Below are 72,089 nucleotides of genomic sequence, written 5' to 3' on the forward strand. Positions count from 1 at the left end.
CTGCCTTTGGCCCAGGACGTGATCCTGGATTCCCGGGATCGAGTCCCACACTGGGCTCCCTGCATGGAGCCTGCTTCTCCCTCTGCCTGTGTCTCTGCCTCTCTGCCTCTCTCTCTCTCTCTCTCTCTCTCTCTCTCTCTCGGTCTCTCATGAATAAATAAGTAAAATCTTATAAAAAAAAAAAGATCTAGGAAATAGGCAGAGAAAGACTTAAACCCCTAATTGTACAGGGTTCAGTGCTTATGCCTCTCACTCAGACCCCCTTTTTTTCTTTTTTGCAGGCCCCTGAGTCACTAGGCAGCTTGAGAGGGTGCCCTGGCTTTGCCAGAATCTGTCCCCTCTCACTGTTCATTGCTTTCAGTTTGACCAGAGTTCATTCCAAGGTATAGACAGCCTTCCGCTCTCCTTGCCAGCCCTGGCCAGGAAGAAGAGCACAGGGCCAAACCTACGGCCCCGGCCTCACACCTGCCCTGTGAGGGTCACCTGGCCTCCTGCTAGCAGATTTCAGTAGAGCAAAGAGTAGGTCTTCCTTAGAAAATCCTAGGACCACAAATCTGAACCTGTTTCCCAAATGTTAGAGAATTAAAAAAAAAATCATGATTCTGATGCAAACATGAAGTGAACACATGTCAAATATTTTATTTAAGTTATTAATTGAATGAGGGAACTGGTTAGATGTAACATGTTCAAAGGAGAAGTCAAAAGAACCACAGGCTTGTAAGGGGTTAAGGAATGTTGAAGTAACTTTATGTGGACTTGAAACTTGCTTTATTTTGTTTCATGGGGAGGTTGCAGAGTTTATTTCCATGTCTTTAGACAAGAATTCTTTGCACCTCTATCCCCATATGCAATTTTCAGAGTTGGAAAATAACTCCAACACAATGAAAGGCACGAACCCTGTAGCGTCAGATAATTTGCAAAGGCTTTCCAGTAATCTCCTTTGTCTGTAATCTTCCAAAGTCTGACATTTTCCCCTATGTTTGAATGATTTTCCTTGGGTCATCTTCCTTCTCTGTGGTTTCTTGGAAGAGAATTTTCCTTCTCTTTCTTCCTTATACTGTGGCCTTTGGAACCAGGCAACCTTGAATTCAAATCTCCATTTTGCATTTACTAGGCACATGGCTCCATTGAAATCACTTAATTCTGGAATCTCCCTCATATGGTGGGTGTGAGGGTTAAAGCGCTTGGCACGGTTCCAAATTTGATGTATTTAGCCTGTCATTGCCTCTATTGTATAGATATAGAAACTGAGGCAACAGGGTATTTAAGGCACTGACCCTAAGGTCATGCTACTGGGTCATGCAGTGGAGCTGGAATTCAAACCTGGGCAGCTTGGCTCTGCTGCCACACTCAAGCAGCACTCAAGAAACAGCAGGTGCTGTGGCACTACTTAGCTTCTTGAGTGCAACCAAGTCGTGATCTCTGGGGAAGTTGGCTGATTATGCTAAGAAGCCAGCTACTGGATTGGTGGCCACTCCACATTCCCTGGTCACCTTCTACTCCTGTTTGGCACATAGGTGAGGTGCCATAGTGCTCACTGCTCTCCTTGGGACCCGCTGTGTCAAGACCCCAGGATCTACTGTGTTGTTATTTTGATATTTTATTGAAATCGAATATACTTATAGAAAAATGCACAGCTCAGTGAATTTTCAGAGTGAATACCTATGCATGTAAGCATGTAAAAATATGGCCCTGCACCCCAGAAACCAGCTCATGTCCCCTTCTAGTCACTTGCCTCAAGGGTGGCCACTGCTCTGACATCTGTCACCACAGTTTTGCATCTTTGATCTTTATGTAAAGGCAGCCACAAAGTCTGCATTCTTTTGTGTTGGGCTTCTTGTATTCAACATTCTGCATATGAAGTTCACCCATTTTTGTGGTAAGTAGTTGTGGTTTATTCATTCTCGTTGCTGTATTAAAATACAACTCCTTTTATCCATTCCGTAATTGATAGACATTTTGATGGTTTTCGCACATACCTTTTGGCCCACAGAGATACACGTTTTTTGTGATGTCTGCTTAGTTTATAAGAGTAACTGGTGAGTTGGTTGGCCCTGACCTTTTCTTAACAGATGGGTCAGTCTGCTTCTCCTTTGCCACAGTCAGCAATTTGGCTTTTGTTCCTTTTCTTGCTTCAGGTCATATGTGCCAGCCCATCTGCAGGCCTCTTCAACATGTGCCGCACAAGGCCAATGGCAGCCCTGCTGTATTTTTAACATATGTGGTGACTAGCTCCTTATACACATCCCGGTTCATGGGAGGTGGGCAGAGTGGGGGTGCCTGGAACAGCAGTGATCTGAGGTCTGCTCACAATCACAGGGGAACCTGGAGACTCAGCTATGGGATGAGCTGACCCCAGGAGCATCTCCCTTCAGGTGCCTGGCTCTTTCTGTGGGGACAAGTTATCTATGTTCTTTCCTTTCTTCCTTTCTTTTTTTTTTTTGTAACACTCTATTTCTTGAGGAGAAACCTACTGCGGCTCATCTTCCCTTCCCCACACCCCTGTAATGCCTGTAAAGGAACTTCTAACCTGTGCTTTTTAGCTCACATACACCTCCCGTGGCCTTCTCTTCTCTCTGTTCTCTGTCACCTTGGAGGGTGGCCGTGGGAGGTGTGTATTTCACTCACTTTTCTTTCTTCCTATAGAGGAGCCCAGACCCTGTCTTTCTCAGAGGTGTTTTGACCGTTGCTGTTTCTGCTTCCTCTGCCTTTCCCTCAGGCCTCATTAGCCATTTCCTTACCTGTAAATAAGGTTTTTGGTTTTGTTTTGTTTTCTTTCCTCGGGGTTGGCACCCTTCTCTTCCCAAAGCACTCTAGTCTTTCATCAGGGCTTCCTGTCAGCAAAGCAGCAAGCCCACACCCCTGGATGGAATAGGTCAGGTCCAAGATTTATATGGTGACTTAGTAAAAAATGAATATAAATAGAATATGAGAAACAACCAAAAAGAAAAACACAAATCTGCTGGCCACTGTGGACAAAACAGCAGATTGGCCTTCAGATCTGGTACTGAGCTTCCTCCTAAGCAGAACAATAAAAGAAATCAAAGAGATTATAGATACTGTTATGATAAGAAAAAAAATAAAAATAGATAAAAGATAATTGTGATGTTCTTGAAGAATTATCTTATTCATTATTCTATCTCCTATACACATGGCTTAGGGCTTCATGTATAGTAGATGCTCAATAAGTATTTCAGACATAAGCTAATAAAGTAAAATCACTATTAAGTGCTGGCTAATACACCTGAGCCCTTACTATGTGGCAGGCAGATCCTAATCTGTGCCAGGCAATAACCCCAATAGGTGGGTACTGTGGTTCCCTTTATTTCCTCCCCCCTTCTTTCTTTTTTATCTCCCCCTTCATTTTCAAATGGGTAAGCCAAGTGTCAAGAGTAATTCCCCAAGGGCACAGCTCTTCTCTGGTAAAGATTTAAAATCAAGTGCCCGGTCTGGAACCAGCCAGCTAAAGCACTAAGGAATCTGAAATGATAGAGTAAATAAACATTCATGAATATTTTTATTTTACTAGACGGTAAAACCAATCATATTGGCATTTTACTGCTGGTCCCTGGCTGGGAGCCCAATTTGGTGAGAGGCCCTGCAGGAAATGAAGTTAGGCAGCCCTCCCCTTGGCAGAATTGGCCAAATCTCAAAGCTGCTAAACCTTTTCCATGTCTGCCCCCTGCTGGCAGACGTCCGATAATAAGATATTCTCCTAGCCTGTGGGAGGAGGTGTTCAGAGTGAGGCCCTCTGTGTGGTCCTTCAGGTGGTTTGTGAGGAAGTGGGTGTATTACCCAAACCTCAATCTGCAACCTGTGCTCTGACAATGTGAAATGTCTTAGGATAGGCTGTTTGAAGTTGGTTGCTGTCCTGGCAAGTCTAGTTGGCCTGGTCTCTTGGCGTAGGGTTGAGGTGGCGTGGAAGAACTACAGGTCAGTTTTGAAAGCATTGGAGCAAGAGTCAGGAGATCTGGGTTCTAGTCCCAGGAGTACCACCTACCAGAGTAGCAGTGTCCTCTCTAGAGTTGTTCCCTCATTTGCAAAATGAGGCATTATTTTATGACTCAAATGGGCCTTTTGTCCTAAACCTCAACCTTTATTTTTAAAAAATTTTTAAAAGATTTTATGTATTTATTCATGAGAGGCAGAGAGAGAGAGGCAGAGACACAGGCAGAGGGAGAAGCAGGCTCCCTGTGGGGAGCACAATGTGGGACTCGACCCCAGGACTCCGAGATCACAACCTGAGCCAAAGGCAGACGCTCAACCACTGAGCCACCCAGGTGCCCCCAAACCTTGACCTTTAAGTAAAATCCTTTAAAGATCTCCCTCAGCTGGGTATCCTTGGACCTCACCTCCTCACCCTAAACCTCCTCTCCAAATGCTATTCCGCTTCTTGAGCCTGCTGACCTGCATCCCTCTGTGGCCAGCTAACTTCGCCCTAGGTGCCCCATATTCCTCCCCACCCTAAGTTAGGCCTTGGCACTTTGTATGAGGTCTCCAAGCTCACACTAACTGAAAATGAGAATCTTCTGGTTTAGAAAGTAAACTAGGGTGAACTTAGCATTTGGTCCAGTTTGCCTCCCACCCACTGGCAAGACCAAACTCAAGATGTAGAAAGAGAGAAGGAGCCGAAACCAACAGCTTATATGAGATTTCGTCAGGCACTAAAGATGGAGTCTGATGTAATAACAAACCTTTGCACAATGTGACAACTTACAAAGCATTCTGTGAGTCATAGAACAACTCTGTGAAGAAGGCATTTCTATCACCCACATATGTAGGCAGGAATTGAGCCCAGAGATCTGCAAGGTCCACAGTCACTTAGCTAGTATGTGGCTGGGCTGGGACCCAGGATTAGGTCCACACCAGGCTCAGGACTTACCCAATCAGAAATGTGCAAGGCCTGAGAGTTCTGACATTGGTCATTAGTTCCAGAAGAAGGCAATGTCAGGCAAGACAAGCCCTCTCACCCCTTCTTTCTAATGGGAGCATCTCTTCTCCTTCTGGAACAGTTCTGCACCTGGATTTCTTACATGGCTAGATGTCCCTTACTCAGGCCTCCTGGTACAGATCCTAGTCTAAGCTGGCAGTGGCTTGTCCTGCACTGACCAGCCTGTATCTGTGTGTGGTGTATTTGGACAACTATTATCTTCCCTGAACCCCAGTTTACTTGACTGTAAGGTGGGGGTGATGAGACCCACCACACAGGTATAGTGAAGAATAAAAACAGGTTGTGTGGGAAAAGCTTTTTACAATGTGCAGAACCATTAGGCATTAGAACTTGTGGGAGGAAAGTAGAGGAATGTACCTGCCAGCTCCCTCTGTCTCTTGTTTTACCCCTGTACTTCCAGGTTGGGTCACTGATCCTCTCCAGCAGCTTCTGGGGAAGCCAGACCCTATGCCCTATGCAGAGTTCTTTCAAGGATCCAGAAGCACTGAAAGAGACCAGAGTCCCATGGGTCAGGTTGGATTGGACTTGGGTCCATGGCTGCTGAGGCTCCAGCTCTGGCAAGCATGGTGGGGAGTGAGCTGGCACCAGGCCCTCAATCCAGACAAAGCTAGGACAGCCAAGGATATCAAGAAATGAGGGGATGATGACTGCTGGCACTTTCCATTGGAGCAAATGTTTGAGGTTCTGGGAAAGTCTGAGGCCAAGGAAATCTAGAGAGACATATAAAATTGTTGTGGTTCAGTGGTGGCTACCTTTGAAGCCCAGAGATCCCTGAGAGAAATGTGGGGGCTGGAGTTCCTGTGGGGCAGGGCTGGAAATTAGAACCAGCGGATGTGGCTATTGCTATGAATGTGACCTGATGTTCAACCCTGGTAGTATCTGGGGGAAATAAGAGTTTCCAAAGGATTTTTCTTATTTACTTTGGAGCACATATAGGATACACATTTATTCAACCCTAGATAGGGTCTAAAGCAGAGTTTTGTGATGAAGGACAAATTATTTTTCTTAATTTTCAGCCCATCATGGATTAATACCTAAAAAAAAAATACTAGAAAATGAAATGAAAAAATGCCTATACCAGTGACCTACTCTCTTTAGTGATATGAGTCCTCTGATCACATACTTGCATTATGTGACTGCGTCATATTCCTATAAAATTTCTAAATGTTGACTCACCATACCTGTATTTATCTTACCATGAGTCCCAGTTTGTGAATTCTGAGTTTTGGATTCTCTGGAGAGGAAAACAATCTTCATAATTACAGTAGAGATAGTACTTTTTAACAAATGGACAATTTCCACAAGGAGCAAAAGGAAAATTCATAGCATTTAATTTGGAAGCATCACATTTACCAAAAGAAAGTTACATTAAAGAGACATTTATGTGTCCAATGGCCATGCGCTTTGATTTCTAATATTGTTTCTCAGCATCACCAGAAGTATTACTTTCCTACTTTAAACCTGAACATATTTACGATACCAGATACTAAGAAGTAGAGGGACAGTACCACACTACCACATTTTAATAAAACTCTACCAGACTTAGCATAAAACTCCGAATCCGTATTGTGATATTGAAAAAAAACATGTCTAGAAATGAGAACAGGCAGGAACTGGCTCTGGGACAGGACTGGACAGTGGCCAACTCTGTGCCTATCCTTCCTGGTTTTCTGGTTATTTTCAGCTTTGGATCTTAGTAACTGAATTTAATCTGTTTTTATTTTGATTTCAGTTACAAAGCTAATGATACATTATTCGTTGAAAAATAAAAATTAGGTACACTAGTAATCTGGTTTCAAAATAATCCTCTTGTTGGGAAATATCCTAATATACTAAAAAAAAAATAGTACTAAGCCCCTGAGGGAGATATAATTTACAGGAATGAGACTATTTCTCAATGGAAATTCGGAACTTCTATATTCAGCTTGGGGATCATACTGTTATTCTAATGATGCTGTCACTGCTCAGAACGTTTTTGCAATGTTTTTTAGAATTGTGTTCAGAGGACCATACCCTTGGTATTGACATACATTAATAAAATTTTTCATTATAATGTCTAATAATTTGAGATTTAGGGAAATAATTCAAATGGGATCTTCTAGGAACATAAGCTACCAATAGAATTTTAGGGTTACCCTCAGGTTATGTCCATTCAGGTATAGATAAGAGAACCCTTGGAAAATTGTGTGGAACAAATATCAGAAAAATTTATAATTTTTCAAAATCTCTTCAAGACTTCTGCAGATAACTGAGTTTTCAAATAATGTCATCTTTATTGTTTTATGCCTGGGCAGCACAGTAGTTTAAGGTATAGCTTCCACATGCTTGTAAACAAACCAGGGATCCAGAAGTCTGAGCTCACCTGCCAAGTCTGAGGCACTCATTGCTTTCGAGGGTCCCAGGGTTAATCTATGTTAGCACTTTTAAAAATCCCTCCTCTGCCCCATCACACAACCTACTTTGGTCCTCCCGTCTGCTTCCCTGTATGCAGAGTGTCTTCTAGGTTCTTCATCCCCTACCCTCTATCTTCACTGAGCTAATTTCCCAACCATGGTCATGCCACACCTGCCACCCTGAGGCAAATATTCAAATCAGATAGGTAAACCTTTTGCTATTGAAAAAAACTGATGTTTGCCTTTGTTTTACTTGGACTCCATAGACCAGATAACAATGTTCATCAACAGATGAATGGATAAACAAGATGTGGTATATCCATGCAATGGAATATTATTCAGCCTTAAAAAGAAAGGAAGTTCAGACCCATGCTACAACATGGATGAATCTAGGTAGGACCTTATGGCTGTGAGGCCTTAGGCAGAGTTCCTAATCTCTTGGTGAGAGAAGCCAGTCACAAAAGCACAAATACTGTAGGATTCCATTTATAAGAGGTACCTAGAATAGTCCAATTCATAGAGACAGAAAGTAGAACAATGGTTGCCAGAGGCTATAGGACAGAGGGAATGGGAAGAGCTCTGAAGATGGATGGTGGTGATGGTTACATAACAACATGAATATACTTAATACCACTGAGCTGTGCACTTAAAGATGATTAAAATGGTAAATTTTATGTTATGTGATTTTATGATGATAGCAATTTTTTAAAAAAGGAAAAAGAGAAAAAGGAATTTTCAGTTCGTGTCTCCCCCATCTGTGCATCTCATGACTGTGTTTTTACTACAAGCTTGATGCCAGTCCCTTAGAAACACAGGATGACTTGAAAACTTCATGTGCCAATTCATTTCCTCTAATTTCCTCCGTAATGAATAGAGCCATAGTTCATGGTGAAGAAAAGAAAAGTGATTTGAATTTGGGCCAAGTAGACCAAGGCTGGCCCACATCCAGACCTTGGTAGAAGGAAGTGTAGAAGCACTCAGCTGCATTCATCAATGGGGAAAAAATGTCTTTTGCCATTTCTATATTGCTGTGCACAGCCCGGCTGAAGCACAATCTTGCTTTATGGTTGTGGGAGGCAGGGCCAGGGCCAGGCTGGGAGCAGAGGACAGGCCCCTCTACTGGGAGGTGGCCTTGAAGGCTGAATGAAATTAGACCACATCCTGGGGTGGCAGTACCACTGCAGAGGCAATGAGCAGTCCTCCATGCTAGGCAGAGGATACCCATCTTGAAGGGAAAACGAGAGTTTCATTAGTATGCGCTGGACTGAACATCAGGAGACTGAACTTCTTCATCTTGCTGCCCAGAAGCTGTGAGGCCTTAGGCAGAGTTCCTAATCTCTTGGCGTCCAGGGTTTATAGATGGTGGGTTGTGTCTGCCCTGACAATGACATTCCGTAAATCTATGAAAATGGTAAAAATCATATAATGAATTTCTCTTGAAACCCTGAGATACGATTAATTCGTAAGACAAGGTGCAAGTGTTTCATCCTAATGAACTTAAGTCACTTTTATTTCCCTAATATATAATTGTAAGATCTTTTGAAAGAGGTAGTAGATTGGGGTGCCTGTGTGACTTAGTTGGTTAAGTGTCTGCCTTCAGCTCAGGTCAAGGTCCCAGGGTCCTGGGATTGAGTCCTGTGTCAGACTTCCTGCTCAGCAGAGAATCTGCTTTTCTCTCTCCCTCTGCTTCTCCCCTCCTTTCCGTTCCTCTCCTGCACTCTCTAATAAATAAGTAAAATCTTTAAAAAGAAAAGAAAAAGGGGGTAGATTAACGTACTTTCTTCTTTGTGTGTGATTAAAAGAGGGAAGCTTCTTTGGTTGCTCATATGGCCCCCTTTAAATTATCTGAATTCATGTCATAAATAACAGGAAACTTTGAGAAAGTATCAGCATTGAATGTATATTTTCCTAAAGTTGAGTAAAAAGCAGATTGTTCTCTGTAGTGTAGACTCTATAGTAGACATAAGTAATAATAATCCTAAATTATTATTTGTAAAAGATTTTGTTTATTTGTTTGACATAGAGGTTGAGAGAGAGTGTGTGTATAAGAAGGAGGAGCTGCAGAGGGAGAAGGCTCTCTCTGCTGAACAGGGAGCCTGATGTGGAGCTCAATCCCAGGACCCTGGGATTAGGACCTGAGTTGAAGACAGACGCTTACTAGCTGAGCCACTCAGGTACTGCATAAGTTATGATTGCTTAGTGATTTGCAGTTTGTAAAAATTTCCTGCAATTATTATTTGGCTTTGGCCTTTACCAAAGTAAGAGTGGCATGACGGTCTTCTGTGTTCACTATTGGTTCAGCCTTTCCATGTAGTAGAAACAATACTGGACAAGGAGCCACTGCCATCTGTGCTCTTCCCCTACCATTTGTCAGTACATTCATGAACAAGCTGCTAAGCTCTGGGCCTCAGGTTCCACATTGAGCAGAGTGAGAGTGGGTCAAGAGCTCAGCTAGATGGCTTTATAGGCCCTTTAGCTCTGAGAATCTTTAGGCTCTGATTTGTTTTGGGGGGTCTTGACTATGAAGCCTGACACTTAGGATTATTTTGAATGAAGAGAGCTGGTTTGCTGATGTCAGGAAATCAGGCCCAGGAGCAAAAGGTTAAAAGGGTAGAATTTCTATAGCTTCAGGAAGAGAATACTGAGTGCAGGCCTCAGTGTGACAGTAAAGTGAATACTGGAATTGGGGTCAGAAGATCTGGGTGTAAGTGTCTTTATTGGGTCCCTGGCTTCCACTCTTGCCGCCCAACAACCATTCTGCTTGTGGCAGCCAGAGTGATTATTTCAAACCATTAATTAGTTTGTGTCATCCTCCTGTTTAAATCTTCCAGTGATTTCTGATTGCACTAATGTTGCACATATCTCATCGTGTACTGGTTAGTGTTTAACAATTGGCCTTCTGGGCAGCCCCGGTGGCGCAGCGGTTTAGCGCCGCCTGCAGCCCAGGGCATGATCCTGGAGTCCCAGGATCGAGTCCCATGTCGGGCTCTCTGCGTGGAGCCTGCTTCTCCCTCTGCCTGTGTCTCTGCCTCTCTCTCTCTCTCTCTGCATCTCTATGAATAAATAAATAAAATCTTAAAAAAAAAAAAAACAATTGGCCTTCTTGAGAAGGGTGTTCTGAGATGAAGGAGAAGCCTTGATTTGTAAAATTTGCCAATTTCCGTATTGTAAATACTCCCACTAAAGCCAATCTCAAGCTACCAACTTGGTATTTACTGGCTCACAAAATTCCTGAAAGCTCAACAATTGACCTTCCTGAGCTGAAATGAGCTAGACCCAGTATACCCTTGCTCAAACCCAGCTTCTTACTGTGACTCCTGTGGTACAGCTTGGTCTGCTGTCTCTGCTGAATCTGCCAGAACAAATACTATAGACTAGGCGACTTAAGCAACAGAAATCAATTTTCTCAGTTCTGGAGGCTGGTAGTCCTAGATCAAGGTCAGGCCAAGTCAATTCCTGGTGAAGACTCTCTTCCTGGCTTATAGATGGATGCCTTCTCACTATGTCCTCATGTGCTTGCAAGGCGCTCACTAATCCTACAGTGTTAGAGCCCAACCTGATGGCTTCATTTAACTTAATTACTTCCATAAAGGTTCTATCTCCAAATACAGTTACATTAGGGTTAGGGCTTCAGCATATGAATTTGGGGGGGGGGGGTTGCATAGCATCTGCCTACCTCATCAACTCTGTTGCATGTTCCCTCTGATTATGCACTGCAGCTACACTGCCTGTGAGCCCTCAAGTACTCCAATCTTCATCCCACCCAAGGCCTACTCATGAGCCATTCCTTCTATCTAGAACTTTCTTTTCCCGATCTTGGCCAGTTACTCTTTGTCAATCTGGTCTTAACTTCAGTATCTCAGAGAAGCCTCATCTGACCATCTAACCCTAAAATAGAGCCCCTTCCCCCATCATATCTCATCACTCAGCTTATTTCCTTCACTGTCCTTACCACCATCTGAAACAATCTTGTTTATTATCTGTCAACTTATTTATTTTCTCTTTCAACATATGAACTGCAAGGGATCAGGCACTTAGAACAGGGCCCAGTACGTAGCATGTTTGTTGAAGAAGTAAATTAAGAATAAGGAAAGAATAAATTGTTTTTGTTGCAAGATAGAGGTGATAAGCATTAGGGAAAAACTTACCTCTGGAGATTTATAACATTGGTTTCAGAGTTTTTTTTTAATTGGCATAATTTTATTTTGATGTGGAGAAAAATGTAGATAAACCTTTTAAGACAAGATCGTGTCAGTCTTTTATTTAAAATTAACTATTTGAGGGGTGCCTGGGTGGCTCAATCAGTTATGCTTCTGACTCTTAGTTTCTGCTCAGGTCCTGATCTCCGGGTTGTGAGATGGAGCCCCCACTTGGGCTCTGTGCTGAGTGGGGAGTCTGCTTGAGATTCTTTCTCTCTCTCTTTCTCTGTCCCTCCCCTGCCCCCTGCACTCTCTCTCTCTCCAAAAATGTCTTTCAAAAATATAAAATGGAGTATTTGAAAGATCACTGAGCCATCAAGAGGGAGAAGGAGGAAGAAAAAGGAAAGATGCAGTTGACCTGTTCATTGCCCTAAGGGCTGCAGAAAGAGAAAAAATCACAGGAAGAATGAAGAAAGGAACTGATCCTCTGTGAGTGCCTTTGCTGATCCTTCTGTGTACTATTCTACTACTACACAAGGTCCATCTAATTGAAGGATCCTCTGAGGTATGTGTTATACTCACTTTTATAAACAGATAAAACTAGGCTCTGAGAGGTTAGGCAGCTGGTCCCAGGACACACAGCTCATACATTGCAGAGCCAGAACTTAATTCTAGTTTGACTGAGTTCAGCCTTTGCCTGACTGCATACCCTGTGTGGAGGCATCAAGCTGAAGGGTGCATCTTTTTCAAGGAAAACTCCCTGAGCAAAGAAACCACACAAATGATGATGGCAGATACCGGACAGAAGACTTTTGTTGTGAGAACCTCCTTTCTTATTTCACGAAGGTTCATGAAGGGACGTATTTGCATAGTTTGACTCCTTGGAAGTAAAGAGTTTGACATGAGCATCAAAAGAGCAGAGGAAGTACATTTAACTGATCCTTATATCAAGAATACAGATTCCTGGAAGGGTTTTGTAGTGATTTCTCTGGGCAGGAGTCTGGTGCATCACAACTGCTGTGGCTTGGTGGAATCATATAGCATGCATTCTTAGTCTCAGGACAAACAACTGCCTGGCTTGGGGCTTAGGGTAGGGCAGTTTGTGCAATAGAATTGAATGCAAGAGAGAGTGGGGTTGATTTCCTTCCAGGGGTTTCCCCTCAGTAGCCCAGGGGAGTTACATTCATGCAGGGAACACCCAAAGACCTGCCCTGCCAGGGCTGAAGACTCCACAGGAACAGATACAGAGTGACAGGAGTGGTCTTGGGTGTAATGCAGGACGAAAAACATTTCCTAGTGTGATTGATGCTTCTCAGCCTTCAATGTGCAACCAAATCCCCAGCTTTACAGCTTGTGGATCTAGCTACAATGCAGATTCAGAGTCAGCCAGCCTGAGCAGGGCCTGAGGGTCTCCATCCTAATTGGCTCCCGGGTGTTGTTGCTGCTGCTCAGTGGACCACACGCCTAAATGCTTTGCTCATCTTGGACCACCTATCTAGGCATCAGAGTGACCTGGGAGAAATGCAGAGTCTCAGGCCCTGCCCAGGCTTACTGAATCAGGATCCACAGTAACAAAATCCCCAGGTAACTAAGATGTAAATTCAAGTTTTAAGAAACATTGCTCTAGAAGTATGAACTACCAGTCATGTCCTGAGGGACTATATGAATTGAATGATGACCCCCAAAACATATGTCCAGTTCCAAATCCCTGGAACCTGTGAATGTGACCTTACTTGGAGAAAAAGAGTCTTTGCAGATGTAGGTAAGAATCTTGAGATGAGATCATCTTGGGTTACCTGGTGCCCTCTAATCACGTGATGTGTCCTTATGAGAGAGGTAGAGGGAGACTTGAGGCAGGCTGAAGAGGACCAGGCAGTGTGACCACGGAGACAGAGATTAGAGTGATGAGGCTACAAGCCAAGGAGGCCTAGAAGAAGCTGGAGAGACATGGAAGGAGTCCCTCCTAGAGTATCCGAAGGAGCATGGCCTGGCTGACACCTTCATTTCAGCCTCTGGCCTTCAGAACCATGAGAGAATCTCCCCGCTTTTGGTAGTTTTTGGCTTTCCTAGGAAACTGACCCAGTGAGGAAGGATTACCCCTCATTGAGGCAAGAGCCTGTGGTGTAGATGGGGAGTGGACAACTCAGCTCCACCAGTGCTGAATAAAACCCTCCATGAAGCTGCTGAACCTGTGACCTGTGCCCAGAGCAATTAGAGAAGGTGACTGGGGATTGTATGAGAAAAGAAAGAGATAACAGAGATTCAGAAAGCACAATGGTGTGTGGAAGGAGGATCTGCAGAGGAAGAAGAAAGAGATGGATGAAAAGCGCATGTACACCTGATTCTCTGGGCAAAAACAGCAGTTCCAGGCAGGGAGACAGGAGCTGAGTCCCTTGAGCACACTCCTCAGCACTGGACCTGAGATAGGCAGGGAGGCAGTGTAGGGGCTACCAAGACGATGCCTGTGGAAGGCCCTGCAAAAGATCTATGAGAAGCAGGGATGCAGGCTACTGAATTAGAGACCAGAATGAGACCTAAGAAGGAGAATGGGAAATAATCACGTTGAAATATGATGAAATGTGATTTTTTGGATTTATTTGGAACTGAGTTAGACTTTAAATATGCACAGTGTTACCTCTCCTGATAACCAGTGGGCATCACATGTGATCATTAAGCACAAAAATACCATGTATTTATGATCCTTATGAATTTGGACTGATTATGAAGCTAAGACAGGTTCTTCTGAAAGATGACCTCTTTAAGGCTATGTGTGCCATAGGACAAGCTTTTTGGTTTCCATTAGAGAATGTTCAACTCTTTATTAACCCATAAACTTGTAGAATCTCAAGTTGTAAGAGGGGCACCAAGATTCATCTAGTCCAACTCCCTAGTGGACAGGAACCCCCTCCCCAATAGCTCTGACCAAGAAGTATACAGCTCCACCTGTTTGGCTATGTTTTTCTTGTTTTAAATGTGTAGCCAGTTCATTCAGTGTTTCAGACTGGTTCAGTGGCCCATTTTAGAAGGTGTACATATGATACCAGTTATTTTCGTGAATCTAGTAGAACGTGATTCTCTTAGTTGCTCAAATGTTCTACCAATTTTCTATCCTCCAAAAATGCATTGAGTTCATTCTGTGTACCAGACACCAAGATGAATAAAAACATGGATGGCTAGAGAAAACATAAAGGTCAACTTACTTTGACTCCTTAATATAGCCAAATTAATATAACTGGTTTGACCCATCATTGACTGGTGGTTGGAGAGACAGGACAAAGTCCCACTTCACTGTTTTTGGACTTACTTCCATGGAGATAAGGCTGGCCAAAGCACAGATAGAGGCAAAGATTCATAGTATTCTCAGGACCTGATTTTCTGCTACCTCATCCCCCAATTTTAATATCTATGCCAATGAAAATTTATAGGCATTGTTATTTATATTTGTATTTGATGTTACAAAGGACCAAATCCCACTTTTAGTTGGTATAACATACAGGAAAAAAAATCATAAATTTTAGGATAAGTCAGAGGGTTCAAATGTCTAGGTAAGACACTGTGGGCAAGTTACTCTTTGAGAATCAGTTTTACCATCTGCAAAATTGGGAATAATCTGCATGATTGTTTCAAGGTTTAAATGAGAAAAGTTGGATGGAAAGCTATTAGTTGTGACATCTTTTTTTTTTTTTTTTTTTTTTTATTTATGATAGTCACACACAGAGAGAGAGAGAGAGAGAGAGAGGCAGAGACATAGGCAGAGGAAGAAGCAGGCTCCATGCACCGGGAGCCCGACGTGGGATTCGATCCCGGGTCTCCAGGATCGCGCCCTGGGCCAAAGGCAGGCGCCAAACCGCTGCGCCACCCAGGGATCCCCGTAGTTGTGACATCTTAATGATGTATAACATTTCTTTCCTCTTCACGCTTGTTTCAAGAACCACACACAAAGATGCGTCAGGCACTCCTGCATTATCACAGGCAGAGAGTTCATTTCTTTTTGCATATTTTTGATTGTTTCTAGAATTATACAAGCAGTAAAAGCAGCAAGCTGCATTTGGGAAGAGTGATAGGCACATGCCAGAGATAGCATTAATTTCAGGAAAGAAGGGAGGTACTTTTGACCTTAGTGATCCATTAGTTTAAGTGGGAAACCAAAGCCCCTCAGAAAAAAATTTGCTTCAGTAAATGTATTGGTTTGCCTGCAAGTTCAATAGGGCATAAAGTGATTATATGTGAGTGAAATGTGTTCCATGAACATCCTTATGCTCCTGTAGCAGTAAGTTAGGGCTACATACAGACATATTAGTGTTTTGGGGCTTGTATTCTGCAATCGATGTGTAGTGAATGCCCAGGTCATTCCTTCAGCAGCCAAATTGCATATCTGACCTGGAAGTAACATTGCCTTATACACTCAGTTTATTTTTATTTATTTATTTTTTTATATACACTCAGTTTATTAGAGCTTATGCATAAAGGGGGAAATGGTGTTATGTTTATGAAGCAAAATAACAAGTTAGAACGAAAGCATTGGAAATGACTTGGAAGTCCTCTAGTGTAATCTGCATTTATAGATGGTCCTCTAACATTCAGATTGGTGAGAAGACACCGCAGGACCCTTTATGAGATAGACAGTTATGAAGGGAAGTTGGGCTCGCTGAAGTCAAACAACTCCTAGACTTGGACCTGGAATCCCTGGGGGGGATTTCCCAGATGTGGCCTTTATTGACATTGAACAAATCACTTGACCTCCCTGTGCTTCAGTTTCCTCATCTGTGAAGTGGAGACTTCTTGGCTTTCCTCACCAGGTGGTTGGATGGGAAGGGGGCACTCCCCCAAAATAATGAATGTGAGAGTGATTGATGCTGGAGACCTTAAGCCTTGGGGTCCAATCAGCCCAAGGATGACTGGTCTGGCTGGCACTGTGTATTAAGAACACTGAACTCAAATGCCTTTAGGTGAGAATGCTCCTTTTGTTCATAGAAGCTCTAAGAGTTAGCCTGATCATCTGATTTATGTTACCTGCCTGTCACCTCTAGACATTCTGATTCGAGATTCCTAACAACCTAGACACTACTGTATAGGTAGAACCAGCTTCATGTATGGGTGAAGTAGGTGCTATCATTTTAAGGGGTTCTCAAAGGCACTATCTCCTTTTCCCTCTTCTCTTTCCATGAGCCCGGCTTGCTGATGCCTAGAATTCTTTTGGGAAATCCTCTGGGCAAACAAAAGCCTATGTTGGAAGGGAGGATGACATTTCAATCCTTAGCTTTGCTTTATCATTTATCTTAGGTAGATCTGAAAAGCAGATTAGAGGGATGCCTTGTTGGCTCAGGTGGTGGAGTATGTGACTTTTGATCTTAGAGTTGTGGGTTTGAGTCCTACATTAGGTGTAGTGATTACTTAAAAATAAAATCTTTAAAAACAGATTAGATAAAAGCAGACTTAAAAAAATTTTAGAGCAGGTTTTGATAAAAGAATCTGAGACACTGACCATGTGTATTGGAGTTATGTGTGGGTATGAGAGAGAAAGTCTAGCAAACAAGTAGCAAATGAATGTAAATTGGGTGGATGGAGGAATTTTTCTGGAATGAGGATAGTACCTGCTTCATAGTATAGTTGGGAGAATTAAATGGTAATGTAAAGGGATTAATAGAATAAGAAAGTAAATGCAGTCATTTTTGTTTTCTTGGTCTGAAGGAAGAAACATACTTTCACAATAGCCTGGAGTAGGAGGGAGGCAGAAGGGTGATGTGCTCAGCTACTTATCCAACCAAGCTTAGCTAGGCTAGCAGAGGAAGCCCATGTACATGGTGTCTGGTTGTGTCTCCTCCATGCCAAACACTTGGCTATTTGGAAATAATGAGATGAGGGACTGAATAGTTCACTGATACCTGGAATCCTTGTCAAATGAAGAAATAGCTGTCCATCATAGTGGACTTCTTAGAAGCATCTTCCAATTTGGCCAAAATAGAGGTGATTTTATGGCCATCATCAGCTCTGATTTGTTCACATGTGGTTATAGTAAATTACTATTTCTTAACTCTACTCAGTTACATAGTACTGCATTGGAAATGAATTGCAATTGTGCAAAACTAGAAATGCTCCTACTGGTTATGGAATAGCCTAATGGAATCTGATAATTTCCTATTGAGGGCGATATTGTCATCCACATGTTAGATCCCCCACCTTACACTAAGATAATTTTTATTTTTATTTTTTTTATTTTTTAAGATAATTTTTATAGTGCTCTCCCATGGACTATCTTTTTTTGAGAAAGATCCTGCAAACATACCTGTGTGTGTGGGGGGGGGAGAGGTAGCTTAGGCAGAATCATTCAGATTTTATTGATGAAGGAACTGAGATATTTCCTGCTGTCATATTTCCTTGGGTAAGAAGGCAAGGAATGAACAAATCTTGAAAGGGGTTTACCTAACATCACAAAGTGGGAGAGTTGGGAAACTGAGCCTGGCCTCCTTAGCCTTCCAGCAGTGAGTCCTGTTGCAAAGAAGCAGCTTGATGAAGGGCCCAAGGACTTTGGAAGGAGAGATGGACTTGAGGGCAGGTCTCCTAAACTCCCTGGGTCTCTGTTCTCATGGATACAACATGGAGCTTCCTGGGGAAATTTTTAATATGAAAGTTGTCATGAAGCTTAAAATGAGAAAATGGATGTAGAAGCATCTGGCACATCTCTTGCTTTCTCCACTGCATGCGAAAAGCTTTGAGGGTGTCATGAGTCAGCCTAACTACTGAGCATCATCATTTTTATGCCTTTGCTTATTGAGAGGTTTCCCTGTACCAGACAGTGTCCTAAGAGTTTCACATGAATCATCCCTTGTAGTCCTCACAGCAACCTTCTCAAGTAATTATTATCCCATTTGGATTGATGAGAAAACTGAGGTATGGAGAGATTGAACAGCTTGCCCAACTATTTATTTAAGAAAAGGCTGAATCTGGATTCAAGTCTTCACTGTCTCCTTACTTATGGAGTCATGGAACTGAAAGGAACTTAAAAAAAAATCCACCTGGACCACAGGCTCAACCTCCAGGTCTTGTAATTTAAGATCTTCATCGCAAGAAATATTTTACTAATTCAGTAGTCCACCTCATTCATGGGGAATACATTCCAAAACCCAACAGGGATGCCTGAAACCACAGATAGTAACAAACCCTGTACATAGTTTTCTTCCTGTACAGAATCCCTATAATAAAGTTTAATTTATAAATTAAGCACAGTAAGAAATTAACAACAATAGCTAGTAATAAAATAGAACAACTGTAATGGTAGTAAGAAAAGTTCATTTAGGTAAGCCCTGTCCATTTAGCCTTGGAGAGTTTGATTTTTCTGAGCTAAGTCCAACTGAAAGTATCACAAATTCCATTCCACTCATTACTTTGACAGAATTTAATTTAGCAAATTGTTCTGCAGGTATGGGTGAAAGATTCAATCACAGAGCCCAGCTGATATATGAGATTAAGGAGGATCCAGCTAGCATTCTTTCTAATGGGCCAATGCCACACACTTAGGGGAATATTAGCACCATGAGTTTCCAAAGGTGCTGTTTATAAATAAAACTGACAACTTCTAACTCACATTTGTCAGTATGTGGGGGCTTTCTGTATGGGATTATTTTCTACTTGGAAGAGGAAAAAGTGTGATGTTAATGAAGGCATATGGGGGTGTCTAGTACACCTGAGGATAGGAGGGCACAATTATCTTCATAATTTCACAATAATAGAGCCCTTATAATACATGCATTTCACTGACAATTTCTTTGAAAACTGGTGAAAACGGAATCTACAGCATGTTCAAGAGTGATAAGTACATAACAATGAGGCAAAATTCTGAAGAGAAAACGGGATTTTCAAGTATATGTTGATCAGCTTAATGAAAAGTTGATGGTATTCCAAATTCCCTAGGCAAAGCCTGTACAGACATATGGGGTTTGTCAGTATAGACCAAGCAGAGTAAAAAGTTGATTACCCAGATAATTTGATTCTGAGAATTTGCTTGGATCAAACCAGCATTTCCCTCTTCTTGTCCTTCCTCTGCCCCCCACCCCCATCCCTAGCTTTTCCCCAGCATATTTTAATTTTTTCAAAATTTTTCCCCCAGCATATTTTTATATCTACAATGTCTCTATATAACTATATAAACCTTCCATTTGACTTTGTGTAGACATAGACCTCGGCTACATATATACATACAAAATACAGTAGATATTCCAAGGGAACTGGATGGGTGAAGTGTACACTGATCTGAAGTCTTTTTTCCTCTGCTATCTCTTGCCAGAGGCAAAGCAAAGTGTGTGTTAATAGTCATCAAGTGAATTGATTTGGATATATTAAATCTAAAATCCTGGCCTTTCTTTCAGGGGTCTGAATTATTTGGATGATTGTCCCGACCTTACTATGAATATATCCAGGTACACAGGCATATTTCTGTATATGTTTAGGCCATATAGATTATCCAAAGTTTAAATATTTCTTTCTTTACTAATAGCTATCCTTGAGGTCTTAGAATACCTGCTTCCCGTTTACTTGGATTCTGGGTTCAGTTAGATTATCTATGAGCAAGAGTGTCTCTGTTCAGTGCTATCCTTCCTCCACAGTAAATATAGGGAGTCAGAATGGGGGATTGGGAGGATGCCAAATAAAGAGCTCATGCTCTCAGAGTGCTTACAATTTAATACTCAGCTGCTGCTCTATTACCAAAAGGTAGGGTGAAAAGAGTATTCAAATGTTTTGATGGCAGTTGATTCAATGGCAAACATTTACTTACTTGTAATTTTTCAATTTTTAAATGGCATTCCTTAGATACAATCATATTGGCTATCTAACACAAGTAGTGGCACATGGAAAATTAACTTCTACTTGATTCTCTTATTTTTTAAATTTTTTTATTAGAGAGAAAGAGTGTGAGTGAGTTATGGGGTGGGGGTTGCAGGGAGAGAATCTTAAGCAGGCTCCACATCCAGCATGGAGCCTGACACAGGGCTCCATCTCATGACCCTGAGATCATGACCTGAGCTGAAACTGGGAGTCGGATGCCTAACCGACTGAGCCACCCAGGCGCCCCATACTTGATTCTCTTTAAAGAACTAATTTACAAGGTGTGTATTTTATTCATGGCTATGTATAGTGATTCAATGAACTCCATAGTTGTTAAATGTTTAAGATAACTATTAAATCCGAGGTAGGATAAAAAATGATTGCAGGGCCTCCACCCTGACCATGTTCTCCACTGATCTGTTGCTATTGACTTCAAGGTTATGGAAAGAAAGGGGGGGGGGGGACTGTTGAGGGAGAAAGAGGATGGAATAGGTTTGAATCCACTGGTTTGTGGAATTATATATAGATGTAGAGTTCTCCTTCCTCAAATCATTGGGGCCATTTTAAGAGTTAATAGATGTCATTATTTAAAGTTACTCTTGGTTAGCACTAGTGGAGCTAAGCAATGATGCAAACATGAAGAAAATTTTATGTGAATTTGAAATGCATTGTGTGATTTTTTTTTTCCCCCCTACAGCAGATGTGTGGTCCTGATTGTATTTTACTCAGGCTATTACTAAATTACTTTATATTACCTGAATCTATATCTATTGTAGCAGAGGTGAGTGGCTGAGGCATCAATTGAGAGACTGGGAAAAGATAGTCCCCCTGTTCAATTTTTGCCAGTTAAGTCACCATGAATAATCAATCAAGAATTAGTTGAATAACTTGTAGGAAAAGTCAAATGCTGAATTTATAAGCATTTCTCCAAAGAATATGAATGTTGTAGAGCCTATCACTGAAAACTAAATCAAAATACTTTTATTCACATTAGCAGGTATGTTTGGCCCTAAGTACCCAGACATCAGCCAGCTTTTCTAATGGACTTGAGTGCTTCTGCCCGAGACCTCAAAATGCTCTTGGGGCAGGGCAGTGGAAATTTTGTGGGAAGGAGGACAGAAAGTTTGCTGATGGCCTAACTTTTCCAAAGCATGTTTTGTGGAATTGAGCATTTTCCCTGCAATCTCTTGGCCTCTATTTTCTCTGAAAGACAAGTTCTCTGGTTTGGACAAAAACAGATGACCAATGTCTCCTGACTTGCTGACAGTCCATATGAGGTATGGCTATAAAATGGCATAGGCCACCAAATGTTCACTGCGAGGATGACGCTACTTGGTAAAGACAGGCAGTTTCCATGTGAACTACTGATGAAATGCTCAGAGTAGATACTGATCAACCTTCTTTAGTGTTTGAGGCACTTTTCTGAATTTCTTGGGACAAAAACCATTTCCAGCAAGTTGTTAGTCTCATCTGGGTGTAAGGACAAGCCATATTTTTTCTGCATATTTTCAATACACTCTCCTTGCAATGTCTGCACGTGGAAACGTCTCAGAAGTGTAACCAGGACAACTTTCATCATCACCATGGCAATGTACTTTCCTGCACAGCTACGAGGTCCAAAGCCAAATGGCTGAAAATACCTGTAAGGAACCTATGAAAATAATCAGACAGTTAGCCAGAGTCATGCAATCTCTGTTTGATTCACTCTGAAAACACTGATCAATCAGAACGCTGTCACAGGGCTTAAACCGTGCTCTTCCCTCAATGAAATGACTGTAACTCAAATAAGTTCTTTTATCCATCCAATATTATTCACCCCCTCTGATATATGCCCAACCTTGGACAGTCCCTACCTTTACCTTTCACACCAATTTGCTGAGATAAAGCAATGCACATCATCATATTACAGCCAGTGTTAGCATACTCAATTAGGTCTATGGGATGACCACAGCTCTACTACTCTTCTGCGTGTCATTGAGGCAAAGATTGTTTTTGTGCAAATATGTTGACTCCTGCCTGGCCTCTTAGTGCCAAGCATCCAAATATTTTTAGTTATGTGAAAAATTAATGGGGACCACATCTGTCTGTCTTGTTACCATCTGTGCTTACATAGTACCTGGCTCAAAGTAGAGGCTCAGGAAGTTTTTGTTGACCAGTTGTCAACATAGATAGCATGGGTTGCTCACGTAGGAGCAGAATGAATTAGAGAACTGGAGTAATTAAGATCATGTTTCTATATCATATGCAAATGCAAGAAAGAACAGTGAGGGAAATATCTGGAAAATTTTAATTAATAAATATCAGTGCCTAAAATTTGACATAATAGAAGCTGCATCTACAGTATATTTCAAGGATGGAAAAAGCTGAAGCTCTTCTGGTTACTGAGTTCTATTTAGAATGGGAACTAGTGTTTATGGGGCCATTTGGTGAACCAAAGGCAGACTGCAAAAACTAAATCTTTTGGTCTCATTTGATATCCATCTGAAACACAACTGGACTTTCCTTTGCTTAGGTGGTGCTAAAGTTGACTCTACATGATTACAAAGTGACAAGTTGAAATGGAACAGTAGGTTGGTTGGGTTAAATAACATTTGCCTCATTGTAGCCAAATTAAGGGCCTGGATTTTTCACATTTTGACCCATTGTGTGGCCACCATGTGGGATACTTCTCAGAGCTGGAGACCTAGCATCCTTGGCTTGAGGATGAATATGGTAGTCATGTTCTAAGCTAGAGGAAGCATGTGCTTCTGGTGAGGCAATAGAGGGGAATAAGTAAATAGAATGAAATGTACATGGTGCAAACACAGAACAAGAGAGGATTTAACAGTTGACATTTCTGAGAGTGGCACACTTGGTTTTAAGGAAGGGCTCTTACATTCTTTGCAAAGTTTTCAAGAGTAAATTCATTGGGCTTGGGGAAAAACTCCAGTCTATGCATTCTTCCAATATTCAGGATAATGTTAGTCCCCTTTTTCACTAGGTAGCCATCAATGATATCATCCTGTAAGGCTTTGCGCATGACCAAGTTCACAACAGGCTGGTACCGCATGCTCTCGTAGATAAAGTTTTCCACCACTTTTAATTTTTGCATATCATCAATCCTTATATCTCTTTCACCTGTGGGAGTAGATAAATAGGACAAGGAGATAATGATAGTTTCAATATGTGATGGACAATAAAACTCCCATAGTTTCCACAGAAGAGTCTGCTCCTGGCTGAACGTTTTTGTTTGTTTGTTTGTTTGTTTGTTTTCCTATAGTTTTAATGCAAACCAGCAATCTGGGCAAAATAGGTCATTTGGTTCAAAGAGTGCTTTGTAAAAATTCAGATTTGAAGCCAATTACTATAAAACCTAGGAGATTTCATAGAAAAGTCTGGATTTCTGGAAAAATAAGAAAACCTGATAAAACTGGGCCCACAACACTACATGGCAATGATGGGCTGAACTTGAAGGCCAATGAGCCCTTTAGAAGGGGCATCCACCTTCAGTTTTATGTAGACCTACACAATCTGCTTCAAACATATATTTTCCTGGTCTCTGAGGTCTTCGAATTTTGTCTCCTACTGTAAATTCTAGGGGACATTTACTCCTTCTCTAGTCAAAATGAGATGGTGAATTGAATCCCTTTCAATGAAATTTTCTCCTCTGGTTACCTGTGCAGTCATCTGCCCAGAATGCATCACTGATAGTCCCTCCTTCCATCTCATCAAGAACAACCTATTGTACTAGAGGGGCAAGAACCTCCTCTCCCTGCCACAGCAAAATAGGTGCTTCAGCTAAACTCTCAGTGTGCTGGGGATTGACAGATACTTGGCACTGTTTCAGATTGGTCTGACACTGGTCAGAGAGGCTTGGATTATTCCCAGAATTGGCAAAGCTTCAGAGCATCGTCAAATGAGTTACCACATTTGCAGAATCAAAATCAGCCTAGAAGCCTAGAGTCCCAAGGCAGCTCTGTCTCCTGTACAGCCATATCATTCAGAAAGGGTCTCATTTGGTCAGAGAACTCTGACAGCCCTGCCCCTTGTATGCTGCTCTTTGTATACTTTAGGGTGTAATGGGGTACATTTATTTGGGATGGGGAGGTAGAAGGGAAGATGACAGAGAAGGTAACCAAAGGCATTCCATAGTAAGTAATTACTGTAGCCAGTTCCCTGGATAGACCCACAAAAGCATTTGGCCTGCGTAAGGTAGGCAGAGCATTTATGTGCACATTAAGAAAAACATTGACGAATACACAGCAAAGAATGAATAAGTGGTTCCCCCTGGGGAATGCAAATGAGGCTGGTGAGGAGAGTGGAAGGGGTCAGGGAGTGTCACCTTTTGCTTTATACCTATCTCTATTTAAAATTTTTTCAATGAGCATGCATTGTTTTTATAATGAAAACAAAAACACAGAATGGAACTAACTTTTCAATCCATGTGGCATAACCAGATGGGGCAAAATGACTACCATTATTGTTCTGTGGGTGGATTGTAATAAAGATTTTGTTTGAAATCATATTCTTAGGACATAAGAAGCTGACCTTAGAAGACGGTTACTAAGCTCTATTACTAGTTGATCAGTTCTTACCTACAACAGCCTGGATCTCCTTCATTATTGATTCTTCAACCTTAGGGTGCTTTGCAATGAGAAATAGCATAAAGAACACAGAGACAGACATGGTGTCTGGTGCTGCGATCAGCATTTCCAGTATGCACTGGTTCACATTCTCTCTTGTTAAGTCACCACGTTTCTGAACAAAAGAGGGAAGAAAAATTGGAAAAGTAAATTTATGCTTCCAAAAAGGAGGGGGAAGGGACAGTCATGATCAAAAGTATCAACAAAATGGAGTCATAAATATTACACCTCTGTAATTGACATTTTTTTATAATAGTCTTCAGCTGAAAGAGGACAAATTTAACCAATTGTCTATGTATTTACTGTCTTTAGGCTCCTCTATTTTCATATTTTGTATTGTGCAGATACAGAAGTTTCTATCTTAAAGGTCATTCTTACCAGAATGTCTAATGAGTGGGCTCTTGGGGTTGCCATTATAGAAGTACAAGAGCAAATAAATACTTATATGCAGAAGTATACAACAATTACAAGAGGGAATCTTTATACAACCTACACACAAACAGTCAAATACATATGTTGTGTGGAAATTATGATTAATCTAGGTCAGTACCTCAGCAAAAATCAATTCAGTGGCAAAATCCATATGGTCTTCCAGTTTCTCTGCTGTGGAAATTCTGTGTCTTTTTTCTTCTATCAGAATTTCCATGGCATCTTTTAAATCCTTGCTATAAAAAAAGGGGGGGGGTTTATAATCTATCTTTAGTTAAGACATGTAGAAAGTATATTCATTTGCCATTTGTTTAATAAAATTATCTGCTTTAATTGAAGCTATTAGTGCTCATGAATAACTGAATTTAAACTTAATTCTTCACAAATATCCTGAAATTACGTATTCATTATACTTCATGTTAAGGAACCAAATTTAGCTAGGATTTCTAGGTAATGATAGCAAAATGAAGGCCATAACTTGTAGTGAAAGGTTAAAAGCTGGTACCCAAATGGTAAATCCAATCATGTTTTCTGACTTTTGATGTGGCCAGTACAGTGTCTAAATTGAAAAACAAAACAAAAACCAGCAAAGGCAAACCATACTCTCCACAGTTTGCCCCAGGCACCTTTACTTCCTGTTTTTTTTTTTAATTTAATTTGCCAACATATAACACCCAGTGCTCATCCCATCACATGCCCTCTTTAATGCCAGTAAACAGTTACCCTATCCCCCCACCAGCTTCCCCATCAGTAACCCTCTGTTTGTTATCTAGAGTCAAGTCTCTCCTGGTTTGTCTTCCCTTCTAATTTTTCCCCACTCAATTTCCCCTCCTTTCCTTATGGTCCCTTTCACTACTTCGTATCCACACAGCCTACTTCTATTGGCCCAGCTCTGGAAACAACTGAGTTTAAGATTTTCTATTCTAGAAAGTAAACGCAAAGGATTGAGTATTATTCTTGATATTCTCTTACCTTGAAGTTTCTGCCACATAGTAAATGTGAAGTAAATATTTATTGACTGACTGACTAGCCACATGGGTATGTAGAGTATATGCATTTTGACAGGGTGGAAGAGGGAAGAGCACATTGGGAAGGGAGAGTCAGTTTCTAGTCTGGATTGTTTTCTTTCTATGTAACCTACTTTAAGTCTCTTACATCTCTTTTAAAGTGAAGGTCTCAGACTCAATGAACAGTAAGTCTTCTGTAAGATCTAAACCCTGCTATTCTTGCATTTGTCTTGAAGTGTATACATCCATATGTAAATATTGTTGCCCAGTCTCAGGGGAGACTCAGGGGAGTCTCATTCTGCATTATAGTAAATGTACAATAAATGTACAATTTTCTTTCAAATTTTTGTTGACATGGTCACTTGTACAACCATGTTGATGATGTTGATGCAGATAGCCTCTATGTTTACTCCAGCTTAGCAGGAAAAGTAAGGGAAGATTCTACCCACTTTTTAAAGTTTCTTTTGGGCATCTCAAGGAAGGAAGGTGTTTCAACATTTGAAGACCTATTCTTCAGGCTAGTATAGTAATTGTGTTATTCTAAATAAGGATGCCATCCTTTGTGTATCTCTGTAAGCATGCCTGCAGAAATACACCTACCTCCCGATATACACCAGGGTTATAGTCACATTCATTCATTCATTCATTCATTCATCTATCAGTCCATTTATTCAGCAAATATTTGTTGATGCTCTTACAAGGAACAGATAACTCACTCAGTTGGTGGGCTGTGAATGCTCATAGCATTCCTACCTGAGCAGTGGCCCCTGAATGGTCTGGGAGTTGTTGAAATGCCCTTAGACTATGAATTCATGGAGAATTCCTTGGTGGAACTGCAGTCACTTCTGAACATCTGGGCCAGAATCAGGGGGCCCGTGAACGCTAATTGGGAATCCTTCTTATTTGGATTAGAAGCTGGCCCTACATAAATTTGTGCATCTGAATTTATATGCCTGTAAAAACTGGGAGAATTGAGTTCAGTGACAATTTTCAGGGAATAGGAAATTTCTGACTTACAAAAACACGTAATACAAGAATATATCTGTGAGTCTGTGGTTTGGAACTTTTATACTAAAACAAGGGTGGCTAGGTTATCAGTCCAGGCTACAAACACTATTTAAGGTGTTCTGTGGTTAAAAGCCTTAAACTTGCCAGAATAAGAAGTTGAAAATGTACTGTTGTAATATTGGGAATTAAGACAGGCAGAAATATAAAATTGAATAATTAGGGATGGGAGTAGATGTCCCAGAATCCTTTCCATCAGTGTATTTCTAAAAAGTATTGCTATGACAGAGAAAGACAACTATTACATGATCTCATTTACATGTGGAGTATTAAGGCAAAACAAAAAACCCCAGCTCATAGATACGGAGAAGAGATTGGTGGCTGCCAGAGGTGGGGGGTAAGGATGGGCAAAATGGCTGAAGGGAATGAAAAGGTACAAACTTGTAGTTATAAAATAAGTTATGAAGACATTATATACAATATGGTGACTATAGTTAACAATACTGTATTACAGATTTGAAAGTTACCAAGAGAATAGATCTTAAAAATTTTCATCATAAGAAAAAATTTTGTAACTAGATATAATGGTGATCATTTCACAATATATACAAATACTGAGTCATGATGTTGCTTGTACACCTGAAAGTAATACAATGTTATATGTCAATTATACCTCAAATTTAAAAAAATATTGGCATTGTTGCAATGGACATGGTTGGGAAAGGAGATTAAAAGATTTCTCTAGGTCTTTACTGCTCTAGGACATAGGCGATATAGATTCATATACTAACCAGTGGCAAATATTCCATGTAGAAGGAATGTTGCTGAGCTAATTTCTATAGAAACCTAAGAGAAACCATTATACAGTTTCATGCAGTAAGTTTTTATGAGCTTGCTGGCCAAAACCAAAGCTAAACTGATGACTAGGAACTATAAAATGAGACTCTTTAGACCCATGCCAAATTTGAACATAGTGAAGTGATGGATCCTTTATCTCATTGATTCAAGTCACTATAAACTTTGTTGGAAACTAAATGAAATGTGTAAAGACCCAAGTGGCCAAATCACCCACCTAATAATACTCACCAACCACATGAGAATATATAAAGCAACAAGATGTCTTCCTTCCTGGAAGCTAACACTGTTAAATTTCAAAATATACAAACAAAGTACACAAAAAGTTGGGTCTTCAAACAAGTTGGGGAACTTTTTGAGATGGAGGATTTAAGATCATCAGGGACATCTGGTGGAAGATATGAACAGAAGGAAGAAGAAAACTAACATATTTAGTGCCTTCTATGTGCCATCCTCTGTGTTAGTTGCCCTACATAAAGGATTTCATTAACCTGTATCTCTCTTCTAAATGGTAGGTTACATTTTACTTTGAATAACTGCCCAAGGCCATTTAGTTACTAAGTGGTAGAGACAGGATATAAACCAGGTCTGTCTGCCTCTAAACCCCATGGGCTTTTTAATGGTGTCTGAGCGGGTAGTGTTCGGTGGCTGGCTACTTACACTCTGAAAACCTTTTTTTTTTTAGACTGTGGGCTATTGGGCATTTTTCCAGTTTTTGTCAGAATCGTCTATAACCAAAGCAAAGCCATTTAACAACAGCTTCAGGATCCCCCAAAGACATAATATACATGACTAAGAAAAGGAAATCCCACATTTTATTGAAGTCCATTATATTCAAAAATTCTTTTGAGACTACTGTCAATTCCTACAAGTTGAATTATGTTAAATTCATTCAGAAGCAACATGACTATAAAATGATTTTGTGTTTCCAATTTCCAGATACGAAAAGAAAGTTTTGACAGATAATAATGATAGGCTTCAGCCAACCCTTCTCTTCAACTCAAACTCCACTGCAGTGTCCTAATTCCAGACATGGGGCTCGCAGGCCACCCACTTGGCCCCATTGTTGAAAAGCTGCCTGGGCCCAAGGCCTCCCTCACTCTTTGGTCTGGCCACATGCAGCCAAATTGCTATAAAGTGTTTCACAGCTTCCCCGTGGGCTCTGAAGAGTAGAAAGCTAGCTGAAGAGGCCAACAATAGCAAAGACACAACCCAAAGTCAATCCAATCTCACTGATAAGTTTTCCAAACTTGTGTTACTTACACAGACTTTTCATACTTTTTGTATAGCCAAGAAATCTTAAAGAAGATGTCTGGTTTGAGAAGGAGAGCTTGCCACGCATCAAAATAACCCTGGATTTTAACCACAATGGCACTTTCTGGAAAAACAAAACAAACAAAAGAGCAGAGTAGTTGAGCAAAAATGTGAGCCCAAGAAGGGTACTCTGAGAAGAGAAGATCCCCTGTGTAGAGTTTCTTACAGCCTGGGCTTCTAAGTTAGGCAAGGTCCCACTTTCAGTGGGCGTTTGAGCCATATGAATGCCACTAGACAAATCAACGTTGATTGATTCTTCTTGGCATCTAAATCAACCAAGTTAACCAGAGATTTGCCACTTTTCAAGTTTGTGTTAGAGGCACAGCCTAGAATCTCAAATGCCCCTCCTTGACTGAGTGTTCAACTCCTCCCTGTTTTTTTGGATGATGGGAAATAAGAGGGACACCAGTAATCATGGCTGTTATTCTCCTCAATTCTGGCACCTGGGAGGGAAAAAAGCCACGCCACTTTCCTGTTTACATTTTGGTCCAGACTATAGAATTCATCTGAGTATCTCTAATATCTTGTCCCAAGGCTCATGCATAGTCAGCTATTAATGGATGTCCTTTAATTAAATTGCATGTTTGGGGAAAGAAAACCCCTTCTTTTTTTCAAATTGTACAAAAAGGAAGGAAATAGGCATTTATTTTCAACTGCCAAATACCAGTCACCATGTAAAGTGCTTTACAAAAGAGACCTCATTTAATCCTTATAATCTTGCTAGGGGAGTGGTAGTGTCATCACTTTTCCAGATGAAGAAACTGCAGTTCATAGAAACTGGGAAGCTTGCCTTACACCATACAGCCAGTGTGGCAGGCAGGCCCTTAGGCTGGACCCCAGCCTTACCTGACCTCAGAGCAATGTTCTTTCCTCTTTGTTGCACTGGCTCTCTCAGGCAAATTGAGAGTTTAACAAGGATGGGATATGGAGAAGGGTAGAAACATAACTCTGCATGGGTTATGTAGGTTCTTAGCCTCATAGCCTGATCCCTAAATTAACAGAGATTTACAATTCTCTTTACTTCATCTTTCCTAAGAACTGAGGTTAACAGGGAACCATGACACAGGGACTTATAAAATAATGGACTTGCCTAACCTTAGGAGAGCTGCATGTAGGACAGGCCAGCTGGGATTAGAGTTCCTGTCTGAAAAGGATCAGACAAGGAGTGTGACTAAAAATACTCAAGAGTGACTGAGGCTCCCATCCAAATGACAGTCAGATGAGGTTTCTATGACTCTTGTAGGGAGTAAGTAAAGAGCAGGGGAGAGGAAGAAAGCAGAGCTAGAGAAGAGAAAAGAAGTGCTTATAGCTTGTCTGTTCGTCCAAAAGTGGCCAATTAGGCAGCAAGTGTGTCAGCTCAGCTGCTTTGGGCCAGTGTTAAAACAAGACCCTGTTCTCATGCCTGAAATGTTCCTCCCTCAGACCTGGATGTGGCTCACACTCTTACTGCATTTAAGCTTATGTCTAGGTGTCTTCCCTGCGCAGGCCTTTCCTGACAACCCTCTCTGTGATAGCCTTACCCACTCTCCCTGTGACACCTCTCCTTCACTTTCTATCCCCTTGCCCTGCTTCATTTGTTCTTCAGGGCAGTTAGTATTGCTTAATGTATTATTAGATATTTACTTGTTTGCTGTTTATATTGCCACTGGGATGCAACCTCCTTGAAGGCAAGGACTTGATCTATCTTGTTCACTGTTCTATCGCTAGAACCCAGAATGATGCCTAGCAGAAAATAGGCAATTAGCAAATATTTTTTGAATGAACGAATGAGTCAGTGAACATTCTAGAATTCATGGAAAATTACATTAAGCTGGACATTAAGCTGGACAACAGCAGAATGGAATTAACATAACTGATTAATGGGTTTTTTTTTTGATGATGATAGAGTTGCATGTACGTGTTTTAATATTAGTTTCTGTAATAGTGAAGGGAGTGGCTTTTTGAGTGAGACATTCTTGCCAGAATTGTTATAATGCTAAATGACGAACTGTATGTAAAGCAACTTTTTTTTTATAGTAGATGCTAAATGAATGGTAGCTATTTTCATTATTTCCAGCAGTAGCACCAGCACCATTATCATTGTATAGACAGTTTTCATGCTTAGTAGCTTTGAGGGAGGTGTGTGTATGTATATTTATGTATATATGTGTGTTTGTATATCTGTGTGTGTATGCATCCAAAAGAATGGTTGGAATTGGTTAAATATATCATTTTGATTGGTGGTAGGTTATGTTAATGGCCAAATGAACTGATACATTTGTTAAGTTTTGACTGTGGGTAGAATCGTATTTCCCAGAGCAATGAGGAGATATACAAAAGAGGAGATGGACCCTATTTAGAGAAACTTATATCTTATAAATGAACAAGGCAGACACACTAGGAAAAAAAAAACCCATAAGGATACTTAGAGATGTTCTAACAAGAGTGCTGTACAAAACAGTATATCTTTCCTTGGGTCTGTTACCCTTTCATCCCCTTGTTCAATAAAGGGCAGAATGTTAATTCTCAAGTACCGTCCAAGGGGATCCCCAGGAAGAGAATGTTAGAGGTGTCCAGCATGATGCGCCGCATGAGAGTCAACACGTCGACATAACCCAGTTCGTTGCTGACTTCCTCCAACCTGTCCAGATGCGTTATGATGGATCCAACACAAACTGTTACCATACGCACGAGGCCGGGGCCAGACAAAGCTGAGGGGAACACATCAGAGAATGAGTCACTATGAACTCAGGGGCACACACAATCAGGTTATTTTGGCCTTTTATGTTTGGAGTTTACTGTACACGATTTTTTATTCAGTAATTTGGCAGAAGTGTTCGTGTTCTTTTTTATACCTTTCTGCAGTCTCCTAATTTTCTACAAATATACATTACCTTTATGGGTGAAAGTGTATGAATGAATGAATAAATAAATATTTTAAACAAAATATTGAAAATTAAACTTTTCACATTATGGCAAATCATTTGTGAGACTGCAAGTGAAATGTTTAGTACTTGTGGTCATAAATCACAAATCAGTGGTTTTCCATATTTGTTGTATATATATATTTCTCTAAAGGTTTGGATTTGGCAAGGGTGATATTTATTTCATGCTTCAGCAGGTGGCAGGGTATTGCTATAGAACTACTCAAATTAGACTTTAGCTATTTGATCTAAAGTGCTTCCTGTTTACTTGTGGTTTATGAGGTTCAAAATGCTGGTCTTAAAATTACCATAAGTGTTCTTCTCTTAATTTTAGTTTCCCTTTGAACTACTTCTAGATTTGTTTTACTCAACCAAGGTCATGATAGCTAAGCAAATTTTCTTATTTATTTGAGAGAGGGAGGGAGGGAGGAAAAGAGAGAGAGAGAGAGAAAGAGAAAGAACATGATGGGGAGGAGCAGAGGGAGAGGGAAAAGCAGGCTCCCCGCTGAGCAGGGAACCCAGTAAAGAGCTTGATCCCAGGACCCTGAGATCATGACATGACCTAAAGGCAGACGCTTAACTGACTGAGCTTCCTAGGTACCCCTTGGTTCTCATCACTGAACTGGGTACCCAAAATACAATGATAGTCAAGACATAGTTCCTACCCTCAAGGAATTTTTTTTTAAAGATTTATTTGTTCATTCATGACAGAGAGAGAGCGAGAGCGAGAGAGAGAGAGAGAGAGAGGCAGAGAGAGAAGCAGGCTCCGTGCAGGGAGCCTGACGTGGGACTCGATCCCGGGTCTCCAGGATCACACCCCGGGCTGAAGGCGGCACTAAACCGCTGGGCCAACAGGGCTGTCCCCCTCAAGGAATTTATAATGGGGTGAGGGGCAAAGTGGCAGATCAGAACCTCACCAAATATCATCCTAGGTAATGTGTTATGCTAGAGGTGCGTGCAGAGTGCTATAAGGTACAGAAAAATGGGCCTACTAAAGGATCCTGAAGGGTCTGGGAGGCTTTTTGAGAAGTGGATGCTTATGATAAGTTTTGAAAGAAGGTAAAAACTACCTACATTAAGAAAATTTGACAAGGATGCATTCCACAGAAGGAAAGAACAGGATACTCCAAGACAGAGAAGGGTAGATCAGCACTGTATGCCCAGGGCACTGTAAGTAGGCCCTTGTACCAGATGAGTTTAGAAAATTCTATTAATCTAAAATATTTTTAAATTCTATTAATTTTTGCATGGCAAGGCGGAGGATGTTGGTATGTGAGAATTAATTGCTCCTAAATACTAGTTCACATGTTCCTAATGTACCTGGGCCAAACAGCAAAGTAAAATAAAACTTACAAATCTTGTCATTTGGAATGACATGGATCAACCTAGAGGGTATTGTGTTAAGTGAAGTAAGTCAGACAGAAAAAGACAAATACCACATGATTTCACTTATATGTAGAATCCAAAGAACAAAACAAATGAACAAACAAATGGAAAGAAATAGACTCAAATACAAAGAACAAACTGGTGGTTGCTAGAAGGGAGATGGTGGGGGATGGGTGAAATAGGTAAAGGAGATTAAGAGGTACAAACATTCAGTTATAAAATAAATCATGGAGCTATAATGCACAGCATAGGAAATACAGGCAGCAATATTGTCAAGTCTTTGTATTCTGACAGATGGTGACTACACTTATCGTGGAGAGCATTTCATAACATGTATAATTGTTGAATCACTAACTTGTACACCTAAAACTAATATAATACTGTATGTCAATTATACTTCAACAAAAACAAACAAAAAACATACTTCTATAGGATCTTACAGCGTTATTTCATTTATTCTTCATGATAGTCCTAGAATTAATGTTCTGTTGTATTTATCACCTTTTGTGGAGAAGGAAACCGAAGCTCAGAGAGGTTGAGTGACTTGTCCAAGGTCATATAGCTAGTAAAGTGGCAGAACTAGGACTTGAACCCACAACCTATAATCCTGAGTCCTATAGTCTTTCCATTATTTCAGTCTGCAGTTTTCTAAGGTATGAGAGGATAGATCTGCCCCAACAGGAGTGGTAGACAGAATAATAGCCCCCTAAAGCTGTCTAGGTCCTAGTCTCTGGAAACTCTCAATATGTTACTTTACATGGAAAAAAAAAAAAAAGGACTTGGCACATATGATTCAAGTTAAGGAGCTTGAGATGGGGAGAGTATTGTGAATTATCTGAGTAGGCCCAACCTAATTACATGAGTCCTCAAAAACAAAGAACCTTTTCCAGCTGTCATCAGAGTCAAAAAGTGATGTGATGATAGATGGATGGTCTTGAGATATATGATATAGAAAGGACCCGACCCACTGTTGCTAGCTTTGAAGACAGAGGTAGGGGCCATAGGCCATGGGATGCAGGTGGCTTCTGAAGCTGGAAAATACAAAGAAACAGATTCTCCTCTGGAGCCTCCAGAAAGCAATACAGCTCAGCCAATACCTTGATGTTAGCCTGTTGAGACCCATGCCAAACTTTTGACCTATAGAACTATAAATTAATCGATATGTTGTTTTAAGTCACTAAGTTTGTGGCAATTTGTTACAGCAGCAATAGAAGACAAATAGAGTGGAGTCTACAATAGAGTTGTACTGAGTCTTGGTTATGGGCAACTCTGTAGAGGTAATCAATGCTCAGCAGAACAGGCATAGTTTTTCCCTGTCTCAGTAGCCACATGGGAAGCATCCAAGTTCATTCACTACAGGGCTGACTAGAGGGAAAAATATTAATGGTGCATGGTCAGACCTAAAATCCATCTATCCCCAGATTCTATCACTGACAGTGTTTACAGGACATGATTATCTTACTTGATGTTGATGTCAAAGACTGGACATGTATATTCCCCAAATGCTTCATTTCTAGCAAAATACAGTAAAGGGGGAAATCACTGACAAGGAGTTTGGGATCAGGTCCGTGCTCATCTATTACTTGCTATGTTGTCTGAGCAAAAATCACAACCTCTCTAGGACTATATTTCCCCAACTATGAAATTCAGAGACTGGATGAGATGACATATACATTCCTTCCTAGTTCTAAAATTCTCTAATTTTATTCATAAATAGCTTTCTGTTAAAACATCTGGGATGTCAGTCAGTGATTCAGCAAACACATTGTGTGGCTATGTTTAAATCAAACATGTGACTGACAACATTAAATTCTTAATTGAAATGATCCTAAGTACAGAGCTCCATCTCTTCTTCATGTCCTTGGAATTGCTTTGTGCATCAATAGGAAGAATGGAGCTTGTGGTGGTTAAAAATGTAGGCACTGACATTGTCTTCTGGGCCACCATTTACTAATTTGGGGATGTTGGGTAAATTAGCCTATTTATTTAAGCTTCAGTTTTCTTATGTGTAAAATGTAGATGACAAGAGTATTTACCACATGGGGTTGCTGTGGGATTAAAATATCAAGTACTTAGAATAGTGCCTACCATATCTTATTACTTCAAAATAAGTGAAGCAGCAAAACTTAAATTCCAGAAAAGGGGGCATTTTTATAGATAAAATAGAATGTCACTGGCACCTGATTACCTTTTGTAAAGAAGGGTCGAATAGCTTTCCAGAGTGTTGGATTGTTGTTAAATATGATGCCGTTTTCATGCATGCCAATGCACTGCAATCCAAGTTTGCTGCCAAATCGGGAGCTGTAGTGACTGTGCTTCATTATGTGGAACATGCTAGAGGACCTGCAGAGACAGCAAACCTTAGTGTTAATTTTTAAGGGTTAGGAGAATTCATGGTGATGATTTTGACTACCAGGTGGCTCTCTTAGCAAATGCCTGTTGATCTGAATGTAAGGCATTCTAGGGGTGTCTGAGTGGCTCAGTCGGTTAAGCGTCCATCTCTTGGTTTTGGCTCAGGTCATGACATCGAGGTCCTGAGATTGAGCTCCATGTCCTTCTGGCTTTGTGCTCTGTGGGGAGTCTGCTGGAGATTCTTTCCCTCTCCTTCTGCCCCTCCCCCACTTGCACCTTCTCTCTAATAATCTAAAAAATATAAATACAAGGCATTCTAGTAGTCATATTGAATAAGCATTTGTTAGCATAAGAACATCCCTCTCCAGTTGAAATATTTCTACCTACTGAGTGCCTGCTTAAGCATCACCAAAGATAGAACACCCACACACTATTCCTTATTTCCCTTTAAAAAAAAAAAAAAAAAAAAACAACTCCAACTCACCAAAATACTACCCACTGCTGGGGTCAGAGCTGCAAGGCCTTGAGAGACTGAGACCTTCACACCACCAGAGAGTCCAGAAAGCCTCCTGCCCGACTCCAGACACTGCCACTCCCTGCAGGAGTGAGTCTCAGAATCTAGAGTTCCTGGAAATGCTGAAGTCTTCTTCAGTTTGGAATTGGTGGTTCTGCCTTGAACCACCTATCCTCAGAATCTCTAATCAGGACTGGCCCCTCCAGTGGGTATCATTCCGGGCATGAAGGACATCTTCTGGACACTCCTGATTCTCGGCTTATCTGGCTGGGCTGAGCCTGGAAGGCTGTCTGGGCTAGTGACAGCAGTTATCTTGGGATTCTGCATTCCATCCTGACTCATCAAGGTCTCCAGGGGCACAGAGTTCTCTCAGGATATAGGGCATGGTGAGCCATTAGATAGCACTTGAGGTAGCAACATGGGGACCTTGCCAACAGGCTTCCTTGACCTTCTCAGCTCCTCCTCACTGTTTTACCTCCATCCCCCACCATGCCCAGCTTTTAAGGCCGTGGAGGAACTAGGAAGGAAGAAGCAGCTCCTTCTGTCTCGCCCCTCTGTACCCATTTCCTCCTCTAAAAGCTGCTTCCTGCACCCCACATCCCAGGAGGGGGGCAATTTAGGCATGATAAGGCACTGAGAGTTATGAAATGTTATAAAATTCTAGCTGAAGAAGGCATAGGAGCCTGCACATGTGAGGCCAGTATTCTCTTCTTCTGTAGAGAGAGACTGACTTACTTTGTTGAGATGTTAAGACTTCTTGGAAGTAAGCTTATGGCATTAGAAGGATAAATGGGTAATTCGAATAATTTAATCAAAAGGATAAAGGACAAAATAAAAATTACTCTCTTCAGGATAAATGGTAGGTGGGTTTATTGGAGGGCAGGTGCAAGCAGCATGGGGAGTGAGGGGGAAGAGAGCTGAGATGAATGCTGTAGAGTGAAGATTTGGAGAGACTGGACTCCTAGCTCAGTGCTCAGGAAGGGAAGTCTGTCAGGAATTTATGGAGTTGAGAATTATGGAATAAATTGGTTTTTCCACCTGTCAAGAAATGCTATAGGTGACTGCATGGGACTTTGACTGGAAAATCGGTTCATGCAGGGCTCATGGGGAAGCAGGCTAGCTGGACATGAGCTGAATGACAGCTGAGGCTGTGGATGGTGTGGGTCAGGAAACTGGAACTCCAAGATGGAATGGGCTAATAAACTATGTGGCTAAGCCTTCATAAGCTGAGCAAGATGGACATTCCATGCAGACAGACAGGACAAGTGTTTATTGGAGGATGGAGAAGATAACAAACAGGACCTATGGTGCCTCTATGTCTGTTATCTCCATAAATGCCAATATCATATTGTAGGTGTAGACCAGACACAGACACCACTTGGAAAAATCAAATAAGGTTATCTAGAGGATATGGAAGAAAGTCAGAAGAGTGAGGATAAGAGGCAGACAAAACACTGCAGAAGAGGGTGCATCCTCACCCACAGGGGCGCATGCTCATGGTTGAGTGAGTGAGGGAAGGAAGGTCACATGTCAGCCACTTCCTTCTAAGGCCCTGCCCTTCCATACAGAAGGCTGGAGCATGCTGCCTCAGAGGCTCTGGGCCCTCAAACATCCCTGTCCTGCTGAGTAGATGCTAGGAACACAGAATACCCAGAGGACCACAGAGTTTGTGCTCACTTACAAAGTCTTGTTTATCATCTTCGGCCTCCCTGTACTACCAGAGCATGTACATATTATCCAGTACATATATTACCCAGACTCCTCTGAGGCACACGACGACAGGCTCTTCAGATCACAAGAGTGATGTCACAGTATTTGTATGTGGACAACATGGACAAATGCAAACTCCCCTTAGTAAACTGTAAGCGTAAGCAGATTTACTTTCCTCCATATATATTTTCAGTAACTTCAAAATATTTCCACTCAAGTATATTTAAATCGATTGCCATTTTTCTTGGAGATGGGGAGAAAAAGGGAGCAGAGTTTGGGAATTAAAACAAGGGGCGGAGTGGTTAGCAGAGACAGGAGTAGAGGTTTTTTGGCAGTGTGACCATGGGAGGCGTGAAGAAAGCTGAGGCAGGGTAGACTGTCAGGAGTGTGACTTTTGGCCATGTTAACAGTGCTAGAGCCAGGCCATGTATAAATGTTGCCTACCTGTGTATGCTCTGGTGGGGATTGTAGGTAGAGCTCAAGTAACATAACCTTTGATCTCGGGCCTTAAGAACTAAACTGCTCAGGTCTGCTAGATAAAATAGCTCCCCCAAAGCATTTTTCACCTGAGGATTACAAATTACCCCCTGTCTCTGAGACCAGAGCAGAGTTCAGAGGCAGAGATCATAAAGTTAGAAAGGGACTAAACATTTGAGCAGAGGAAGAGGAAGGACATATGCACATTATTGCAAGAAAGCAAAATATATTTATAAACTTCTGATACTGCAAAGGAGGATATTTTCTGGTGTGGGAAGAATAGAGAGAGAGAGAGAAAGAAACAAACAACATGGTGCCTTAAATGTGCAAATTCAACATACATAAAATATCATCAATGTTATATTTTAGATGCTGTTATTTTTTAATTTTGGTGAACTTAGTATTTATACAAGTTTTTACATGTTCATTGCAACTTTGGTTCTTCCTCTCTACTTCTCCACTGAAATTTTGTTTCTCAGCTGCAAATTCTCCTACCCTGGGGCTTTTGTACACATAACTCTCAGAGATGAGGAGTAGCCTTTGTAGTATAGGCACCTGGTTCTTTCGCTGGGCTGGAGTGGCCATCCTACCACTTGCTCTTCCCTCTTAAAGTTGATACTTGGTTCCTAAAAGGATGACTTTGCCTTGATGAGGTTGTTCAGTTAATGCCTGTGAAAACACATTCCCAAAGAAGACATTGGGACAAAGGAGCTATGCTCTGGCTGAGTAGATTAGGCTAAAGGCTAGGTATTAGCTAAACCCTCACATTTATGATGGTTCCATAGTTCTATTTAAATTTTAAGAGGAAGACCCTGAAATAATAGCAATGTCAAGAAATGAAAATAGAATTATTATATGAATAAATTGTATACTAGATAATTTCTTTCAGGAAAAAAAATCTTGTTTTCAAATCAATATACTCTCTATTAGGTCAAATATTCTCTCGATTTGATTCCAGATAACATTCATCAAATGATCCCTGAGTTTCGGACAAGTTTTTCTCTTCCTAGCAACAAAAATAAAAACAAAAATCCAGATGCTTCTGTTTGTATTCCAAGGAATTAATTTGACTGACAAACAGCTAAAATTTTGTCCTGTACAGAAAAATTGTTCTATAAGAGGACTTAAAAGCTTATTAATATATTTCAGGACTTTAGCCTTCTCTTACCTTCCCCAACTTATTCTATAATTACAGCAGAAAATAAGTAATTTGTACATTCTTCATTCACAAATTCATATCTAAAAATTTTAAGTGCTCAGAGGTAAAGCAGTACACTATTTTTTTCTGCTTTGACACCTGGAGCTTCTATATACTGCATTAAATTAATCACATCAACCTGTCCATTTACTTTGAAGAATTACTAATGTATTTTTTGTATTTTTTTATTGGAGTTTGATTTGCCAACATATAGCATAACACCCAGTGCTCATCCGTCAAGTCCATGACCAGTGCCATTCTACCCAGTACACAAACCCCGCCAACCTCCCTTTCCACTACCCATGTTCATTCCAGAGTTAAGGATTCTCTTCATGTTCTGTCTCCCTCTTGATATTTCCACTCAGTTCTCTCTTTCCCCTTCTTCCTTTCACTATTTTTTATATTCCCCAAATGAATGAGACCATATAATGTTTGTCCTCCGATTGACTTACTCAGCATCATACCCTCCAGTTCTATCCAAGTCGAAGCAAATGGTTACACGATACACAAAGATAAAATACTAATCAATTTTAAAAAGAGAACAAGAGGGATCCCTGGGTGGCGCAGCGGTTTGGCGCATGCTTTGGCCCAGGGCGCGATCCTGGAGACCCGGGATCGAAATCCCCACGTCGGGCTCCCGGGGCAGGAGGACTGCTTCTCCCCTGCCTGTGTCACTGCCTCTCTCTCTCTCTGTGTGACTATCATAAATAAATAAAGATTTAAAAAAAAAAAAAAAAAAAAAGAGAACAAGAGACCCCAACCTTAAACCTGACTAAATGTGTATTAGTAAATGTGTTCTTTAGGGGGCGCCAACATCTCATTGATTTGGAGTCAGAGGCTCAGACTTGGCAGGGGACAAAGCTGACAAGACAAATGTGATACACCTGGCAGGAGAAGACTGACCGGCTGCAGGTGAGGGATTTCAAAAAAAGTCTTTTATCAAAATAGGCTGGCTCTGTCTAGCCAGAGTACATCAAGAAAGTGAAGAAAAGAAAATTGGTAAAGAACTAGGGACTCCAGCCCAGAGCTCTCAGGGCATTCAGGAAAATAGTAGAGACCTTGCTCCAGCCTTGTGGGCCTGCCCCATAACTCCAGTTAAGGGAGATGTTATACTGACTGGGAAGAGAGACCAAGGGAGTCCCCAGGCTCAGAAGGGATAGTGGGCAGTGTAAGTTGTATGGTAACTGGGGCCTGCCTGCCTTCTTTCCTCCCTCTCTCCCTTCCTCCCTTCCATAGTTGACACAGTGTTACATTAGTTTCAGGTGTACAACATGGTCATTCAACAAGTTGATACATTATGCCTTGCTCATCATGCAATGCTATTACAATACCTTTGACTGTATTCCCTATACAGTACCTTTCATCCTTGTGACTTATTCATTCCATACTGGAAGCCTGTATCCCCAGTCCCCTTCATTATTCTTCTTTAAACATGACTGAAGTCAAAAGATATTGCCAAAGTTGGCAAACCTATTATCTATTCAAAATGAAAAGTAGCCAGAGTAAGTTCTTGGGTAGTGAGGAGGAAGCCACCTTCAGTTCTGAATTTAAAGGACTCACACAGGGGCACCTGGCTGGCTCAGTTGATGGAACTTGTTATGACTCTTGACCTCGGGGTTGTGAGTTCGACCCATGTTGGGCATAGAGATTCCTAAAAAATAAAATCTTCAAAAAAAAAACAAAATCTTCAAAATCAAAAGGACTCATATCTGTGGCCAAGCTCAAGAATGATGAGTACTAGGAATATGGAGGAAAAATTAATGGAATAATTGGTGTTAAACATTTAAAAGCACTTGCCTGTGTAGACCTGTCTTGTGCCTGAGTCTTTCGATCCCATTGCCTTTCCCCTGTCCTTTGCCCCTCTACTATCTGCACTCACCCAGCTGAAATACTGGAGTCACTGTAAGAGAAAAACAATCTTTATAACAGAGAGATCTGGCTGTAACTACCCTACCCAATGATCACATTTAACATCCCTACTAGTGGGACAACCATTCCTTGTCTCCTGATGTGATGCAACATGAAGTGCCTACTATGACAATTACAAAAGGTGTTAACCTGAATGCAACTGAGCCTTAAGACATAATATTCAGTTTATAAGAAATATAGGGAATCAAGGACTATGTTAAGTGACACCATAATATAATGAAATTTGGAAATGTGGAACATCACATAAAACAATTGACCTAATCTCTTCAAAAGGTCAATGTCAGAGGAGGGAGGATTCCTCTCACAGTTTTCCTGTTCATTTGAGTATTTTCTTAATAGAAAGTTGGGGGGGGGAAAACCCATTTTATCATCAATCATTAAAATTACTCTCTTCCATGCATTCTCAACTCCCTTGACCCTCTCCTTACTTTGTCATAGTTGCCTCATAAAAGCTCACCCCTGGCTAAATCCAACTCTTAGCTGACTCTGTGCTTGCCCCTGGCAGCTGAATGTGGCTGGGTAAAAAAACATACATGCACATGTTCATGTACATGCGTGCACACACACACACACGGACAGGTCCCAGTTAAATTCAAGTGAGCCCTTAGTGCAGCTGGCAAATCTACTACATTTCCCTAAGTCCATTCACAGTCACTGTTCTAGATGACTATTTTGTTCTGCCTCCTCTATCCTCAAGTATTTTACTTCCTCAGTCTTAGAGTTGAAGACTTTATTTCCTATTTTACTGAGGAAAAAGAAACAACTAGAAACTCTGCAAGCTCCAACTTTTAGGATCCATGCTTATAGATTCAAACTTCCCAAACTTACTGTGGATAAACTTCCATGTCTCTAGTGAAGACCAACTCCACTTGTCACTTGGATGCCTTTTACATCTCACCTAACACATTCCTTTCTCTTCCATCAGCAATTTTTTTCTGTAATCCCACATTGCCATCGCAATACACGATGCGATGTGTATCTATCTTAACAAAAAGTCATTGGACCATACATCCTTTCTATTTCTTTGTTCCACTTCTCTGCTGCCCTTATGACAAACTCCTTGGAACAGTTGTCTACACATGCTGCTTCTAATTCTTTCCTTTCATTCTATACTATAGTCAAACTTTTGCCCTCACCACTCTATTGAAACTATCCTTTTCAAGGTCACCCATGACTTATTGTTAAATGCAACACTCAAATTTTCCATTCACCAGGCACTATCTGGCAATTCCCCCCTCCTTGATATGCACTCATCACCTGACTTTCAGACTACCACACTCTTCTGGTTTTCCCTTCTATGGCTATCCTTCTCAGCCTACTTTTCTAGTTTCTGACTATAGCTGGGGAGGGTGCCTAAAGACTCAGACCTTCTTTCACAACATTCCACTCAGCTGTCAAGTCAAAATATTCCAAATGGAATCCCTATTTCTTCCCATCCCAAATTTGCTCCGCCTATCTGAGGTAATGATACCCTCATTTTTCTAGGTATTCAAGGGAAAAACTATGCTATTGCCTTGATTCTTACACCCAACATCCAGTCTCTTAGCACTTTATTGGCTTTGCATTCAAGATATGTCTAGAATTTCACTTTTTAATAATTTTTTATTGGTGTTCAATTTGTCAACATACAGAATAACACCCAGTGCTCTTATTACCTCTACTGCTCTCACGTCTACCAGCCACCATCATCTCCTGCCTAACTGCTCTCTGTGCATTCATCCTTGTTCCCTTTAGCACCTATTCTTAAAGAATGTGGGTAGAATGGGGGTAGAATGTGAGTAGAGAAGCCAGGAATGTGCTGAAACATGAATGAGTCAGATATGTCACTCTTCTGCTCAAACTCTTCAAAGGCTTCCCATCCCATGCAGGGTTGTTAATTCAGAGTTGTTACAATGGCCAAGAAGGCCCACCATGACTGGGTAGCCTAATACCTTTCTAATGTCATCTCCACTGTTCTTTCCCTAGCCACACTGGTATCCTTGGTGTTCCTTGAACATTTCAGACAGCCTTCCACTTCAGTGCCTTTGCACTTGCTCTTCCTTCCGCTCAGAATGCTTTTCCTCTGCTTCTCTGCATGACTCACTCCCTTACTTCCATTAGGTCTTTATCCAAATGCTAATTTCTCAATGAGGCCTTTCTTGACCATAATTGCACTTCCATCCCTGCAACTGGCTCTCCCTACTTTAGTTTCCTATATAGCATGTATTTACCTGATGATAGTGTGAGCAACCATCTTGGTTTGCTTGGGACTGTCCCAGTTTTAGCGTTCAAAGTCCTACATCCTGAGAAACGCTCCCTAGTCCCAGGCATACCAAGACAATTGTCACCCTACTCATATACTATGTTTTACTCATCTATTGTTGGTATACTACTAACAATACAACAAAGTATTTCTCCAGGAGAATAGGGATATTTGGCAGATTTGTTCATGATACCCAGTGTACATAGTTTAGTCCTCAACAAATGCTTATTTAATGAATGAATGGGAACCAATAAAGATTATATGTTAGGATCACCCAGTGCTTAGTATATAGTAAATTGCCAATAAATATATGTTGAAAGAATACATGAATGCATTCCCTATAAATGTAGGCATGATATAAAAATGTAATTTTTAAAAAGATTTTTATTTATTTATTCATGAGAGAGGCAGAGAGAGAGGCAGAGACATAGGCAGAGAGAAGCAGGTTCCACGCAGGGAGCCCGATGCAGGACTCGATCCCAGGACCCCGGGATCACGCCCTGAGCCAAAGGCAAGACAAGACGCTCAACCGCTGAGCTACACAGGTGTCCCCAAATGTAATTTTAATTAGTATGTTAATTACTAAGAGGTTTGCAAATATAACCCTAATTAGCATGTTAATTTGCTAACTTCCCTTTATGGATGCTGCTCATATTTTATTGTATTCATTACAAAAACTAATATATCCACACAGCATACAGTGTCATGCACAGCATCCATTAGACCCTCATTAATTTAGAGTTTACCTGCCTGGGGAATTGTGCATACTTTACCCATGACGAGATAAAATTTCCCCCCAAACTCCTAATTGCTCGGGCAACATCCTGGCAGCACTCTGGGCCTGACTCCCCCCAGGAAGTTCTGTAGCCCCTCTTCGGGACTATGCTGATAGGAAAAGTTGGGTCATAATTTCTGCTCAGTTGTAATGACTGCAGATCTCAAATTTTTCAAAAGGGGGAAAAAAAACCCTAGCAAACTATTCTACTAAAAATAAAAAGCTTTCTGAGGTCCAATGGGGTATTTTCAAGAGGCACGGGTAGTTCTGGAAGGGACCTGAAGAGTAGGCAAGGGAAGGAGATGGGGACAAACACATCCTATTCCCTCAGGGAGCTCAGCCCTTAACAACAAAATTGAGCGGCTGGGAGGCAATTAAGGAGAACACAAAGACTCCGGTGAAAAGCCTGTGAGGACAGGAGGAGGAGAGAACTGGGAGAGCTGGGGGAAGGGCGAGATGGTTTGTGTGCACATCTCCAGCGTGAATCAGCACCTGAGTTGGTCAGGCCTGAGTCTCTAAGGCCACTTTCTTTCTTTTTTTTTATGATGTTAGAATTTATTTATTTTTATAAATTTATCTTTATTGGTGTTCAATTTGCCAACGTATAGAATAACACCCAGTCCTCATCCTGTCAAGTGTCTAAGGCCACTTTCTTTTTTTTTTTTTTTTTTTAAGGCCACTTTCTTAATGAAGGCAGCAGAGTGGTCAGAGGCCATCCTGCACTGTAACAAAAATCCTACTTCAGGAGCGCCTTTGGGCTTCAGGATCGTCTTTGGTGACCCAAGTATGTGTCATCTAAGAGCGATTTCTGTTCTGGTCCTCTGGTCTTTTGTTACCTTCTTCACTCTAGTTCTCATCTTACACTACCACCACCTGAGCTAGACTGAAGAGTAAGATGACAAGACAAAGCACTCCAACCCTGCTTAGCTGCTCCCCCAACCCCAAGGAAAGGCCCCCTTGTGCTAGAAGCCACTTACCTGCTCTCTTGTCTCAGGCTCTGCAGTATACTGGCATTACATGGAGAGCTCTACATACACCTGATGCATGGGTTCCACCGCTAGAGATTCTGAAAGCTGGGCCTGTGGCTGGGACCCCAAACCCCCAAACATTGGGGTTTTTAAAAGCTCACTGGGTGATTTCAATGTGCAGCCAGGGTGAGAACCATGGCTTAAGATCCTGAGCTGTAGACAGATATTGTTTTGGATAAATATCCTGTGGATCATGTCACCTGTCTGCTGAGGCAGCCTGGAAGGCAACTCGCTGGGCTGCTGGATGAAAGAACAAGGGCAAATGTCCCAAGCCCCCAAGCCCTCGTGTCATCAGTCCCAGGACATTTTGAGACTGTAGCCAGTTGCTAAGGTAAGTAAAGTATCGATTTTTAAAATGAGAACTTACCAAAATCACCTAAATTTGACTGACCAGAGTAATCAAAGTAAAATCCAGGGGTAATTATTGTCCTCTACTCCATTCTGTCAGTTGTTTGGGTCAAAGAATTGGGCTTTGAGATTACTGTGGTATTTTATGAAATGATGTATGTAATCTTGGCTTAAAAGAAATCAATGTAGTTTCCAGAAATGCTTCAGTTACTTCTGGGCAATAGTCTACGAACCTGGACAAAAAATTCTAACAAATAAGTAAAACCCTAGTTGGTTTCAGTTTGTGGGTAAAGCCCTGTCAGGGAATATAAAAACTCATGAATGAGACAGTGTTGGCATATAACCTTGTAAGATACTCGGTAAAGATAACTGAAAGTCTAGGGAAATGTGTTCTCTGAAATTCTCCATTTTCTATGCTCAATAAATAAGAAAACTAGTATTTCACAAAACTAGTTCTCTACAGTTGATGCCTATTTGGTTAACCCTGGATGAATTCAATCTGCTAAACTTATCCAAAAAAGATAAATCACTTTTTTAAATAGGTAATATTCCTAATTTATTTAAGATAACTCAGCTGAGACGTAGGCCCACAGTCATAAATAGACTAGGAGCATATGACTGGCATTTTTTCCTCCCGTTTACCCCTCTAGTGGTGCTCAGGAGCCTGCCATTAGAAGCACATTATCAAACTGGTACAGTTTCCTTTCTCTCAGGTGTTTTGTTTTGTTTGAACTGCTTATGTACAGAGATCAGATCAGATCTTAGGAGAGTAGAAAAGATAATACCTCTCTCTAAAGTATATTTTGTCAAACCCAAATCCTTGGATTCTAAGTTTCCACACTCACTGCTCAGAGAAATTTCAAATAGCTTTCCAGAGTTCCTTATCCATGTACTTCTGGGTTTAGGCAAAGCCCAATTATTGCACTTGTCTCATAGGGTTAGATTTCTACCTGGGAATTGTTCATCTTCATTTAAGTAGTAAAAACACAGCTTTAGCAACAAAAGCATCAAGATACCAGAATAAGTTTGTTACTTAATAGGAAAAAACACAGCCTTGGTTTTAAAAAATATGTCTCCGATTATTAACAGACTCACTTGCTAATAATGAGTGTTTCCTCTCCACATATCCAGACTCTCATGAATTCTCCGTACATCTTGTTGTAGTAGTTGCAAGCACTGCCAATCCCCATCCATAGGAACCTGCAGTGGGAAATTAGGGGCCCAATTCCCATACAATAGCCAGGACCTAGGAGAGTTATCAGATCACAGTCAGAATTTTAGTAAACACCAAAGAAGAACAAGTGCTTTATGTTATTGCTGTTTGTGTTTTTATATATCTAAAAGTTCTTTTACATATTCTGATGTGTATTTGTGAATCACTAGAAAACAAGCTTAACATGAAAAAACAGTAGTTCAGTGTCCATACCACACTAGTTCCATTTGGTCTTGATCATTTCAGTCTGTTTGAACCAGGGTATGTGTCTACTATTTTCTTGCCATATTAAACAGTGTCAGTGAGTTTTAAACACAAGTCAATCAGTCCCTCTAGTTACAAGCATGGAAACCAGGACATGTGACAAGCTGATCTGTTCGGCTGCCTAGTTATGTCTGAAAACTTTTGGTTTGAATGCCTCAGCTGATGGAATTGGTGGGTTAAAATTAGGTTGTAGTTTTGGTGTAATCTTTTTAACTGAGGGACATGGTCTGCAAAGATAATGTCCAAATAAAGAATATCCATTTCTTTTTTTTCCTTCAAAAAGAACTCGGTTTAAGAAAAGAATCCTAAGCTAAATCTCATTAGTCAAAAAAATACAGTTAAGCATTGAGGAATTAGGCAATGAGTCTGATCAGTGTCTAAACTAGAATTTGGGTCCAGTGATGTGGTTTTACTCAAGAGCAGTTACCACTCATGTGCATTGCTTACGTAACAAAAAAAAAAAAAAAAAAGGAATTTGCAATTACTTAGGCCAGAGAACAAACTTAGTAGCTTGATTTTACTGATGGTGGTAAAAAGTTAGACAAAAACTTCTTGGAATGGTTTTAGGAGTTTTCCTGTGAAGTAGTAGCTTTTCTAAATTAAATCTTTCTCCTCTAATTCCATTCCAGCAGTAAAATAGGAAGCCAACATGCACAACTGTATGAGACAGTATTCTCACTCCATCATCTGTGTAAATAAATCTAGATAATCTAAGATTTTTCTTAAATCATCTAAATTGGATGTTAAGTCCCAAATTCGGCAAATAAGATTTAGTCTTTAACTTTGCAATAGCTGGATTAATGGGAATAAGACTGTTTCTTTGTTTTGTTTTTTCCCCCCTTAAAGTGAAGGTCTTTGGTAAGATCTGTAGAACCAAAACATTTTGAGAGGGTTCTTCCTTAATCTTCTGATTGTTGCAGTAACACTGTATGGTAAATAGATGACTGACTTTATGTTAAATAATTTCATTAAGTTCTTCAAAAGATTAAAACAAGCAAATTTGAATACGTTTTTCCTTAAAAGGTCATCAGATATACAGATCTCTAACATACACATAGTAACAAACTACTTTGCTGAGTCTTTAACAGCATAAAACGTTGTGGATGCTTAATAAAGGTTTCCTGGTGAATTTTTTAAATTAACTAGATATGTGTGCATTATATAAAGGATGAAGTCTTAAATATCATCCTCATTTAGAGTATTTTGGGTTGTATTTACATTTTGATAAAATGGAAAAATATTGTTTCATGTATGTTTAGTCCATACGAGATCAGACACCCAGCTATTTGGGAATAGACTCATTCAACAAACGTTTACTTCCTTAATATCCTAGGCCCATGAGGATCAAAGACATACAAATGAAAGGCTACACTCTTTGTTTTTTTATCTAACAGTTTGGTGCCATGTAGAGAGTCTTAATTTTAGGGAATCACCATTCAGTTTTGAAACATGACAGTGCCTAACTATCCACTGAGAAAGGGAGATGATGATGTACTTTTCTCAGGTTGAAAACCTGAATGTTCTAACCAGAAGGGAATTCAAGTCTAGGGTTTCTAGTGATGAATCGTGTGACAGCTTACTTCATTCAGCAAACACTTACCGAGACCCTACTAGGTATAGACACTAGCTACACATCAGAGACTGGAGATGGTACGATAAGCATAACTAGGTTCCCATCAGAGTCCTGTCAGGAGAGGAGAGTATGTGCAGAGAAAGCACAGTATTGAATAATTACAACACAATGTGATCCTTTGATTTACATATGTATCTTATACCGTACAGATGAGAAGCTGAGAAAAGAATACTCTAGGAGGGGAGAAATTTTGGTAGGATATTAGGGAAATATTCTGGTTGCATCCACATTAAGCTGCTCCCTGCTTCTCAGATTTGGGAATGATGACCTGGGCATGTACTAATTGCGGGAGCCTCTTTCACACCCTAAGAGGAGCAATAAATACTACACTGCATTTTTGTGCAGAAGCGGCTTCTGGGAAGCAAACATCTGGGATCTCTCACCCACTGCCCTAATCAAGAAGCTGCTGCATTCCTTGCTAGGTGTATACCCTAGAGAAACCTGTGCACATAAAGGGTCTTAGCAGCACTGTTCACAATAGTCCCAAACTGGAGACAACCAAATGTCCACCAACAGCATCAGTAATTAAACCACGAGATGTTTGAGCTACTGCATACCATATGAACTATAGAGGCATGTCATAACATGGATGAATCTTACAGACATAATATTGAGCAAGAGAAGCCCTATAGAAGAAGTAATGAAGGACTCTGATAGCTAAAACATTTAAAACCAGGCAAAATTAATCTGTATTGTTTAGGGATATGAAATTAGATGGCAAAGCTATAAAAAGCAAGGGAATGATTATCACAAAATAGAAGAATGTTTACCTCTGGAGGTGAGAGAGGGGTATGACTAAAAAGGCACAAGGGAAGTTCCCGGATGCTGTTTAACATCCTGTTTCTTGTCCTGGACTGTGATGACATTTAATTGTGTACTTTTCTGTGAAGTTGTTTTTCAGTAGGAGAAGGGGGAATGTGTTGCCATGTCCTTTTCCCAGTGATCCCCTCTGGGGACATGGTGCCCAGGGCAGAGAGGGGAGTGAACCCATGTGCAAGGTTGGGGATGGCTATGTGTCCTTGAGGAAAGGAGAGCTGCCAGGGGCTAAGTAGTTGGTAACTGTGGGTCCTGGATAGACATCAGTGAACATGGGGCAATTTCCCACAACTGGCACTTACAAAACTCCAAGGTAGGAATGACTCTGTCCTCCCCTAGACTCCTATATCTCTCCCTGGCACTAAGTCATCTGCCTATGGGTGTCACCTACGCATACTCCTCAGCCCTGGATATAGCAGGGCCCTTCAGGGAATATAGGACAAGAAACTTAGCTCTGAGTCCCAATTTCATCACTTACTAGCTGTGCACCATCTCCCCTCTTTCATCTCAGTTTCTTCATCTGCAAAATAGGCATAAACAACACCTACCTCACCAGAATCCTGGAAGGATCACAAGAGAAAAATGAACGTGAAACTGCTTTATAAATTGTAACTAACTTAAGAGCTTTTATTTATTTATTTATTTATTTTTATTTATTTATTTTTACTTACTTACTTAAGAGCTTTTAAATCATTATACCTTCTTAATTCCCTTTGGCTTTTTTCCCTGACCCTGAGTTTCTTCCAAACCTTAAAACCAAGAACCCGGACAACCAGTGATTTGAGGAAACCAACAAAAGGAGTACAGAAGTATTGGTCAGGAAGAACCAACCCAACAAACCCAAGTTTCCTCACCTTTCTTCCCCACAGGCACCATGGGACCTTAGTCTGTGCCACGAGAGGATTCTGACCAGAGCTCACATTTTCAACAGGAAAGCATGGAAGAAGCTCCCTGGTTAGCAAAATGACCACCACCCTGGGATTTAGGAATTCCTGGTTGGCCCCTTGCCTGCATTCCCACTTCCTTTCAAGCTGAGGTGCTGACAAGCCATTTCCTTTCTCTGGGCTTTCACCCCTCACTTGTAAAATGAAAAGTTTGAACTGCATGGTTTCCTATATTTGTTATAATGGTTTGCTTCGATAAGGCAGTTCACCTCTCTGGGGCTCAATTTCCTCTTCTGTCAAATGAAGGGTTGAGGCTCATATCTATGGCTCTCAGGCCTGACTGCTCATGAAAAATCACCTGGGAAGATTGATTGATTGATTGTTTGATTTTTAGTGGGGGTAGGGCAGGAGGGAGAGGGAGAGAGAGAATCCTCAGCAGGCTCTATGCCCAGCCCAGAGGCCAGTGCAGACTTGATCTCACAACTCCAAGATCATGAACTGAGCCAAAATCAAGCATCAGATGTTCAACTGACTGAGCCACCCAGGCACCCCAGATTTTTTAAAAATATAAACATGCAGACCCCGCTCCAGACATGACTGATAACCATAGTACTATTAGTGTGTGACAACACAATGTCCCCAGCTCAGGAGTGGTGGACAGAGTGATCTGTCCTGATCACAGAGTGATCTGACCTGGGCTCCTGATCCAGAGCTTCAGGGATGCCAGCTCTCATGCTTGCCCCCTCTAGGCTGACCTCCTTCTTCAAAGGTCTGAAGGACTTATTCTAACACTTGCAACATAAACATCTGAGGAGACTTGTTAAAAAAAAAAAATACTCTCCACCTCACCCTCCATTCATGGATCCTGACCTGGGAGCCCACTGTGGGAGAAGAAATCTGGTGAGGAAGAGGCAGTAGTGGGAAAGGAGTTAAAGTTAAGGCCATGAAAGAGTCTTCCTTCAGACCCCTCAGGGAGGAGATAACAACATTAACCAAATGCTCTATTTAATTGGACATTAAAGCAACCCAAAATACCAGGCCGAATCAGATAGATAGGCAGACAGTTCTCTGGAAGATTTGGAAGAATCCAGACACAGGGGACTTTGCACAAGCTTCAAACTCCTACCCTAAATCACTCTATGATGAGACCCACTGCACTTGGAAGTGTATGACTATGTTCTTGAAGCAAAGCCTTACTGGATATCTCATGGGACTGGGGATATATACTACCATGAAGAATTTTCACTGAAAACTAAAGAAATAGTTGGATATTTCTGATAATTCTGAATTAATCTGTGTGGAGGGGTGGGGGTTTCCATTGGAATTATCTAGATAATTATACTCTCTTTTTGGTTAATCCACAGACCTTGTTGAAGATTCTATCAGGGTATGATGTTCCAAGGGAACCACAGTGGTCTCCATTTTTCTTCCAATTCCCAGGTCCCAGCCAGCCCTTACAGTGGCACCACCATCACACCTACCCCCAAGAATAAGAGAAAATGAAGAGTGGGATAATGAGAGGAAATAAGGTCAAGAAAGGGAGAGGGCAGAATACATGGATGAGGCAAAGCAGAAGGGAGAAGGAGAGGAGTATAGAATGCATTTCAGGGGTGCCTGGCTGGCTCAGTTGATGGAATGTGTCATTCTTGATCTTGGGGTTCTGAGCTCAACCTCCACATTGGATGTAGAGATTACTTAAAAATAAAACTATTGTTTTTTAAAGAAGGCATCCCAGAGACATTTTTACCCTCAGAGCAACATTGGAATGAATTTGAATTAAAAAAAAAAAAAAAAAGCCTGGTTTACCTTGCTTCACCCCATCTCAAACTTGCTTTAAAGGATAGTTGTGCCAAGACTACTTCACCAAAGCAAAGCACAGACTGGAAGGAATTATCTAAGATCTTTTTTGAAATACTTTCATTTGAAATGTGCAGATAATTGGTATAAAATTTTTCACCTGAGTTTTTATTTGCTCACATTGCCATGGGCTTCGGTCATCTCCTCATGTTTGCTCCTTGTCCTTTTGCAAAATGGTCTTTACGCTCATGGACCAAAAACCCAAGTAAACAATCTCCTTAATTACATAGCTAAATGACTGACTTACCTGGTATTGAGGATGTGTCTTCATAATTCCAAACCAAAAGAAGAAAACCTGTGAGCAGCAGGATTGGCATGGTGGCCACAGGCATGACTTCGGGCATCATGCTGGTGATGTTGTAATGCATTGGGTTCAGCATTTCCAACACCATTGTTTTGTTCTTTGATCTTAGGAGAAACAACTTAAAGTCCTGTAGAAATCAGAGGAGCAAAGAAATTAGAGAATCCCTCTAAGGGAACAATTAGGACTCCCGTTGCTTTAGAGGATGCTGTAGTACAGAAATTAGCATGTGTTTTATGTGATTGGACACCTAGACAAGACAAAGTTGTGGTCACAAGTCAAAACAAGCAAGCTAAAGGGAGATCTTTTGGCTTGAAGTGCAGCATTTCTGACCTTGGTAGAATCTCAGGTTCGTTTCGACGCTTGGTCTGATAGAACCTTATCGTCTTGCCCTTGAGTGACTGAATTCCCAATTGAGAGTCCTATTTCTTACCAAAATATAAGAAAATGAAGCTCATTCCAGAGTTGAAGCCATTCTGTGACTTCATCAACACATAGTGCTTTTTCTCTTGAAGCCAAATCAATTTTTTAAAAAAAGAAATCCCCAACCTCCTTCCTTGCTCAAAATTACTCCCCCTTCCCCCCCCACCCCCCAAAGAGTAAGCTTCTCCAGCAAGAATAGTTGCCTGGGCATTGTCAAGGTATCCTCAGAGCCTCCCATTAGGTTGCTGAATCCAGCGTGGCTCACTCAGAACGATCTTTCTCTATTGGATTTTAATAAGGCTTAAAATCTCTTGCACTGCAGGCTGGATTAAGCAGTGCCCATGGAGGCCAATGTCAGAGGCAGTAGGAGAGAAGAATGAGAGAGAGAGAATAAAGGGAGAGGAGAAAGAGGAGGAAGGAAAGAAAGGACAGGAAGAGTAGAATTCCACCAGCAATATGCTCAGGTGCCACTCATGCTTTGCCCCCCAGCAGCCAATCTCCTGACCTTTTCAGTTTGATTTGCTGGTTCTGCTGTGTTGCTGAATAACGTAGTGTAAGACCAATACTCACAGAGGAGAGTTTCAGGGATGGTGGTTTGTTGAAGAGACCTAGACTGAATATCCTTGCATAGCAAGGCAAGAGCAACCATTCAGTGCAGTTCTGGTGCCAGGTGACTGTTCTGAGGATTAGCCTCCCATGGAAAGGTGACCTTTCATTTGTAGGACTTGTAATTGTTCTGAAACAGATGTTTGGCAGGATTTTATCTAGGAATAGTTCTAGACGCTTAACCAGGGCCTCTAATTAGTTTTGGGGTGCTCTGTGAACTCCCTGAAATGCTGCATAAAGTTGTATCTGCGTACCTGCACTTCTAGAGGGAAAGAACTCTCATTAGATTCTTAAAGAGTATAGAATTACATTTCTCCGTGATCTACATGAGATCTTAAATATCCAGTTAAAAACCCATTCTGGCAATTAGAGAAATGTTGTAATACAGTTGAATTTATTCAGTTGCTTGGTTCACATTACTGATTCATTTCTATTGCACCATTTAAATAATCATTAACAGTTCAGTGCAAGGTGTTGAAAATGACTGCATACATGGTGGGCAGTTTGTTTTTCAAAAATATGTATAAGTCTGAAGAGTCAGCGATGTGTCTGTTATCATCTGGTTCCTTTATTGATAAGAAGCTGCTTTGAACAGATTGAATTTTAGATATTAACTTTCCAATGTGGAATTTTACGTCATTTTAAATAAGCTCCCTGTGACTTTTTAACAGCCAGCATCCTCAAGGTCTCTTCTGATATTGACAAAACCTGAAGCCAATGTTAAAAGCATAAGTGAAGAAGGTGATGGAAACAAAAGGGAGGAAGATGTCCCAGAGGAAGTGATTCTAGCAGAAAACTTCATATTAGAGAAGCTCTCAGAAAAAAAAAAAAAAGAAAAGAAAAAAAAAAACAAACCTCTGATATTTCACAGCACTAAAATCACAAAGGATTAAAATGTTGGGAGCTGATGCAAATTTATAAAGGAGTATAACAATTCACCGAGGCATAGAAATGATGCTCCCTCCATAAGTCATACAAAGAGGAGATGGCAACGAGAAATGTTTACTCTATTTTTAACAAAGCACTTTTTAAGAATTGCAGTATTTCTAATGTTTAAATTACAGTTTATTATGACTGGTCTTAGTATTTTTTTCATTTCCGTATACACTCAAAACCTGTAGTTAGAGAGTTTTTAATGCCTCAACAAAAAGTTTATAGGTTGTGGAACACTTGTATTTTTTCTATTTTTCTATAGATTTTATTTATTTGAGTGAGAGTGAGAGAGCACAAGCAGGAGGAGGGGCAAAAGGAGAAGGAGGAGACTCCTTGCTGAGCAGGGAGCTGGATGTGGGGGTCTATCCCAGGATCTGGGATCATGACCTGAGCCCACGGCAGATGTTTAACTGAGCCACCCAGGTGCCCTTTTCTCTCAATTTGTAGTTTCACTTTGCATGGTCATTGTTACATCTTGTACTGCCTGTATGTCTAAATGTTTAATAGGGCTTAGAAGCCTAGTTCCTCGTCTTTCTCAGAAGTATGTCCTAAAGATGCTCCAAAGAGTATGAGAATTTTTTTAACACTTACAAAGCATTTACTATGTGTCAGATGTTGTTCCAAGTGCTTTATAAATACTAAGCCATTCATCCTCACAACAACCCCAAGTGAAGTAAGATGATCCTCATTTTACAGTTGAGGAAATGGAAGTGTGATATATAGGGCACCCGGCTTGTTTGGTGCAGAGCTGGGATTAGAGTCCATGTAGTCTGTCTCTGGAGCCCATGCTCTTTCGGTTTTCAAGTTTTTATTTAAATTCCAGGGATGCCTGGGTGGCTCAGCAGTTGAGCATCTGCCTTTGGCTCAGGGTGTGATCCCAGGTCCAGCATTGAGTCCTGCATCGGGCCCATGCCTGGAGCCTGCTTCTCCCTCTGCCTGTGTCTCTGCCTCTGTGTCTCTCATGAATAAATAAAATCTTTTTAAAAAAGTAAATTCCAGTTAACATACAATGTAATATTAGTTGTAGGTGTAGGATCTAGTGATTCATCACTCACATACAACCCCCACTGCAGAGCCCATGCTCTTAATCGTGCTGTTTTGATGCCTATTTTGGGATTTATTTGGTCTCTACATTCAGGGACGTTTCAATCCTAAACTAATTATGTTTGTTTCTAAGCTACTCAGAAAGTCTTCCTTTAAAGGAACAAGCTTTTCAGACCTCTGAATAAATACCACAGCTGGAAAGGTCTTTTCAAATTCTTTCTTCCTTGCACATTGTTTTTCCGTTCAGGAGAACATTCTAATGTGCTGCACAGACAGGTTGGTTGAACAGGTTGAATGGTGGTATAGGAATATAGGAAGGGCCTAGAACTTCATAGGGGTTGCTTATATATCCTCTGTGCCAAGAATACCCACTACACACCCTCAAACATACATGTACATACACATAGCCCTCAAGTGCCATGTTCCTTCAAATGTCATCCCAAGTACTTGGGTCTCTAGGCATTCGTTTGCTGAGCAGTCTCTACTCTTCACTCACTGGGCATCCCACACTGGGCGTGGTACTGAACAGGGGCTTTGGCATTCTGTTCCTGTGCTGTGTGAAACCACAGGTATCCTAACACCTTCACTTACTTGACCCTCTGCAGGGTGGGGAAGCAGGCCTTAGCCTTGCAGGAGTGCTGCCCAGTCTGGCCAGATCCTACCCAATCCTACCTTGCAGCATGGGAGAAACCTGTCCAGAGGACCCAGCCATTCTGGGTCTGAGGGCCAGGTACCAAGCCTGCACTTCCTCTCATTCTCTTCAGTACACCCGGTCTGACCCTCTTTCACATCCCTACTTGCAGAGAAATGTGACCCGGCTACCTTGGTTCTCCCTGTTAAGTCCCTTACAGACTTAAGTGAGGCACTCATTCTTAAAACTTCTCTCCTTTTGTTACTTCTCCTTCTAGAAGGTGAGTTCTCCAAGGCCAAAAATCTGTGCCTGTCTCCTTCACAACTATATCCCACTCCCAGAATAGTATCCTGGACTTTACTTTGTATATGCTCACTACAAGCCTGTTGCCTGGGTTTGCAGTTTCCACATTCATTCAGATTTTACTCCCCATTGCAACCTCCCCAAGACACTTTTTCTCAGATCCTCCCTTTCAGTCTGTCCTGCACACTGTTGCCAGACTGTTTTTCATTTCATTTTTCATGACATCAGTTCCTTACTAAACTTTTCCTTGCTTCTAGTTGATTGCAATGTTTCCAAATTCATCCTCATTCAGACTTATTTCTTGGCTCTCTGCACCAACATTCTGACTCCTCTTTGACCTATAGACATCATACCTGAGAACTCTCCCTCATGCCTCCCTCACGTCTCCCCAGCTTGGTTGGTTCTGCCCCGCAGGCCTCCGAGGAAAGGTTTGCTTCCTCCTCTCGCATCTCTGAGCCATCTCTTACTTGATATAAACACCCCTCCTCCTTTCTTTGACATAAGTTCTGGGACACTCTTGCTTTTGACTGCGAAGTCACTCTATAACTCGAGTCATAATTGATTTCATTAAACAAACATTTATTAAGGATCTTGTCTGAGCAAGGTGTTACATTTGGTCATGAGAAGCATAAGTTCCAAGGAAGGTGCTGTTAAGCCAGGGCATGGTATGAGGACCATAGGTCTCTAGGATGATAGGCAGAGGTGCCCATGAACTTCTACATCAAGGGAACACAGCTGGAAAGAAACTCTGAGATCCTCCAAGAGTACAGTTCTCTTCCTTGAAAAATGAACCAACCTCATGAGGTCCAGGGAAGTAAAGAGCTACATGTCAGTGGTCCCTTACAAGTGGGGAAGGTTTACCCACATACACATTCTGCAATCTGATTTCCATGATGCCCTCCTGCTGGGTTCATGACATTGCAGTTTCTAGTCATTCTTCCCAGCAAGCTTCCAAGTAAGTCCCTGCGAATTTTTTTGTTCTGGAGCAGGAGAGATAATAGGAACCAACAAGGGAAACCTGGAAGGATAAACATTGTGTGGTTGGCCTGGGCAACCTTTTAGGGACCTTTTAGGGACCACTGGCAAGACTTCAACCACTAGCATTTCCAACCATAAAGGGAAGACTATTGATCGTGCATGAGAGGCAAGTTTCCCTCTCCAGTAAATGTGTTGCTGCCAAAACCAACATTTCACATGAGCATGCAGATCCAAAAGGCAACAGGTAGGACTAAGGCTTTCTTACTCATTTATGAGGTCCCATGACGTTGATGCATGTTTCTAGGAAATGCTCCTTTCTTTGAAATAGCTTGCTAGTCAACTACCAGCAGGCCTGGCTGTTCTTTTGCCTTAGCTTTCATCTTTGCCCCTCTGAGGGTGCCCTTTTGTGCCTCAGATACCTAATCTGTTGTCTTCCCAGTGGACTATATCTAATATCCTCTCTCAAGAGAATTTGTTTTAAAGTATAGTCAGCAGAGACTGCCTGCAAAGCCTTCTAGATCTTCAGGCCACTAGACAAGGTGTGGGTATAATGGGACCAGAGGCCCACCATGGGGCCCTAAGATGCTCTTGTGCAGGGGCTGCCTCACATCAAACTACACATTTTTCGCACTAGGACCTGTCTCGTGGAGGCAGAAAGGGCCATCCTGGGTATCATTCCCACAGCAGCAGCCATTTCTCTAAGAAGTTCTCTCCCACTTCACTTTTCAATTCAGTTTTATAAGACCTAACATATTGTCTGGCCTCTGAGGAACAGGTAGTGGACTTTTTCAGCCTAATCTTGGCTTTTAACCTGAAGAGGAAAAAAAGCAGAAGTGACAGTAGTGTCACAGGAGCAGGACTTGGGGTTGGGTCCGGAGTTCAAGTCTCAGTGGCTAACCAGCTCTAAGAGCTAGCTCATTTTCCTCCCAAGCCTCCCGGAGCCCTGGCTGAGGAAGCCAGTTCTACTTTAGGACATGGAGACAAGGGTTAAAGCGAAAGCTCCAGAGTCCGCACCAGTGGTGTTGGCTTGTGTTCTTCGGCTTAAACTCTCTGTGGCACATGGAGTTGTGGGATTCCATGACTCTGGGAGCACTATGCAAGGTCCTCAAGTGGGACTGCCGAGGGTAGCCACGATGCCACCAGCTGGAGAGGGCCCAGAAAGAGAACCTCTTTCTTGTGGCAAGATCCAGAGCCCTACCTGAGTCTTGGTGTCCAAGATTTACCACACTGAGGTCCCAAGTGGCCTTGCTTTAGCTCACCTACCTGGATGTGATAAGTTCTTATAAGCGCAATAATATAACTGCCTCCTCTATGGAACACCCAGCTGCCTCTGCAGTGAGATGTCTTTTGTCATTACCACAGCATAAGTTCTTCCAGGGCGAGGAGTCACATCTTTCTCCTCTCTGTGGCTCCCATGGAGGCTACATGAGTGCCTTGTACCTAGTAAGTGCTCAGTAAATGTCAGTGAAGTGAATGGTTAGCAGGTTAAACTTTTGGGGCTTGGGGTCATCAAAGCATGATGTATACACACATCCCCAAGGGAATGTTTTCCTTATCTGTGATTGCACATGCCAAATTTCAGCAATGCAGTGGCCCACGGCCACCACCCAAACAGTCAGATAACAACAGCTGGCCTTTCCTTGTAAGCTTATCTGTTGTTGAATGAGCAAACTGTGAGGCCACAGAGATGGCCTAGAGCAGGGCCAGTCTCTGGCAAGGGAGCCACTGGATAACCCCAAGTGCTCATGTTACTTAACCCCTCTGGACCTTTTTCCTTATCTCTAAAACACAGGGATTGGGCCAATGACCTTTTCTAATTCCATGTCTGATGCCCAACATTCTTACCTTTTATTATAGTGTCCCCCACACCCCGACACCCCCTGCCCAGTCCTTGGCTCTCTCTTCATCTTCCTTGGTTCTTTTTCCTTGTGCACCATTGCTGTAGGCCAGCCAGTGGTGCCTGTAGGCCCAGGTGTCCAGAGCAAAACTGGGAGGTCAGGGAAGCTGGAGTGCAAATGGCCAGCTTTGGCCATCTCCTCTAGCTCTTCTCATTCTCTTAAAGCCCCAGACCCATTCTGAGAACCTAGTGAAAGAACTTGTGGAACTGCACTCTGGAGAAACACACTCAGGAATCAACATGCAATGCTTTTGAATGCAGTTCTGGGTTCTGGACCCACCCCCTGAAATTAACGGCTCCTGCGGCTAGTACCTTTCTCCACCTTCCACCTCAGTTTCCCAATATCCCAGAGGCACTTTCCACATCAAAACTACCTTCACTGATCAGTAGAGTGTGATTTTCAGATTGTAAATGAATGAAATTTCCTTTGGGAATTTTTTATCTTACCTGGACTCTAAATCCACAGGTGAAGCCTTGATGATAAAATGGTAGATTATGCAGCCAATGGAATTGTGAGAAAAATTTAATTGGAGAATGTGTGATACTCTGAAATCCCATTTGTGGCCTCACACTGACACTGCTTATGGCTATACTTTAACCCTTGGTAGGCATCAAAGCTCATAGGATCTCTACACTTGTGCGCGGAAGGTGCCATCTCATGGGAGAACACACACACATGCAAACTACTGTGTTCACTCAAAAATTTAGTATCTACGGTGTCCTAGGCACTGTTCTAGGCTCTAGGAATATAGCAATGAACAAAATGAGGTCCTTTCCCTCAAGGAGTTAATTTGGACAAGACAGAGCCACCTGTATTACTATTCATATAAGTCAAACTACAAGAGTTTAACCAGGGATATAAGTAGCCATGGGAGGACAAGGGAAACCGATTATCTTGGGAAGGTTGGCTATGGTTTAATGAGCAGGCCTTGGAGGAGCAGCATTATTTTAAAGGTATCAAGTTGAAGGAAAGGCATTGCAGGTTAAGAGAATGAGAAAAGAATTGACAGGGGAAACTGAAAGCTGCTCCCGCTTCCCTTCCCATGACATTAGTTTTACTGGGTTCAGATGGACTCCCATCACTGTGTATGTTCACTGCTACAGCTCTGCCTCTGTTTATTCATCAGAAAAAGGGGAGAAATAGTGTTTCTTGGTATGGTAACTATGAGGAACGAAAGAGATAAAGCATGTTGGGGCCTTATCAGTGGATCTACCACATAGTAAGATTTCAATAAATATTATTAGTCTTCAGTCTCCAGCAAGAGCATAAGTCATAAGGGACAGTCCTGGGAATAGCTGGAAGGAGCAGTCTTTGGACTGGAGTAGTGTCCTGGGGGTCACTGAAGAAATCTCTGCTTTGGAGCAGGTCACCACAGCTTCCTTGGGCACTCTATGCTCGTTGGTAGGTGTCTGAAGGTCAGTGACTCTATGGCCCTTTCCTCATGGAATAATTGGGGATATGTGAGAGAGGCTGAGGTGGCCTGAACAGAATTGCAGAGTTGCAGAATAATTGATTTTTTCCTCCAATGCTCCTCCTCACTCGGACTTCCTTTTCTGTGTCATTTGCCCACATTTTTTATCCACCCACTTTCTTCTCCTCAGTCATAAGAAATCATCTTACCAAAATAATTGGTCTCCAGGGGCTAATCTTTCAATTTGTTCTCCCTCCTAGGGATATTTTAACAGGTACCTGGAGCAGTTTTTTGGAGAGCACAAAAGAAATGTTTGGCACTCTCTCAGCTCTATGGGAGCCTTCAGTCTAGTTGGAGCAAAAAACTAATAAACATGACATTGTTGACAAGTACAAAGAGATATTAGCATAGAGATGTGGCCAAAGAAGGCTTTGCATTGATGGTGAGACTTGTTCTGGGCCTTGAAATATGGTTGGAGTTTCAATAGTAAAAAGAGGACAGGTTTTGTGTTTTGAGGCAAGAATGAGTAAGGTGGTTGAGACCTGGGATAATGAGACCGAAGAAGCTGGATCCCTGTTGGGAAGCATCAATATCGACTGGTGGAGCTCTAAGTAGGGGTAGGGATGATGAAGGAGGATACAGGAGAGGTATGATTCTCTTAGTTGACCCCCTGGCTTCTAGTTTGTTCATATACTCCTAGGAAACTAGAGGAAGGATTGAAGAGAGAGAAAATTCTACTAGCTAAACTGTATCTGTGAGTGCTAATACTAGAGGCAGGCATGTTCAGAACTAATTTGTGAGCCTTGAAAAAATATTTAGGCAATATCAGAAAGGGAGACAGAACATGAAGACTCCTAACTCTGGGAAACGAACTAGGGGTGGTGGAAGGGGAGGCAGGTGGGGGGTGGGGGTGAAAGGGTGACGGGCACTGAGGGGGGCACTTGACGGGATGAGCACTGGGTGTTATTCTGTATGTTGGCAAATTGAACACCAATAAAAAATTTATTATTAAAAAAAAGAAAAAATATTTTGAATTCATATCTAACTTACAGCTCATTGTCAACAAGCACTGGGTTTGATCATTCGTTCCACCACACTTGGCTTCAAATGATCTTTTACTGCTTCCCAAATCAAGTCTATCACTGGTGAGTGAAGAATTGGCCCACTGAGATATCTGTATGTGACTCTTATACTGCTGAGAATTCAGGCAGTCCCCTTAATTTCTATGGAATTCTTGGATAATATTTCTTTGGATGTTGTCTCTCCTCCATTCTCACTGTTTTTGCTTCCTAGAATACTAATTAGACAAGTTTTGAATTTTATGGATCCATTCTTCATGTTTCTTACCTGTTCTTTTCATATTTCCCATATCTTTATTTCTTTGTGCTACATTCTGAGGTGATTTCTTGATTGAGTCTCCCAGCTTTTCAACTGTTATTTGGCTTTTCAGTCCATCTATTCAGATTTTCATTTCAAAAATCAAAATATTAATGTCCATTATATGTTAATTTCTTTATGGATGGCAAGATCTGCTGATGTCTCTGAGGCTGTTATTAATGTATTATAGGGCCTTGTTTTCATTGATCACTAAGTCTGTTTCCTCTGGTGCAAACTCTTCTGTTTAGTTTGTGACTTCCTCTCATGGTGTTAGCATTCATCAGATTTTGGTGAGTTTTAATTATGCACTTAATTAATTTGTGGCTGAAATTTCAAGTTAGTCATCCAGCTGCCTCTATTTGTCCACATTTTGGGAGAGGAAGAGAAGAAACAGGATGTTTTGGTGCAGTTTGTATTACAGGCTGTTTACAGGAAGAGTGAGAAAGGGGTGAAACATGCCACTAATCAGAATATCTTGGAGTTAGGCTTCTGGGCTTGGATGTACTCTACATCTCCAGCTCCCACTCCTTGTGCCAATATCTTCTTTGGAAAGAGCCCCTATCTCACTGCTGCTTGATAAGGGGGAAGGAGATATACAGGTACTCCTGAAGCCAGTTCCTCAATCTGCTTGTTGCCCCTAGTTTCTTCCTGTTCTCATAATGTACCCTTCTCCATGTACAGAGCCCCATTTGGTTTTGTCTGGCCTTTTTAGGAATACTTTTCTGTGTGTATTTGAATATTTTCCTCTATAGTGTTGATCCCATCAGTTTTTGTACTTTCAGAATTTCTGGCCCAAGGGGAGCTCCCTTCTTGTTTTGTAGTTCAGCTATAGATTTTAAAAATATCTGGGCAGCCCAGGTGGCTCAGTGGTTTAGTGCCGCCTTTGGCCCAGGGTGTGATCCTGGAGACCCGGGATTGAATCCGACGTCGGGCTCCCTGCATGGAGCCTGCTTTTCCCTCTGCCTGTATCTCTGCCTCCCGCCCCCCCTCTCTGTGTGTGTCTCTCGTGGATAAATAAATAAAATCTTTTTAAAAAATATCCTCTCGGGGCCCTGGATGGCTCAGCGGTTTAGTGTCTGCCTTTGGCCCGGAGCGCAGTCCTGGAGTCCCGGGATCGAGTCCCACGTTGGGCTCCCGGCATGGAGCCTGCTTCTCCCTCTGCCTGTGTCTCTGCACCCCCCCGCCTCTATCAAAATAAATAAATAGAATCTTTAAAAAATATGTATCCTCTCTATCAATTCCAGAGATTTGGAATGACAAAGAAAGGCATGTGCTTCATCCACATCTTGAACCAGAAGTTTACTGAGGATATTAAAAGTCTAGTGCCTCAGACTTCTGAAAGCAATTCCAAAGAAGGGGCTCTGGAGATGTTTTGCCTTATATCATTGAAATGAGTAGGCTGCATAGGAGTATCATCTGTTTGGTCTTGTAGTGTTGGATATAATATTTACCATCAGTCTCATGGCTCTGAGGTCAGAGCCATGTGACAATAAGGCAGTATCATTGATGTCAGAGTTGCTCTGGACTTCACCCAAGGAGGGCCCAGAGTTGGATATGGTAAACAGAGGAGGCAGCAGGGGACAAAGAATAAAGAGAGCTATACTTTAGAGACCCAGAATAACAAGTATGAGCTAGACATGGAGGTCAGTGACCTAGCTGGAAGGAAAAGAAGCAGAAATGCAAGCACATAAAAATGGCTTCTCCAAGAGTGGATGGAATAGAGAACGTGAGAGATTTTGGCCAGGTGTGAGAAATATAATAAAATAATCAACATTTCTGTGAGGCAGGGTAAACTTGGAACAAGGCAATGGGTGAATCCTTCATAAATGGTAGAAGCAGGTTGCAAAAGGCCCTGAATGCTCTGTGACCAGTTGGAACTTGGAAGTAAAACAATCATCATTGTTATAGTTTTTATGATATTATATTGTTAATGTAGTTTGTTATAGTGGAGAATAGTACTTTATAGTTCTGCTCCATACTGTGTGACTTGAGGCAAGTTACTACACCAATCTGAGCCTTCAGTTTCCTACCCAGTAAAATGGAGATAATACAGCCTTCTTTGCCTTGAGATAACTTAGGTGAAATATTTGCTTAAACTGTGATAGAGTACAAGTGGCAGGCAGGATTTTGCCTGAGGCTCCTTCTAACTCTCTTGGAGTTTAGGAGCCAAGCAGAAATGAACAATCTAGCGTCCCTTGAAAGAGAGAAAAAGCCTCAGGTAAGCATTCCAGGGATCCCTGCAAGGCTCTGAACTGCCACAGCCAGTGAAAGAGACACATTCTCCCAAGGAGTCCACTCCTTCACCAGGGGTCTCTGTTCTAGGTATCACGCCAAGTGATGGGCACCAGAGGAACATGGTTGACAGGCCTGGTCCCTAGAGCTCATGACCTTAGTAGTGAAGGCAGGCCTTGAACTAGTAAGCATAAAATTGAGATGAGATTTATCGGAGGGAGCACGTGGGGTCCTATAGGAGTATGTAACAGAAAACCTCTTCCATATTCCCCAGATGAGGTCGGGTGCCCCTTAAGCTCAATCTTAAAGATAATATTTTCCAGGAGAAAGAATGGCAAAGGGGTGACTTATTCTAGGGAAGAGGGAACAGTGTGTACAAATGCTCTCATGGTTAAGAAGACAATGCTCTACCAAAAGTAGGAAAACTTCTTTCCAAATTATGCAGGCACTATTCCAGTAATTGAGGGCAGACATTATTTGTGCTGAGGGTCTCTGGAACAGCTGGGCTGTACATTCTTACATGGTTTCCTGACTCACTGGGGGAGTGAAGTGGGGGACTGGCCCCATGTGCAGGTGGGCTCACTTGAATCAACTTCCACCATTTCTCATTGAAGTCACTCATGACCAGGGACACAATGAGGGATCCCTGTCTCCCATAAAAACCCAGTAACTCAAACGAATCTTTACTCAATGGAGTATTTTGAAATGAAATTTCATTTTCAGTTTGTTATGCTTACGAGTGGATGGGAGGGTTTCTGGTGTTTCCACTCCTTTAACCCCATGGATAGAAACAGTCCCCAAGGCCCAAGTTGAGCTGAGACAAAAGTTGTGACTTGCCTGCTATCAATCCCAAGTTCTACATGGAAGCTGCTAATGTGGGTCCTAAGAAACCAGCTAAGGGGTGCAGAGGAACACTCCACTAGCTAGGACATGGGTGTAGGTAGAGATTACTTCTGGAAAAGCACCCTGGAGGTGACAGGCTCTGTTAAGATGGATGAGTAAGGTGTTTTCCAAAGAGCTCTTTTCACACTCACACCAGCGCTATAGGAAATTGTCATTTCCTCACACCATGGAAACCATCCTCCTGGAAATTATGGCCCCAGAAATGATAAAGTGGCCCGAATGGTTCAGCTGAATTTTGAGTGTTATTCTTCTGTTTTATGAGAGCCCTAACTTTGCTCACATGGAACTAGACATTCAGAGTTAATATTTTCCACCAACAGATACTTATTGGGTGAGGCAGTATATCTGTATCACCACAGCAGAATCCAAAGTAGGCATTCCTGAAAGAAGTGTTCTTGTATAGCTTATCGATAAAGGCACCGGGCCTAGAGAAACTGCTCTCCATCCCTGCCACCACCCTAGGAATTTTAAAATAGAGAAAATAAAGATAAAATCTGTTACCAGCTTAGCTGTGTAATCTTTAGGTCTTATGAAAACCACACACAATTCCATTTACAAAGAATCCAGGAGCAGGTTCAATAACCTCTATTTATGAAACTCCCATTTCTGTGAAAATCAAGATAACAGTCATTGGTTATTTAGCCCAGTTCTCTGACCTGAGGGTTTAGAAATTTTCATTTATAGGAGAGGAAGATATTCATTCACCTTGGCATCCACCCCATAAGTCCAGCAGGTGAGGGTGGGCATGGGGGCCCTGCAAAGAAATCATTCTGGGCTCACCTCTAAAACTTCTGATCCAGTAAAGGCCTGGCTTTGGCCTATGTGGTAAATCCCCAATATACCATTTAATAGACGTGTAACCTTGGTTGGGCAAGTTACTTAACCTCCCTGAGCCTCGGATTCCATAGCTTTGTGATGGAGGTAGCACCTACCTTCTGTCATGGTTGGTGAGGATTTTATATCTCATTTACTTAAAGCACCTAATACAAGGGCTAACACATATTCATTCCCTAATAAGTGATAGTCAACCTTAATGGTAAAATAAATACCTGTCAAAAGACAAAGATGTCAAGAAGAAGAAAAATACTCAACTAAGAACTATGTATACATCTAAGAAAGATGTATAGTAGGGTAGCTTGGCGTTGGAGATGAGGGGTGGACAGTGGCTAGACACTCATGGACTGTTCTGCCCCCAACAGTCCCAATTATGCCTATTGTCCCTGCATCATTATTAATAGCACTCCCTTTACTCTCAAAGTGCTCCAGTTTAGGCAATAAATTTTATAATCCCCTTAATGTGATTCTCCAATGTACTTGCAGAAGCAGCCACTTCTCTGCCTGCAGCATCACACTACAGTGACTGGACCTATTATTATAATGGCTACCTTTTTAAAAAAAAGATTTATTATTTTTTTATTTATGATAGACAGAGAGGCAGAGACACAGGAGGAGGGAGAAGCAGGCTCCATGCCGGGAGCCTGATGCAGGACTCGATCCGGCAACCCCAGGATTGCACCCTGGGCCAAAGTCAGACACTAAACTGCTGAGCCACCTGGGGATCCCCTAATGGCTACCTTTGAACACCAAGCTTTACCTTACTACATCTAAGCCTCACAACCAGTCCCATAAAGATTTTACTCTTACATCCATTTTACATATGTGGCTTAGAGAGATGAAGTAACCTGCCCAAGAGTCCAGATGTTGCCAAGTGTAGAACTTAGGTATAAATGTAATAACAGGCTTCTGTGTGGCCTTCAATCCAGGGAAGGGCAGAGCATGTGGGTGATTCTGTGAGGGTGAGGAGAGCCACTCTGGAAATTTCCCTTGTCAATGGAGTTCGTCTTCCCTGACCTCCAGGGTCTGAACCACAAACAGCTCTGAGAAGGGTGCAGAGCTCAAAAAGAATATTGACTCTTGGGTTGGTGGCCAACAGGAGCTTTGCCTCCATGCCAGAGCATGAGGAAATCCAAATAGAGGCCTTGGCTTCTTAGACACTGTGCTCCAGTGCCTAATCCCAGGGCACTGAGGTCAGTCTCAAATAGCACCATTTTCACTACAGTATTTTATTCCAAACACTACCAAAGTGCTAAACCATATAAAAACAGCAGCGATACGAAAGTCAAGCCCTTTTTCCCTTTTGTGGTATCTCTTAGACTATACTCTCAATCTGTGCATCCTAATCCTACTTGTAGATCACAACAGGCATTTTGTGCATGCATATGTGTATATATCAGTAAATGTAAATAATGATAGCTAACACTTATTGAGCACTTACTGTGTGCCTAGCACTGTTCAAAGCACTTTGTAGGTGGTATTCTCACTTAATCCTTATACCAACTCTAGGAGATAGGCACTAGTATTGAAGTCCAGAAACTAGCAGCAGCTTTCCCAAGTTCACTGAGCTACTGAGTGGTAGAACAGGACTCAGATCCAGGCAGTGTGGCTCAGAAGCATACTTTTATCCTCTCTACTTCCTCTTGTTTTCTTCTCTCTCCTCTGCTTTGTACTGGTAGCTAACATTACATATCCTACCTACTTCCAAAGGACCAGAGGCTCCTTGAGCAGGCACTAGGTAGGACTCTAGATGGGACTGTCGGGATGGAACTATGCTCTCCTCCTTTTAGCAGGATTGCATGCTTTCCAAATTACTGCCTCTTCTCCAGAAAGCTTTCCATTATCTCCCCAGTCACCTCTCCCACCTGTGTTCTTTATTGCCCACGACCATGGTCAGCACTTGAGTGTACTGCTTCGGTGACATTTCTAACATATCTTCATCGCATTGTAACCTAGAGGCTTATTTTAAGCATGTGATTTGATTCTCAGACTAAATTGTAAATTATTGTGCCTCTCTCACCAGTCACTTCCCAGCAGGACCCCTATCAGCCTGTATAGCACACTTGTGTGATTTAGAAAAGTCCACATCCGGGATGATAGGCTTTGGAAAAAGGCTCCCTTTCGGTGGGTCTTGGACTAGATTCCGGTTCCTCCTGCCCCCACACTCCTTCCTCACCCCGTTTCCCACCCCATACCATAGAGGAGGGCTAATAAGGAGGTGCTCAATACCTGTCTATGTGTTTGCTCCCTGGAATTCTAAGGTAGGACCTGTTGAAATTGTTACAAAAATTTACAAAAGCTAAGAGGACTATAAGAGTGGTTTTCTCTTAAAAATGTAAATCTGATTTATTCAGTTAGAAGAGTTCAAATCCAAAAAAGTAGGGAGGTCATCCAGCTTAAGTAGATGACTAAATGTCCAAGGAACCAAAGTTAGCCACAGCAAATGCTGCTCACGACAAATTTGACAAAAGCTTGAGAAAGTGAGAAAAGACTTAGGAAGCTGTGAGTTTAAGGAACCCCCCACCCGCAAACCCTACCATGATTTATAAGCTGTAGCAATCACAAAATCTCTCTCCTAGCCCCAGATTGTACATCTGTAAAATGGGGCTAATGATCCGTGCCTTCTCACCATCTAGAGGATGATGTAATCACTAGAGGAGCTAGGGACTCAGTAGTAAAAGTACCCAGAGAATCATGATAGGGAGAGTTAAGACTTAGTGTTACTATCCCCCAGAACGTCTGTTAAATAGTCAAATAATCACCAAACAAACAAACAAAAAAGTGAAAAATAATGGTGAATTCATTGCATAAGGATCAGATTCTAGCAAATGCTTAAGTTCAGGAATAATTGGAGAAACCAGGAGTGGTAGGACAATTCTCCAAATGGAAAAATGCTAAACCCTGGAACTAGCCCTATTAAAAAGCTTTAAAAATGACTTAAAAGAGGGAGCAGATTGGAAAGCTCTCTAGAGGTAGAGGGAAATCCCAGACAGATGAGGAGAAACTATAGGAAGCCAGTAGAAGTAGGCAGAAACGTGGCTGAGGACTTTCTATGTGGGCAAAGACGGGTGATGCATTTTGTGGCAAAAATGACCCAAATTATATTTATGACTCATTTATTGACTTTTCTAGAATGCTGAACTCCAATTAGGTGCAAAGCATGGTATTAAGCTTCCAGTATGGGGGGGCAGGTAGGAAGGACACTAAAAGAATACTGTGTGTGCCATTAAAGAGCTTTTGATACAGCTAGAGAAAAAGACATGAATACGAATAAAAATAGCAAGAAAACTTTATGTGATAAACTCCACAGGAGAGGAGTATGCAAATTATGACAGTAGAACAGCGAAGGGATTGACTCTGATCAAAGGAAAGAGATGGGAATGGGGAACTAACTGTCTCACAAGGAGGCAGTCTTCCTGGTCTTGTGAAATCATTAGGATTCTGCTGGAACTAGATGGCAGAGTGCTCTTGGCAATGGTGTATGATACGAATTCCGATGTATTTTGATCATTTTCTTGGAAGGCATTGGTCCTAAAGGGTTGGGAAATTTTAGGAGAAGCATTAAATATGGGGAAGTCTGTGTAAATCAATCCAGAAGTATATATGAGTTAAACCATGTTATAATATGCGTCCAGTGTGACTAAAAGTGTCTGGCCCCTTTAAAAAGGCTAAATTGCTAAAGCACGCACGTGCACAGATAGTTTGAGAAGAGGTTAATTTGAACCAGCTGAGCTGGAGAGCAATTACCATGGGTTTTCAGAATATAAGCATCATTTAGAAGCCTGGAGTTGGTATGTCAGGCTATTCTGGAGTTAAGAGGTTATTGACTCTGAAACCAAAGTAAGGAGCAGGCTAGGATAGGCCAAAACCTTTATAGAAATCTTGTCAAATAGAAATCTTGTCAAAGAAATGAGTAATTAGCAGTAACACACCCCACCAGAACTTTGATGTAAGAGATATTTTTGATTAATTATAAGTCAAGGAAATAAAGATAGTAAATATGCTTCTCTTAATTTTTTTATTGGCAAGTGTTTCAGTTTGAACTAGCTAGTTCATCACAGATGGCGCAATGCCTTGATACAGTCAACTACAAAAGCACCTGTGTTATACATAACCAGCAGTAACATTTACCATTTGAACAAAGTGCTGTGGTAATGAGAGGGAGTCATTCTTCCTGGGGTAACCAAGGAGTGCTTCAGAGAGATCATGATGGAGGAATAGGATTCCAAGGAGGGAAGTGTGGGGCAAGTCCTTCCAAGGAGAGACGACAGCATGGGTGTGACGGGCCACTGAAGTGGGTGATGGGCAAAATACTAGAATCCTCTGGTTCTGGGCAATCTCTCACTGCCCACCATCCCACCCCTGTATTCAATTGCTATTTTATCTCTGCAAGTCTCACCTCTCCCCTTCGTCTCTATTCTCAATGCCAGCTGTGAGCTAAGGCTTTCCCCAATTCTCCCCTGGGACAGAGTCACACAAATCCCCCTACCCCTCTTCTCTCCAGAATTCAACCAATTCTTCCTCCTTTCTGCTGATAGCTTTTCAAATTGTAGAGCTCACCATCTCTTAAGCTCAGCTCTGCTTAAAAACTTTTTATTAAGATTTTATTTATTTATTCACAAGAGAGACAGAGACATAGGCAGAGGGAGAAGCAGGCTCCATGCAGAGAGCCTGATGTGGGACCAGATCCTGGGTCTCCAGGATCACGCCCTGGGCTGAAGGCGGCGCTAAACTGCTGAGCCACCCGGGCTATCCCTGCTTAAAAACTTTTAAGACCTCCCCCACTCCTCAGTGCTAGTTTTACTTTTATTTATACAAGATTCCCCTATGTTGGGCAAAAGAAAACATCTAGACTTCCTGTTCTGCAAGAAAGAAAAGAATGGTTGCATACTTAATCTGGAGAACAGACTGCGGTGACACATTCTGACTATTAGACAATCCAAGGAAATCAGATGTTTGCTTTCCCTTTTGGCAGGCAGAGTGGGGTCCCATTGAGTAGCAGTCAGCAGTGAAGCTCAGTCACTGAGCTGGCCCAGTGGATTATAGAGGTGAACAAAGAAGACATTATTGCCCACCCTCAGGAAGCTTACAGTTCTAGTAAGAGAAACAAATAGTATTCAGATAATCACTCAAGTAAGTACTTAATTA

At 41.6% G+C, this 72,089-nt stretch overlaps 1 protein-coding gene across 1 annotated transcript; it reads right to left on the minus strand.

The window, feature by feature from the left end:
• Positions 1-21,708: 21,708 nt before the first annotated feature.
• CYP19A1 (cytochrome P450 family 19 subfamily A member 1) lies at positions 21,709-53,459 on the minus strand. The gene is given in 9 exon segments (NM_001008715.1): positions 21,709-21,957; positions 23,182-23,423; positions 24,881-25,043; positions 25,479-25,593; positions 29,488-29,602; positions 32,052-32,228; positions 36,016-36,170; positions 47,496-47,646; positions 53,315-53,459. Coding segments are annotated over 9 exon segments (1,512 nt in total).
• Positions 53,460-72,089: the final 18,630 nt, after the last annotated feature.

This window comes from Canis lupus, chromosome 30 (genome assembly GCF_011100685.1).
Source record: "Canis lupus familiaris isolate Mischka breed German Shepherd chromosome 30, alternate assembly UU_Cfam_GSD_1.0, whole genome shotgun sequence".
In the NCBI taxonomy this organism is placed as follows: Eukaryota; Metazoa; Chordata; class Mammalia; order Carnivora; family Canidae; genus Canis; species Canis lupus.